Raw genomic sequence first — 71,823 nt, 5'->3', positions numbered from 1 at the left:
CGTAACTTGTTTTACCCTGAATTCTCATTGCTGGGTTTTGAAGATGCTTATAAAGATGCCACTGGAATAAGGACATAAGTAATTAGATGACCAGCTTCCCAGTTCGACATCTGTACTTGTGCTTAAGTACTTCTTCTATATAACCTTTTTCTGAGATTATTTAGAAGAAGCATACCCCCTTTTCAGAGCTGAAAAGAAACAATTCCAGTGTGTTCCTATGGCCTGGCACTTCTTGTTTAGTAAGAGACGGGCATAAGGAGAATCATTACAATAGCTTAAAACTTGGTTGTTTTCAATACATACTTACTGAAGATTGTTTCTTGAATTTGTTGCCAGGTGTTCGTATGTAAACAGCATCACGTTATTTACATGTTTCCACTGTAAAGTGTCACTATGCCTGCAGGAGAGAAGATATAGGTCAGTGCTAAGAAGGGCTACAAGGCATAAACAAGAAATTCATGAGATAAATATGGTATAAAATATATGAAGTTAGAGCAAAAGCACCAAGGATTTAGAGATGATGAGCTAGGCCGCTGTGGGTATGAGATAGATTTGGGGATAAGTTGATAATAACACTTTGGGGGTTGTGTCATGGGTTGCCATCACAAACTAGTTCAGTTGCTCTTTTCCAGAGTTGTGTGTGCACTGTGTTACCTATGTCCCAGACTGTTGAAAATGGGCATATCTCTTTGTAATTACACACAGATAGCAAAAGTTGAGTCTGGCAGGGCTAAATTGGGGTAGTAGTTGACAGACTGGTTTTTCTGAATACTTGCTACTCTGGCAGTTCTTACGCGTGTTACGGTTGGTGGGGAAGTTCAGCCTTGAAGCCCTGGTACCTAGCAGAGCTTCCTTGTACAGAGCTAACCTGTTGTTGGGGCTGAGCTAAAGGGTTTGCAGTACAGTTACTGATTGATGTAGTTATTGGAGTAGTTTTATTTGTTTGCTGTGAAGTTGATTGCTAGACCAGTCACTGGGAAGTTGAAACAAGCCACAGTTTACTTACTAAATGGCTTTGCAGTTTTGGTTGCAGGTATCTGTAATAAAAAGTGGGTTACTCACTTGAATTAGGCGTGATTATGTCTAGACATTATCTGATGGATATTTATTTGTCTGCCATGAATTGTCCAAATTGCCCATGGAATTGGATGCGCTAGTAGGTGTGCCCATTTGGTTTACTTAAAATTTTTGCAGGTATTTAATGTTTACACTGTAACGTTTACACTGTAACCTTTTAATGAGACTACAGTTTTGTGATTTTGATTTGCCATCAATGCTGTGCTTTCTAGGTAGGATTTAATTCCGTCGTATGTAAGCGCTGTGGGATTGTTACTCTAGTGTGTAATGTCTGTTAGTGTCCCTACAACTATTGACTTACCAGTACACAATCAGAAATTTTGAAATAAAAGCATTCTCTTTACTCTCTTGTAGCTGAAATATGAGGAATCTTAGGAACTGTTCATTGTACAGGTTGAAGGAAAAAGCGACCAAAAAAGATTGAGGCTTTGAGAGCTGATAGATTTTTAGCATGTATATAAATTATTACCTGATTATCTGTTGGGGATTTTTTGGAAAAAAAAAAAAAAAAAAAAAGAAGAATTAGATATTTTTCCTACAACAATGTTTTTCCTTTCTTCCTCAAAAAAAGGCAGGGAAAAGGACTGTGCTTAACCCTGAAATGCCCTTTTTTTCATTGACAATGCAAGGGCCTCATGGTACAATAGTTGTATTGTATCATCTGTCTTCCTAATGCCCTTGGTAACCTCCTTCTAGTAAACTTAGAGAAAGGAGATTTGCTGTTGCAGTGGATTTTCTTTAGCCCCATTAGAAAGCTAAAAACATCTTAGGCATGGTCATTTTACAATACCATTTTTCCAGTGATTATGAGTTTGTAATGTAACTGCTTCAAAAATTCTTTTTATTCCAATAATATATCTGCATTTGGGGCCTACGCTTTATTAATAATGAGGTGCAGGTCAGATGAGACATTCTCAACCTGAGAATTTCAAATAACATCTAAGAGTAGAATGGCATCGAATTAGGCTTAAAATGCAAACAGATGACGTCTTGCCTGAACCATTAAATAATTTAGTTTTATCTTTCAGTGCTAGATAAAGATTTTTAAGCTGTTAAATTAAGAAGTGTTGCTTGGTATATTGGAGATTAAAGTGTCATGCTTTGTCCTGGAGTTCTGTGCTTTAAGCATACAACAAAGACTCAATGTAAATTTGGTTAGGACAGGCACTGAAGCAAATAAATTAATAGCCTAGAGGAAAGCTGTGAGCATCTCAGTGGGGATGCGTAGCTCTTCATAAAGTCTAAGTGCTTTTCAAACATTGATCCTCTTCCCCTTGAAGGGGACCAAGGTGGGGGATAATGGTGTAGGCAGCTGGAGAGGAGAACAACATAGAGGAGCAGGGGAGATGGAAGGGGAGGGAGAAATCACATGAGAGTGACTAAATCTATTATTCTCGCAAGAGCTGAACTGTGGTGGCACTTCTGTGTAGACCCATAACTGATGAGGCTATGATAAACACTGAAATTTTGCACAGAATTGCATTTAGGATGAGGGAACTGACTGAACAAATCGTGTTACTGTCTTGTCAATGAATTTTCTGTTAACAATTTCAAATGATTACTCTGACTTTAACATTTCACCTGCAGAGGCTTAGCGTGTCGTCTTCTATTGCTTGTCATCTTCGCCTCAGAGAATGGGTGGGTGACACTGCAAATTAATGTGATACACTCAACCTGTCTTCCTCTTGTGTGTTTCTACTTAGCTTCCACAAAACACCATGTCAATGACAACTTAATGATTGTTGATTTCACAATATTGTGAAAACTTAACAAAAGTATAAAAGCTTATTTATAAAGCAAAACAGAAAGCAATCACTAGCTTCATGTAGTTATATGTGGGTAATAAGCATTTGCATTACCTTTTAGGCTTGCAATAGAATATATGAGTTTGTTTAAATAAGACGAGAGGCTTCTCGTTTTTAGGGGACGTCTGCATTAGTATAATTCCTCTTGAATTGGGGAAATTTGAAATTGTATACCGGAGAACTTCATCAGTGATGTTGTATTTGGAGTATTTTTTTGTAACAAGCTAGTTTCAGAAGCTTTCCTTTAGAAGTAAGTGACTTAGTATTTTCTATAGCTGTTATATATCAGAATCTTTACATTACTCTCAAAATACAGTAATTCAAATTAACCTTCTAAATAAGAGTGCAGCTTCCATGTCACAAAGCTTATTTTAAATACTAAAAAATAAAACAACTGAAGAAATAAACTTAGGTACTTCTTTAGCCAGCTTTAATCAAACACAAATTTGAAATTCCTACTCCAAGCTAGTAAATTTATTTTGTACTATATAAAACAAAGCAAGAAAATCTTCCTTGATCACATGTTGGGAATTTAATTGCCGGACGGATGTTATAGTTTGCAGCAGTAGGACTGGGTGAGACAAAGGCAATGGCAGTCAACGTTGAGGGGATCTCATCAATGCTTATAAATATCTAACGGGAGAGTGTAAAGAGGATGGGGCCAGCCTCTTTTCAGTGGTGCCCAGCGGCGGGACAAGGGGAAACGGGCACAAACTGGAGCACAGGAAATGCCAGCTCTTCGAGGGTGGCGGAGCACTGGAACAGGCTGCCCAGGGGGGTTGTGACATCTTCTCTGCAGATATTCAAAACCTGCCTGGATGCGTTCCTGTCCAATCTGCTCTGGGTGACCCTGCTTTGGCAGGGGGATTGGACTAGATGACCTCCGAAGGTCCCTTCCAACCCCGACCATTCTGTGCTTCTGTTGTTGTGCAGAACAGGGACCCCAACTTAATTTGCCAGAAACCGGTGCAGCAGTACTTTCTGTGCAGCATGTATGTGGTCACTAACCTTTCCAATCAGAAATTCAGGCCCACATCTCTTCTATTCTCTTCCCCAACTCGATATCTAACTCAAGGCTTTGTGCTGCAGTCCTTCTGCAAATGCCATGTGGTGATTTCCAAAAATTAACTGCTAAAATTTTCAAGCTTTGAAGTGTGGTTGAAGTACCTGATTTTCTAAATAAAATAAGTTATTCCTCCTCTTCTTTCATTATGAAAAAGGAAGTCTTCTACACTTTTAAAACTACTGATGCTCTCTCACTTCGCACAGTCTGTGTTGGATTTGAGTACTACCACCTTGTGAAAAGGAAGGAATGTGATTCAAGATTGTGGAACATTCTTATTGTAAAATTAAGCATGGGTAGAATAGCTTATCCTAGCATTTTGTCCTTTTACTGATTTATATATCATAAGTTGTATGGTAATTATTTGCCTATATGGTGTAATTCTAGTAAGGAGGACTTTCTAAGTGCATACTCCCTTTGGCATAGTTGTGGGCCATTTTCTTTTATATACAGATTCTAGGAGTAGCTTCTTTATTTTAAATTGGCCATAGCTTGGTCTAATAATCAGAGTTAAACCATTTTTTTTCCTATCTTATCTTACAGTTATAAAAATAGTGGCATGCATGCATGCTTGTTATTAATAATCTGCTACCAAAATCCTTGCTGTAAGCTCTGAAGACAATCAAGTAAGATTATTATTTTTTGCATACTCTAGCTCCCAGTCATACAGGAGTGGCAAACAGGAAAAAGTAGTAGGTCTTTGAATCATTAGTTTGTAATGCTAAAATCTGAATATCCAACTCATCTTAAAAAACAATGAACAATACAGATATGTTACTTGAAACACTGTTTCGAGTTTTATAGTTTGTTCTTTGATAGCGTAATCTAAAAGTTGTTTTTTTTTCTCTTGATCAGAAGCTTGTTTGCTCTAAGTACATGCAATGTATTTCAAAGTACTGCTATCTATGTATATTATTTGTGCTTAACACTATTTTCCTGATGAAGCAAGAGCGCTTTACTAATCACTTTGATGTCTTTTCAGATTACATCAGATATGACTATGTGAATAGCCTAGGATAGCCCAAAGGACATGATGTCAGAATAACACACAAAACATTTGTGAGGTATGTGTTTTATTTCTGTTGCGCTAAAAAAATTCTTTATTGTCTTTTATACAGTTAAGCAAATTGAATGCAGTAATTTTATGCCATTTCATTGGTATGCTAAGAGTTGCTTGCAGAATTGACCTAAAATTCGCATTTGTTATGACATACACAGATACTGATATTTTTGTTCAGCATCTTGATGTCTGTTCTGATTTAAGGTAACTTGTCCATTTCAGCAGCTGAAAACTTACCTTGATTGAAAAATAATTGTATATTTCTTCTTCTGAGGTATTGCACCTTAGCTGGATGGAATACCAAATTTGTGTTCTGTAGGAAGATTCAGAAGTGGGAGATTGGGTTTGATCCATTGATTGCTGTCAAACACTTCAAAATATCTATGCAGCATAAGATCTTGAAGGAGTGGGGTTTCTAAGCAGTCCTTTGGTGAAGAGAAAAAGAGAAAGACTTTTTGCTTGAAAAAATGTTCCAAATCACTTATTGTTTTATTTAAAAAAAAAAAAAATTGGGAAAAAAGGAATGCTAAAAAAATGGAAAAAGCTAGTACTTTTGCCATTGTTAACTTGGTTGAATTTATCCTAAATTTGAGTTAACAAAACCAGAATTTGCCAGTGAAAAAATATTTTGACAAAATAGTAACATGTGAATGCACTGTATTTGACTGTTTCTACAGTACTGCCACTTACCTCTTTAGAATTTTGCCTCTTTAGAGCATTTGTTGGATATTTCATGTGTGTGATAACTTTTCTTGGCTGTCAGCTCTTCATATACTTCAAGGCTTAGTTGAAAATTTATTGTACGTACTTTTTTTGAGTCCTTTTTTTGAGAGATAGAAAGTTAGACATAATATTTCTTAACTTTTATATGCTCATTTTTGATGAAATAATAGTTGATTTGCCTAGTTATCTTCATGTTCCAGCTATTAATTATGTAGTCTGTGTGAAACTTGACTTTTCTTTTACAAGTCTTCACCACAAGGAGTGGTTGGTGTCCCAGAATGCTATTGAAATGAATTGGCATAGATTGTAATTTTAACTGTAATCATTTAGAAAGGTTAGAATTACTTCAAGTAGCCAAGAAGAGAGGACCTTTACTTACCTACGTTAAGTTGTTTGAATTGCTTTTAAGGGATGTGAAGTGTATTCTTTTCTAAGGTATTTTTCTAATGTGTGGCCACCTTCATCCCTGGCTTAATAGTCGCATTCTGGTAGCAGAAGTGACTTTTGTGTTAAAAAAACAAAACAAAAGAAAAACCCAAACCAAAACAACAACAAAAAACCCCCAACATGTGGGTAGAAAACACAATGTAACTACTAGAAATTGTAATATTGCGTTGTTAGGGACTAGATTTGAGCACCAGAGGTATATTTCAGTTTGCTGTTTCACACCCAGAGAATGTAGCCCACACTTAGCTCTCTCCTATGAGAATCCCAGCTAGCTATTTTAGCTGTTACTCTGGGATTCCTACACTGCATATACTTGTTTTCATTTCTAGTCTCTTGGATTATTCCTGCCTGGTTCTAGCATTAAGAGTTAAGAATCAGAAAGATTTACAAGGCAGAATATGTTTATCTAGGTCTCAGCATATAAGGTATATATTCAAAGTCTCGGGATGTAAACTGAAGTGCCATAATTCCTACCAGTCATATATAGGCTGCCATTAATAAGGGGGAAAAACGAAGACTTCTTCGTGACTGTCATCGATCAATATAAATGCTTTCAAGTTTCCCTCGGACATGTCCTTTAATAGCATGAATCAATATGATTTTTAGAACACAGTATACTTTTAAAGTAGCAGGCTATTCTTGATGCATAATGTTTAAGCTTTAATTTGTCTCCTGTTTGTTGATACCGCTTTGGTTCTGCCATTTGGTATCGCTGCTTGTTAGAGATGTCTGGAAAATAATTCTGTTTTCATGAAAACTATTAAGGTTTCAAGTCTTGTTTTTGTTCCACATTGGAGCAACAACAAAGCCCTAAAAGAGTTTTCATGAAATTAAAGTAATTAATGTGTTCTTTGAAAATCTGATTCATTGCCATGCTGATTTAACCACTGCCATTTGTTTCCCTTAAGTTTGGCCTGATCTGAGACCATTACAATATATTTGTAAAGGTTTGTGGTTTTTTCAACACAATAGTACTTTTGTCAACAAAGTTAACTGATTTCTAACTTGCTCTGTATTTTGTTGTTTCCATTTTGTTTTTTCCTTCTGCTCTTCCCTGGGTTGCTGGAGCAGTATTGAAAGTCAAGTCTGGTGCCATAATTTGCTGTTTTCTGAGACACATCTGTGGTTTAATGAAGACTTTGCCATTATGGGGTTATAAAACTCAGTAAATGGCTTACAAAATTGTTGATGAAACTTTGCAAATTATTATCTTTTGACTACGTAAAGATGAAATATTTCTGTAGTCATAGAATTGTTCAGGTTTTGATATGAAACTTTGCAAATTATTATCTTTTGATTACAGAAATATTTCGTCTTTATGTAGTCATAGAATTTTGATAAAAAAAAACCCCAAACTCAGTAATCTATTTTGAACCTGGGTAGGTTTTACCTGACCAAAAGAAAAAATGAGAGCGACCTGTATTTCCAATTTCCTCATGCGTAATACTGGTATCTTTGCTTCCTGCAGGGCAAGGCCAGAAAACCATGCAGTCATCAGGGCACAGATTCCGTGATGTTGAGCACCACCCGCTTCTTGCTGAAAATGACAGCTATGATTCCTCTTCCTCAGAGGCCGACATGGCAGAGAGGGTTTGGTTCATCCGAGATGGCTGTGGTATGGTCTGTGCTATAATGACATGGCTTCTGGTTGTCTATGCAGACTTCGTAGTGACTTTTGTCATGTTGCTGCCTTCCAAAGACTTTTGGTACTCTGTGATCAACGGTGTTCTCTTTAACTGCTTGGCAGTACTAGCTTTGTCATCGCATCTGAGAACTATGCTAACGGATCCAGTAAGTATGCGATCGTTCCTTGACGTTGGATTGGTCTCTCCTGTAGCTCATCATCTGCAGAGAAATTTGGAGAAGTGGTATCAGTCTCTTCCTGCTAGGAAAAGTACTGTTAGATGCAGAACCCTCAAATTGAAGGGTTGATGTCTGTACTTTTCCCGTTGCTCTGTTAATGCATCCATAAATAATTTTTAAATTGAGGAGCAGGCAGTATAAAATTAATTTATAAGGGAGAGGTGGGCTCATGAGAAATACAGTTTATTTGTTAAATATAACCCAGGTTCTGAAGAAGCTAATAAACCTTTAGTCTTTTCTGTCCTTTTTTTCCTTTCTTTTTTCGTCGGATGTATTTTCAAAACTTCATAAGAGGTTGTAGCTTCATCCTGTTGTATCATTTGAAATGTATCTTCCATTTATGGCACATGAAAGAGATTTTAGAGAAAAATCTCAGTCACGTATTGATATAAAGAAAGAACTACTGTCCTACATGATTCATGCATTATTGTGTTTAGGTATTTGGAGTCAGCGGGAAGGGAGGTTTAAGTTGAACCTTGAACCCATGTTGGAACAGTGTAGGTGGTCTTGAAAGTACTAATTTCTTAGGACTTTTCAATTCAAGAGTTCGAGAGATTAAATTGTTTATTTTGTACTAAAATCTATTACTCTTTTTAGGGAATAAGTCTGGGGAGAGAGGGGTGAGGGGAAAAACATCTATTTACTCCAGGTTTTTGAGGCAGTAACAGTGTATATAGACGTTATGGGAGTGTTCAAAAAACCAGCAGGGTGTTGTAGTTAATGGTTTTCTCGGTCTTTCATTTATTTCTGAGACCACACCCAATGATGAAATGTTGACTTCTACAGCCTGTGACAGCTAATAAAGTTAATGGCTTAAGGATAGATTGTTTAAAAATACGTCCTGGTAAAACTGTGTGTCTTTCTAGACCTATGTTGTTCTTTATGGATAAAGTATGATAGAAATAGAGATGAATCACTACTGAAGCTGTGACTGTGTGATAGAAACTAAGATTGAAGGAAAAAAGGAATGAACTGCCTCAAAACATATGTGAATTAAATTTACTCTTATAACTATAAAAAAAGATTTTTTTTCATTGAAAGGAATTGGTGACTGTTGGAGACTACGGAAGATGTTTTTTAAATAGAGCATATTTTTATCAGCAAAATGCTGAAAGCATGGCGTGAAGCTATCATCCTTAGTGACAGGTGAATAGCTGAATGTGAGATGTCTTTTTATAAGCATAAATTTACCTGGAACAAGATAAATTTGTGCTTTAGGAGTTCTCTGTGAGATAATTCACCTTGTTTACACCAAAGTGTTAACTTCAGTGAGAACATTTATATTGCAAAAAACACTTCATCAGTTAAGAAACTCTCTTTCAGTTCGCATCCCTGCGAAAGCCAGCTGGCTCAAGTTTGAAGCAGCACTTAGCCAAAGAGTTCAGCTGGGGCAGAACTTGGGCTGTGTCTCGGGCAGTACAAACATGAGATTGTTATTCCGGGCAAGAGGCAACAAAAACTTTCTGCCTAAGTAGAGGGGTGCTTTGCAATTGAATTTGAAGTGCCTGCTGGTGTGTTAATTCTGTCCCAAAATCTTCCTTAAGGTGTCTGTGTAAAGTGATGATGTTGCCAGTGGGCTTTTTCTGAATAAGAAATAATTATAGAATGTTGCAAATGATTTAAGCCAACCTGGAGAAGGCTATCCCTGCGTGAAGTGAGCTGGCCTGGAGGACTTGCTACAGAAAGGCCATTGCACTTCTATTTCACATCTTGGTTTATTTCACAATTGCTTCCTGTCACAGACAAGCCTTTAGCTCTATAAATAAACAAGGTGACAGTGGTACTTTCCATTATTTTCTTCTTACTAATCCAAATTTAGATTCCGATCTTGCGAGGCTTTAGATTAATGTTGTTACTGGAAGAAGCAATCCTGCCTTCTATTCCTGTCCATTCCTCACCTTCCTTATCGTGTTGAAATGGCTCCCAATGCAGCTCTGTGGTGAACAGCTCAGAGAACTGATCACTAAAAGATAATTTTTTCTTTTCCTGATGGATTATTTTTCTTCTGCATCGGTTCCGTCAGCTGTTTACTGTGTAGCTACACAAACTTTGACAGTAGCAGAAGGCGGCAGGGGATACTAGTTGTAGAATAAAGAAGGCAGTGATGATTCATGGTGATAGTGTCCAAGCTAAAAGCTTAAGTATAGAGGAAAAAGGAATGACTGCTGGTTCTCAAAAACTTTCGTACGATGGGGCAGGTGGCTAAATCTTGGATTCGGAGAGTTGAAATAGCATCTTTCAAGTAGTTGTTGCTGATTTAACTTTTGTGGGTGTCTTGGCCTAATAATGTCACTTTGCAACAATTAACATATGCTGCTGTAAGAATGTTTTTAGTAGTGCTCATTCAGAGTAAATTCTCAGCAAGTAGTGTACCTGTAGTGCTTCTATCAGCATGTAAAGATGTGTCTTCCTCTTGATTTTATGTATGCTGGTGACAGCAGATTCTATCAGAATTATGCTATAGATGGGTCTTGCCAAAATGAAACTGCATTTGAGGTCAAGCAGAGGTAATTTATTCATTTGAAAATGATTCTGGCTTATGGCAGACTAACTTTGAGTAAATGAACTTAATTCAGCAATTTTCCTGAGATTACTGATATGAAGTCTCTAAAATGTGTTTTTAAACACTCTCATACCATTTAAGACACTTTCTCTCCTTTAATTGAAATGATTTCAGGGGGCTGTACCCAAAGGAAATGCCACTAAAGAATACATGGATAATTTGCAACTGAAACCAGGAGAAGTGATCTACAAATGTCCGAAGTGCTGTAGTATCAAACCTGAACGTGCACACCATTGCAGGTATGCCATAGTTTCCTTTAATGCAGTTAGGCATATGGAGTCTTGCAATACTGTTCCTGATACTTGTGTGTTAATTTTTTTTCCCGTAAATTTCGTCTGATATCCAGTAAACTTTCAAATTCATACATTGCAGAGTATTTGTAAATATTATCCACTGTGGCCAAAAGTGAATGTGGATGTGGGGAAAGAAGCAAGAGACTTGAGAGTTTTTGAAAATATTCATACCGTGGTGTCTTAAATACTTCTTGATCTGTAAATATTTTTTCCTCTGCATCATTCTAATTATTGTGCCTTACTGTTGGTAATGCAGGTCAAAGGGAAGAATCACAAGGAAATTTCTGATAGAAGCTTATTTAGGAAATTACTCCTTCAATCTTAAACTAAGAAAATACAGATTAGTTTTAAACTATCACTTTAATTTGTGTATTCTTGCCTGCGTAGTGCTTCGTTTGAAGTTATATGTGAATTGGCAGATTATTTTCCCAAAGTTGTACGCATAATTGTTTAAATGCACTTCTGCTTATTGAAGATTTATTTTTATAAGGACAGAATTAATGATAACTTGAACTTAACGTGCTATGGAAGAGATAGTAAATGTATCCATGTTTAATTCTCAGTCTTTTGAGTTTTCAGGCACTGTGGATATGCGTTTGTAGTGTTTATTGTGTGAGAGTTGAAAATAGATATGCCTGCATAATTAAGACTTACATAAATATGTAAATGATCCTGGTGGCTCTGTCTAGGTGTGAGGAGTGATGTGTATTGAATTGTGTGGTGTATTAAATTTAAGTCTCTGAGTTAGTTCCCATCAAAAGAACAGAGTGAAGTCTTGTCAGGGCTCTCAAATTATTCTGTAAATTTGTGGTTTCTAAATTAAATGTCTTGGTGTATGTCACTTATCTGTGTGAAAGTTATGGCTGAGAAGCCATTTCCATTATAAATACTCTGCCTTGGCACTGAAATCTTGCTCTTCTCTCAGATGTGAGTGGGTTTTTGTATCTGGAGTGTGAAGGGAAAAGTTTCGTGTATAAATAGTCAAGTATAGAATTATCTTCGCTTAGCTAATCTGTGTTGTATGTTAGCTTTTGCACGGATGCAGATACCAGGCCTGTCTTCATGTGCGATGAGTTTGGTTCTGAGTGGCTTTATTAGCTCGAGTAGAGCATTACATGAACGCAGCTGGAGCGATTGCTCGCTGGGCCTGGGGGTGGAAGCTGTGCAGCTGCTTTCTTGTGGCAGAATATAAACTGTTAACCTCTGGGGATCCAAAACAGCTTTGTGCAGTCTGTTCAGATGTCCTGGCACTGTGTTCGTGGGATGCGGTAAAGGGACACCTGAGAGCCTCTGCTGAGCGGGGTTGGATCTTGCTAATTTTCTCATCTCAGATTTAGGCTGGCTGCTACGGAGTCTTTGCAGGTATCTTTGTAAAGCATTTCCCACATATGCGGTCCCGATAGGATTTACTAATTTGGAAGCAGGCCTAAGTGAAGAAATCTTATGTTGAACATATGAGTAAAGAAGTTGGAGTATTGGAGAGCCCAGAGTCGCTGCAGCTCTGTGCCCTGCAGAGTCCCTCGGGTCCCCCGGGTCCGTCATCCTCTGCAGGCACTATATTGTCTTGGATGTTCCAGTAGCCTGTGATCCCAGATAAGGGGGTGTTGATTGAAAAATTATTATTTCTTCATGGAAGAAGAATAAAAATAAGCTAAGTAGGGACTTCAAATACATTGTTTATAGCAAGAATTTGAGTAGCATTTATTGTTAAAGCAGAGCAAGAATGGGTAGTGTCTACAGCGAAGGAAATCTGTGATGCTTTGAAAGGGTTTGTTTTCACTAGCCACTGGTTCAGGGAGCTAGCTTTGCATGTCTTGTGAATTGTTTTACTTTTCTATGCCTTGGTGAAATACACTGTGAGATGTTCCATCTAAGGGCAAAGGATGCGTTTTAATGCTTGCACAGTGCATAACAGGCTTAACAGAACGTCTGAAAGAGAAAGCTAGACCCTGAGAGTGTATCCTTTTGTAAGCCTGGTGTCATGTTTTTCTCAGCAGTTGGATATCTGGTTTAATTGCCTTTGTTTCTCTTACTCCTAAAATACACACTACTAATAGTTGCTGTTAACTTTTCTTAAGTAAAACGAATTATTCTTCTGTGATTTTTTTTCTGAGTGTTGAATACATACTGCATAGATGAGCTACCAGAATCTGATTCTTTGCCATAGATTTAGCACTGCAGAAGTGTACTGAATAGAAAAAAGGTTTGTTTGATTATACTGCCAACATTTTATTGGCTTACAAACCCATTCCAAGGACGTTAAAAGGATGGTCTAGTCCCAAGTAGTCAAAGTGGCAATTTGCTGATAGAAGAGACTTGAAAATGGAAATTGAAGTTGGTTCCTGTTGGGAAATAGTTATGCTCAAAGCCACAGTGCATGTTTTGAGTAGTAAATTATTAACAGAAGAGGCTCTTATGATGTAGTTATGAAAATTGTTGTGCAACACTGCAGCAGAAGTTCTTTAGAGGAAGAAAAATAGTTTCATAATACACATTAGTGATGGGAAAAAGAACAAGAAACCTTTATTTACAGCTAAGTATCTAGCCTCAGTGAAGTACACTAAACTGAGATTTTACTAAGCGGTTAACATTTTCAGCATAAGTAACAGTCTTATCCTGAGTGAGTGCTATTTCATTTTCACTGAAGGAGCACAGCTGTCATTATTTCTAGCCTATCCTGAGTGCCTGCATTTGTGTGTGGGGAACTGTTATTCAGAATCCAGTCACTGAGATATTTGCATCAGTCCTCCTGTGAATTTCTGTTCTCCAGACCAATTTCTCTTAAGCCATTAGCTTTGTCTTTCTGAATGTTATCTTTGGCATGCAAAACTGTAATTGCACCTGCAGTTGCCTGAGTGCGTTCAGCAGTAGTGCCAAGCTGGAGAAGACCTTCCCTTGTCCACAGCTGCTTGTTCTCACTACCATATTGCTCCTTTCTCTTGTGTAGGCGTGAGTGTTCATGCACAGTGAAGTGACCCAGGTTGCAGCTAATGGAGTGACTTCCCAAAACTCTTGCCACATGAACATCTGTGCTTGGACAGGGGAAGGAAAGAATAGAATACAAGTGACGGGGTAGGAAGAAGGCAGAACCACTGTTTTAAGCATTGCTGCAAGTTTGTTGGCTGGAAGTGTTCGTTGAATTGTGGTGTGAGATTAGAAATGACGGCAGGGTTCCAGACATCTGATGTCTTGGAGAGCTCTGCGTGGGCTTGTGAGAAATACTGAATGAGCAAAAGTGTGTCCTGCCCACCTCACATCTTCCAGTGTTTGGCTTGATTGAGTCTGGATATGATTTTTTTTCAGTACTTCACATTAATATTCTTTTTAGAGTGACAGTATATATTCTGTGTTACATCAGGAGGCTTGCATGGTTGTGGTGACTGGAGTTGGCTCACCTACCCACAGAGCTCGGGAAATTAGTGAGAGGCTGAACAGGCAGCAGGCTGTGAAATAAAAATCTTTTGGAGAGCCTTTTGAATGCCTTCTCGTGAATGATACCTGTTTCTTCTGCACTAGAGGATGGCTGCAGTGTTTAGTTACGGTATAGGGATTTTCATGTGTAACTGGTAGTATTTAAAAAGTAATTTGCATCAGAGGATGAATGGTGTTTAATGTCCGTAAAACAAGTGGCAGTGGGAACATAAGGGCTGGGTTATGATAGCTCAGGGCAAAGGGAGCTTCAGAGGAGCAATGAAAGATTTGGGATTCTCTCATATAGCCTGCATAGGAGTATGTTCTGCCGCTTGCTGAGTAACCTTATAATCAAGCATATGCAATGACTTAAAAAATATTTTATGCCTCGGAGCATTGATTTTCCCCACACGCACCCTCCTTTCTTCACTTTAGTTACAATCATGTAGCTTTACTTCATGGCTTGTCATTGCAGCCCTCATAGATACCATACATAAATAAGCACGCGTTAAAAACAAAGGATTTTGAATCATAGTGCCTGCATTTTTTAGGCTCATTTGGTTTTGTAACTGCTGAAATGAAATGTTTAATATTTTGGATGTTCTGCAGGAAAACCTGAAGCCCTTTGAGTGTGTGGCTTATTTAAGTACAAAGCTAGGAAAATGAAATATCAGCATTACTTAAGTTACTGATTTATGGAAGAACTTCAACACGTGTTGCAAGTCTTCTGTTTCTGTTGTATAACTGTTCATGTTTGGCTGCAGATAGACCTGAATATAAGAGAAATGAGCCCTCTGGTGCTGTATGGCCTGGCAGATGTAAAATGGACTTACTGAAATATTTGACTTTTCTTTCTGGAAATAACCTTGACTTAAAACTGGGCAGAAACGAAGCAATTACTTGCAGAACTAGCAAAGAACAGCGTTTAAGTGTTCGTTAACAAATATGCAAAGAATGTGTGCTGCTTATAGTCTCAATATTTTTGTTTTAGGTTGAGGAAGTGAGGTGTCACATGGTTGCTGGGTTCGGTTGATTGTGTGTTTGGATAGGTAATGATTCTCATTATTAATACCATTTTTCTTACATGAAGAGTATCTTACCTACACAGTTTTATACCAAGCAAAAGCTTTGTTTTAAGTGAGCAAATAAAATGTTAGTAAAATCACTGTTTGCATTTTTTCAAAAAAAATAGATTTCAGTACATGATCTTATGACCACCGGGTACCCTTGTTTATACATTAAAATGCGAAGTATTGTTTCTCAACAGAAGTCTTTCTTCCCTTCCTTTAGTATTTGCAAACGATGTATTCGAAAGATGGATCACCACTGTCCATGGGTGAATAATTGCGTGGGGGAGAAAAATCAGAGATTTTTTGTTCTGTTTACGGTAAGCGAAAAGCAAGAGCAGCTTGATCTCAGTATGAATCTACCTTGATTATAATAATTTTGGTTGTGCTTAGTAGTGAGTAATGGCTTAAGGTCATAATTGTTTTGTGTTGGGTTTTTTTCCTTCTATGCAAGATATTCTCCAAGCAGGAAGATATTTCTACTCATACTCATTTTAATCTTGTAAAGTGCTGTTACTGTAATCTATCTTAATTTTGCTGTGTTTTATGTAGTAACAATTAGTGAAATGGTTCTGTTATTTAGGGAGCTAATCCTTAAACTTTCATTGTTGCTCATGTTTTTAGATTCAAACTTAATTAGAATTTCTTTTTACATCGTTGTATTGAATTAAAAATTGAAATTGGAAAGTATATTCACTGTGCAGTGGTGAAGGCTGGCTGAAAGGAATATCTGCTTTACTACCTGGCAGCAGTTAAAAGTAAGCACTCTCTCTTATTTCCAGATGTATATAGCCCTAATTTCAGCTCATGCGCTCATACTGTGTGGGTTTCAGTTTTTCTCCTGTGTCCGAGGGCAGTGGACTGGTAAGCAAGTACTTAACTTTCACTCTCATAATCTAGTAGATATTAAGGGAAAGTCGTAGTGTTCGACCTATTTCTCTCCCATGTATGAAACATTACAGGACTTCGATCTTTTTAAAGTGAGGTCCTGAAAATGTTTCATATCTGTTTACCATCTTTTTTTTTTTTCTTTTTTTTCCCCCCTTCTTTTTCCTTTAGTCCTTCACTGCAAGAGCTGTGGCTGTCAAGGGCATTCTCACTCCCTTTCCACATAGTAAAAATTTACCACCCCTGTAACAGGAAGGCAGCAGATTGCTGATCCTCAACTGCCTCAGCAGTACATTACCTGAAACTGCCAGCTGGGCTTTGTGTGTCCCACCACAGTTCTGTAAATGACAGCTGAAACTTAAACAAATTTCTCCCTCATTCTGTTACTGGAGCCAACTGTGGGGCTCCTGTAGAAAAGAAATTTCCTAAACTAGTTGCTTGTTCAGGGCTCTGACTTGCATTTCTTAATGTTACAGTGTGCCAGAGCTCATCTTGTGCTTTTGATAGATCGTTGATCACATGTTCTTCCTGGTCCCTGAAGCAACAGGGAAATCCCTGTTCTGCTGAATATTCCGTTAAATGGGTGGAATCTTAGCCCATTTTTACTTGAAACATTCTGCTTCCTGTATACTATCCCATTTCTTCTTTGTTTAACTATAATTGAGTTAATCAGTTGATCAGAGGATTTCCAGAGATATGACTGTAATTGTAAGTCAGAATGTGATTACTTGGTGTGGTGAATCAGAAAAATAAAATAAAATAGAGCAATCACAGGAAAATGGAACATCTGGATTAACTAGCAAGTCAGAGCTGACAGTGGTGATAGTTTTTACAGCATTTGTCACGCGCAAAACTTCAAGCTGCTCTCATCTTTATATATGTGAATTTCTGAGTACTTAAATCCTCTCATGTGCAAACATTTATTTGATGACCTTGGAATATTGAGGCAGGATTGCAGTAATGCAGTACCATGTGCTTTATAGGAAGCCAAAAATGTTACTTCCTTAAAATTCTTTATTTCCTTGCGTAGCAAATAAAGCTGCTGCAGTGCTAGAAATTAAAGTTTATTATAATTGTGAAATGTTGTTTCAAGTGTCAGATATTTAGCTTTTACTGCTGTTTTTTGAAGAGGGGATGTCTCAGTATGAACATGCTCTATAGATTTTTAAATTTTTTTTATAACTACATGTGTCATTTTCACAGAATGCAGTGACTTCTCCCCACCTGTAACTGTGATCCTGATGATCTTCTTGTGCCTTGAGGGTTTTCTGTTTCTCACTTTCACTGCAGTTATGTTTGGCACCCAAATCCACTCAATATGCAATGATGAAACGGTAAAGACCTCTACTTTTGTGTTTGCTTTAACAATTATTCTAAGATGTGATTAGATGTTGGTTTATTTGCATGAGGGGAGGCTCATGGGGTTGGAGAAAACCCCAAATCTGAAATAGCTCATCATTTTAATTTCTACCATTGTAAGGATTGAAATATTTTCCTGGGAGTTGCTTTCTAATAGAAGTTCTTGCATTATTTGCTTTTCTGACATAAACTTTGCAATTAGGTTTTCAATTGCAAAGATTGCACAGCTTCTGATTTCAGTTTGGACTTGCACTTCTCAGCTGTCACAAACTCCCGATGTGTGCTGTGAGAAATGACTGCTTTTCTTAGATTTACACTTAAACTGGCTATCTTGTATCAGCCCTTCACCCTTTCCTCTACGGTGATATACTTTATGAGAGTATAACCATACTTTGGACGTATGGCCCCCTTGCCCTTAGATCTGCAGTGTTAAGCCTTGAGAGGATGTCTTGTGACGAATAATTAACTGGAAACATAAGGAATTTGAATCTTGTGGCTGTTCAGAATTTCTGCATGCGAGGCTGTTTACAAGTGTACTTCTGTACTGGAGAGTAACGATTGGTAAATATCCAGCCTTCATTAGTGGGAAGTGCAAAAAGTGATCATCAAAATAATGCATTTGGGAGAGCAAGCCTAACTCCAGTAATTGCAGTACAAGAGCCTTCTTGGAAGCCTTATTTCCTGCTTTCATTAACTGGGTAAACAACTCCTAGTGTAGGTATATTGTGTGCAGATCCTCTACTTCAACGTCAGCTTGTCTGGTCTTTTAGTTTGGGGACGGGGTGGGGGGGAAGATGTAGAGGTAGACCAACCTTCTGCTACACACTGTATGTTTTAAGTCTTCTGCCTTTTCCACAGGGCTAAATCAACCATTCTTATTTCTTCCTTACTACATAAATAGTAGTAAGAAACTAGTCCGCTCACTCGCTGTACATTAAAAGAGTGCAAAATAGCCATCAGTTTTGATAACTGCTATTAGACTTCACTAATCTTTGGTCTTAACAGTGCATCTCTGTTTATATACAGGAGATTGAAAGACTGAAGAGTGAAAAGCCAACATGGGAGCGGAGACTACGTTGGGAGGGAATGAAATCTGTCTTTGGGGGTCAGCCTTCACTCCTGTGGATCAATCCTTTTGCAGGATTTCGAATCAGGCGACTTCTACTCAGAGCAAAGAAAGGAGGACCCGAGTTTTCTGTTTGAGTCTAATTATGCTGGAACTTGCAAGAATACTATATAATATTTATTTGGGGCCAGAAAAGGCTGTCTACATATAATCTGTGACCAGGTGAAACTGATATCAGACATTTGCTTGTAGCAAGCAGAGTTTTATACGTTTATCGTCACAGACATCTCATTAACTTTCAGAGACGTGAACTGGATCTGTAATGGTCTTAACAGCAAGATAACAAAGGAAAAGCACGTGGTCACACTAAAGAAGCCAAATGTTGTCATGCTACTGTAATTTATTTTATGAGATTAATTATGCATTTTTGTTAAACCCTTTTTATTTGATAAACGTTTGGGGAATTACCTGTGTGGTTTTTTTTATAAAAAGTATATACTTAGGTGCAGTTGTCAATCATAAGGAGGAGCATTATGGTGAAAGATGATCTCAAATGAGACCTAGCCTTCTAAATCCAGTTTTCAGGGAATAGTGGTTTGTTCGGTTTTAATTTATATTTCAGCTTGTCCTAATAAACAGAGCCGTACTTTTGTGTCCCACTTCAGGCACACATTCCTCATATGCAAGCGATTCAAAGGACTGGTGCACACAACAGCGTAACACATCAGAGGCACTGTTACACCCCTGCCAAATGTCTTCCCGGGCTCACAAAAGCATGTCTTGTGTTGGGCAGTGTTAATCTCATATGGCATTTAGGTAAATTCTAAATCTTCAGTCAACAACACTTTTTAACTAACTGCTGCGGGCCGAATTCTGCCCTCAGGAATGCGTCTCCAATTCTTAATGCATTGATTCTAGAGGAACTCAAGTGTAGGTGTTGGAGGATTTTATCTAGTCCTCTGTGCAGGGGTAAGTGGGACCAGTTGGCTGTATCCTCCTGTGTGAGATTAAGACGAATGTACTGCAGATTGGAGCAAATTAACTGAAAACAGTTGTCTTTGTAGGGTCTTGCTTTCCCCCTTGTTTTGTTGTACAGACTTTTCATAGAAGGAAAGCTGTTAACTTTTAATGATCCCTTGAACAAAGGCATCGGAGGAATGAGGGAGGTTGCCTCTTTCTCAAGTACATCGGATCTCGAATGTAGAAGGATCTGCAATAGAAGGGATTATTTTGAATTTAACGGGTTTCCAACCAAAACTACTTTCAAGAAATGAGAGCAATATAGTTTTAGAACTGCTTTATTTGGGCCTGACAAACAACAGTAGTGCTAAGAAATGTTTATAAATCTGCAAGTAATGAAATACAAGCTGCAAGTAATGAAATTCAGCTCAAAGTGGATTCTTTAAAAATTCAATTTAGATTATTTTTTGTATTATTGTTAATCAGTTCTATAAATTACTGACAGTATAAAGGATAAAGCAGGAGCCTTGATGCATAGCTTGAAATTGTGCCTAGAAAGTAAATAGCTCCCTGTTCTGGGACTTGCCTTAAAATTGTCCTGTTCGTGCTTTTGCTTTGCCAGTAGCACTGATGATCTGTCCCACCTCAAGCAGCTCAACGTGCTGCAGAATCTTGCATTATAAAGTTTACGTATACAGAAGCTATAGTTTCTTTTTTCAGTGACCCGCTTCTCCATTTCTTTGTAACTGTTTGTGGCATCTTGATTCCGGCTTCATCAGGTTTTATACCATTGGGTGGGTGAAATTACTAAGGGATCCATTTATTATCTCTGGCCCTGCGAACAAAACTGTGCAATACTATGTAATATGTTCACTTTGCTTGGGGGAGGTGATGTGTAACACTGGACAATTTCTAGGTGGACACATCTAATGAAATTGCAGTCAAATGAACAAAACTGTGTCTCGTGTAACTGAGGGGGAAGTTGGAAGTTCCACAGGAATCTTTGCATATTCAGTTGCACAACTTAAAGATTGGGAAAAAGTGTGTCTGGCTTTGTCATGAGGCTCTTAATGTGTATATTGTTTAATAAAATATCCTTATGAAAATCAGAAAATATCACTTCAAGTGGTTGAACCCTGTGACTTAGCAAGTGTGTGCGTGTGTGAAATCAGGTTTACTTGGCTTTTCAAACCCTTGTTACGTTGTAATTTTTTTAATGTAAAAAAAATAAAGTAATGAATTGAAGTCTTAGTTGATTAGCTTCTGCTCTATATGTCACTTTTTTTGCATGTAAACGTGCATATTCACATATATTTACATTACAACAACTTCAGGGTAATGGTCTTGCATCCTTTGGCTTGTAATTTATGTGTATGTGTATATCAAGTAACAGATGATACTGCTCCAAATTAAAGATGCTACTCTGCTTATTAAGGGTTTTAAGCTATGCTAACTGCTAGTTTTTCTGCGCAAATGTTGACTTTTTCCATTAGTTCTGTAGCTTCAGACACAAAGACAGCCAATTGTGCAGTCCAGAAAGCAGCAGTTCAGGGAGTTGTCAACAGAACAACTGACCCAACGAAGGTGAGGGGCAAACAAAGTTTACAAAGGCAGTAAAGGATGGAGAGACTGGAAGCAGTTTATTTCCCGTTTGCAACAATTCTAAAAAAATATTTTGGTACCTTTCCTGGGTATAATATCACACTTCTGTGCACTGCTGTTTCTATGGAGAAAATAGCTCCAAATACATTCATATAAAGTGCGTGCCACTGCTGCTTGTATTTTTAAGCAGGTTAATGATTTGATTATATTTGTATGCCACAACAGTTAGGCTGTTCTGTGTTTACATATATTTTAGGGAAGAGCTTGTTTACTCTCCAAGTGGAACAGACGTCCCTGCAGATGGATCCTGCTAATTTATCTCCTTTTTATTTTCGTGTTTAATTTCTAGTAGTAATGTCAGGTGGTTTCGTGAACCCGTTCTGAAGTCCTAGACGGCACCAGTGACAAGCGAGAATTTATTTATGGACTTCTTTATGCCTATCCTGTGCGGAAATGTTGCTTTTCTATGATTGTTCTCACTTCTTTCTATTGGCACTGTGTTAATAACGTGAATGTATTCAATGCTATTGGAGACAGAAAAGTGGCATAAGAGGTTTTGAAATACAGAAATTGGACTGTAAAACGATTCTTGAATCTGTTAATAACACTAAATGAAATGCACCAGCATTACAGTTCTGTATATTTTTAAGTGTTATTCCTGTGAACGGAGTAACAGTTCCATTCATGCAGTGTACTTTGTGGTTGAATATGGATTGGTGCTTCTTGATTGATGAGATTTTTAGATTATTTTTTTTTTTTGCTTGTGTCACTTATTCGTTCTTTTTTGTGTGTTCTGAATTTCATTGTGGAGTAATGCTCTCGTTCAGGTTTTGCAGTGTTTCCTGACTGTATTGCAGTAGCATATGTGCTACTGTAATGCACGTTACCCTTGTCATACCCCAACAGAGCTCTGGAAAATAGCCAGCGTGCATCAAAGCGTTCCTGACTGTATTGCAGTAGCATATGTACGACTGTAATGCACATTACCCTTGTCATACCCAGAGCTCTGGAAAATAGCCAGTGTGCATCAAAGCAATCCCAGTCTTAGTTTCTTAATAACGTAAGTGTAACTTTGCACCTCTGAAATATTTCTGCAGTTTCTCTTAACACTGTAGTGCAGGATGAAGTTAAAATAAGACCTCGATTCAATGTTAATAAAGCCAAATGTTATAATTGGCAAGGAAATGGGTAACTTACAGAGAAATAGGTAAGGCTTTATTACCTGAGATGCACAATCCGTGTTGTTCTGACAGAGCAGCTGGCATCTTGCCAGAACATTAAAATATTTTTTTTTAAATGACGGCTTTGAACTTAGTTTGTTAACAAAATCATGATTCCATTAAAGCAGAAATCTTAATAAAATAGTCAGTTCCAAGGTATGTTTGCGTAAGAATATTGGTTTAATTTAGAGTGGAGTTCGGCACAGGGAAGCCAGAAAGAGACTTTTGCTGTGAGTCTGTTCTGGCCCTTAATACAGTCCCCTTATAGGCAGTAAATTATTCTTGCTGTAAACCTTCACCAGATTAGCTGAACACGAGGCTGAGCCTGGTATCTACTTGTTCCTGGACAATTTTGTTGTCTTCTGTCAGGTAGTGCCTTAGATTGTTAATTACATCAGTCTCAAGTGAAAGCTGGGCTTTGCGGCCATAGCCATTCTCTTTTATGAAAAATAAATGCCCAAGGTGAAATCCCTAAGGTATTTGCTTAAAGAAAAAAAGCGAACTGTCCATATGAAATGTGAGAATATGAAATTTATTTCCCCCTGGATTTTTTTTTCTTACCATTAATAAGTATAAATGTACATTTAATTTCTAGAAAAGTAATGTAATCTACATGATGGAGGAGCTGGCAGCAATGTTAGGGATGTACGGTTGCATCTGTCACGCAGCAAGAATGCTTGCAGTGGAGCCTGATATAGCTGTTTCAAATCAAAGTTACCAGCATATGATGTCGGATCAAATTCATCGTAGACAGTAGAAAAATAAAACATTGTGATCCTAGGTGAAATTCAACCACTCCTCAGTGGTTTTTCGGATCTCTCTTGTGCTGTAGAACAGCAGCTCTAAAATATCTCCCCAAGGAACGAAAGGTAGCCCGAGTACAGAGAATTCCGCTTTTGATGAAGTTTCAGATGCTCTTCCCAACTTCTCCTGCAGTCAGTAAGATTGCATTTCCATAGTGTCCTCCACCCGAGGATCTCAAGGTGCTTCAGGAGCGTTTGTGAAACGAGCCTCACAAAGCTGTAGCTGGGCACCGGCCTCTCGTTTTTGCCATGAAGAGGGATGCACGTGGGTTGAGAGATTTGTGCCATGTGGCGGAACTAAGAATTCTCCATCGTGTCCTACTGTTCAGTACGGCTGCCCGTAACCTTTCACAAGCTGTCTGACGGAGGTCATAGGACTTCTGTGCAGATGAGCACAAGTTTTGTAGAATTCCAGCTTTCTAATGCAGTTCAATTTATGCAAAATAAACACAGTACCACAGTGCCCACGCTTTAGGAAAGTTTAAGGTTGTGTAAGTCAGCTATTGGGATCATTTTAAATAGCTGTAACGTGGTTAATAGTTGGTCACCTACTGCTGATTAAGTTTTACATTAAGTGCAGAAGTACCATATTGTTTAAATACAAATGTTTTTTAAAGTCCGTGCCTCACAGGAGACCTGCCTCTCCCTTTTTTTTGCTGATTTAGAGCTTTGAAGTTTAGGTTACAGCCATTACAAAGATATACAAAACTACAGCAAAATCATGCCTGTGTACTGGGAAAAGGGTTTTGGGGGGGCATTTTTGTTACGACTGTTGCTTCTTCCAAATATGTTTGCAGTAGAAGTTTGCAGAAGATACAAAGCAGTGACTCGGTAGGTCGACAGCTTCGTGAGCTCTCTGCCAGCTGTGGGTTTTACCAGACCCAGCGGCCGCAGTCTGATGCAGAGATCCTTCCTGCTGTCTTGGAGCTGCGGTAGATGCGCACGCGATGCAGAGGATGCATCCAACAACTCACAACTGGACTCTAGATGTACTGTAAATTATGGAATATGACCAAATGTTGGCATTCCTTGCGGTAGATGCGCACGCGATGCAGAGGATGCATCCAACAACTCACAACTGGACTCTAGATGTACTGTAAATTATGGAATATGACCAAATGTTGGCACTCCTGATCACAAATAATAACTGACCAGCATCAAATGTTAGCTGGGCTAAGTGGAACAAGACACATCTTTAGGGAATAAGAAAGTGTTGGGCTGCTAAGGGTTATTGAGATATTCTTCCTAAAGCTTAACATGCAGCAGGAGAAATGGGAGTGTAATTAAATTTTTAATGGGAATAGACCTTTTCATGCTGACAATTCAAGACACGCTGTACTCATTAACGATTACCAGGAGCAGTGTAAGGCATTTGGTTTTATGAAGATAGCAGCCGAAGGCTTTAGAAGCGTCGTGATCGCACCGAGGTAGGTGATAACAAATGCAATCAGAAGCCCTGCTCCAAAGAGCTTACAGTCTTGGTCCTACTGAGAAGAGCATTAACCCCAACCACTTGGGAAATGATGGGTGGGAAGACGCGCGGTGAGGCTCCTGCTGCAGTCTGGTACCCGGTGCTCGACTCATGGACGGGAGAGAGTGTGACCGACAGATCCGGCTACGGGCAGGGGGTTGCTGTGCTTTGCCTCTGCAAAGAGAAAGGGCCCATTTCACTTTCAGCACGGTTTCCACATTGCTCCCAGCTTCTCCTTCCACCTCTCCCTATAAAATCTCCTGCTTGGGTATCACTGCCTGAGGTAAGAGCTGCGCTACGGCGTTGGGTCCTGCGCTAGAGCCTAGTTTATAGTCTTCACTGCCTGTGCTTGTAGAAGGAGATGGAAGGGATGTTTCAGGAGATGCTGTAGGAGAGAAAAGAAACAGAATTAACATGGACCTGGGTGCTGTTCCAATAGAGCAGTGCCCAAATAAAACCAGCAAACCAAGGAGCAGGAACTTGGGGGGGTAGGATGGGGCTATCCATCCCAAATTCAGGCATGGTCAGGTATATTCTTCCTTCCTGGTTTTTGATGAGGCACAGGGTGGACTGACGGGTACGGACCAACTCTTCTTGGTGGTTTGCACTTGGGAAGTGCCCCCAACTGCTTTTTAATCCTTCCTCTCCTCGTTGGAGGAGAGCTCAACCTGCTATACTTCCACTACATTTAATTTACAGAACACAGCATCTCTAATATCTCCCTCACTGCAAGGTGGCTTTAAAAAAAAGAAAGGGGGGTGCCCAGAGTGGTTGAAGACGGTCTTGTATTCAGGTTGTATTGTGTTCTCGTTGACAGCAACCAAGACGCTTTACGTAGGGAAACTCTTGCCAGTAACAACTGTGTATGCTTCTTTGTGTTGTTTCCCAATGCTGCCTACGTTCATAGAAACACACTGTCACCAACCTTGATTTCTTTTTTTTTTTTTTTAATCTTGTGGTGTTAAATAGCATCTCAAAATCCCTCAGGATCATGCTATTATGTGAAAGCTTCTCTTTTGGAAGCATGTTTCCAGACTTCATATTAAAGAATTCAGTGAGGGGAGCTGTGAACTCTGATTCAGGTGTAATGCTTAAGTGCATAAATAAACCTAAAGGGCTTTTTTTTAACTGCATCTCCAATTCAGTCCCTTCATTATGCTGACACTAATAGCGTAAAAATGGACACATACGGTTTGGAGCGGCGTGAATCACAGAGCTCATGTTGCTTGGGAGGACGTGTCCTGGCAGCGGTTCCAGGTTGAGGTTGGGAGGTCCCGACTGGTACTGGAGATCAACGGTGGTTCCTGCAGTGAAAGTGGGAAAAGTCATCATTCTTTGCATAGTTACCGAGACTGCAGATGCTCTGGGCCAAGTCTCTTCTTTGCAGATAATGTGGGAGACCTCTGTGGGTGGGGGTTAATGTCCTGGCTTGTCTTCGCTTCCTTCCTTCTCCGCTCTCCTCTTTGCTCTCAGCCTTCTCACTGTCTAGGGACAACCTCCCAGGATGGCTCAGGTTTCAGCTGGTATCCGACTGCACTCTTCATCTGTCTCTGTGTGTGTCCCAATCACTGTTCTTTTCAGGGTTTCCCATATAGTTATAACTTTTGCATATTGCTAACAAAAAAAAACATGTTGTCGCCTTGCAAACTGCATCAGTTTGGTAGGTTGCCTAAAATTTGAGTGCCCCACTGGTGCGAAGCACCACAGAGTGTACTCATTTCTATAGAGCTGTCCCTAGGTCAGATTTTCAGAGATCAGTTGGAAAGAAATGTCTTGGGGATTGGACCGGGGTGAGAAGAACCCATGTTCAAGCTGTAATTCAACCTGAGCCTTCACCTCCCTCCTCCCAAGACCAAATTCTCCCTACCATACATCCTCCAGAGAAGGACTCAAACCCAGACATGAAGCCCCATAATGGTTTTGAAATAAAATAACTTTGCTGTCCTTTCTCAGCAGGGTTCATACCTCCCAGCAGCATCTCCTGCAGCAAGCTGTCGATCCTGGCCACACCGAAGAGCTTCACAAACTGGACTTGCTCTATCATCTGCCAGGTGATGCTCTGCAGCGGGGGCAGCAGGAGGAGGATGTCGCTGAACCGGCCTCGGGAGTCGTACTGGCGATCGTTGATGTAGTCCTCCAGGTTGACCTGGACCTGGAAGCGCATGTTCTTCACCTTCCCAGGCTCGCTCAGGCCTTTGCAGTCTGGGAAGGGGAAAAAAAAGTGGTTAATTGCTGGCCTGTGTAACCGGAAAGTGTTACCCTGTCAGTCGGGCTCTGTAGAGGGAAAGGATGACGTCTGTGATCCTCTGACAATTATCTCTCGGAGTCTCCAAGTTTATCTGACGGATTAGCATTGGGCTGCCACTATTTCATATCTCATATGGAATAGGGAAACAGTAAGGGGAATTTGAGGGAAAAGAGTAAGAAAATAAGAACTTGCTTCAGGTGGATATGTCTGGCTACTGCTGTTAGTGAAGGGGAAGCATTCAGGAGTTGAACCGTATTTGTCTTTCCAGGGAATTTCCCCTGAAAACTTTGCATCCTAAGTACTGCCACTAAATCCATGCAGGTTTAGTGCCTTTCTGCTGCAAATACACCCGCTGCAGCATCAGATTCTTGTCCTGATTTCCCGTCTGTGGCCTGTGGTCAATCCATTTTTCATGGAGCACTGGTCCAGCTTTGCTTAATCATCGAGTAAATGTGCACTCTGGGTAGGATGAAGTGCCGGGATTTACAGCTTTCTACTCCTGCCTCTCCTGCTACCTAAAACTGAGATTTCTGGCTCACTGGACCATTTCTTTCACTGTCTACAAAGAATCCACAAGCACCACATTTCAGAGACAAAGATTAGACAAAGTGGTTAACACATTATTGTACATTAGTGTGTAACTCCATGGACATGCCTGCTTGTTAGCATGAACGAATTTCACATCTGTAGAGCTTCACACTTTTTCATTTTAGATAAAATCACAGCGCCTCACTGTTGCAATGATCTAAAGCTTCATGGAGATACTGATCAGCTGAGAAGGTAATTTGTCAAACTCAATTTAATAACGCGATCCTTATTCAGATTTGGAGCAGGCTCTTTGGCGAGCTGAAGTTTGTGATGTTTGTAAAACACCTGTATCTTGACTTCAAATCAGCAAACACAGCAAAAAATAAGTCATGGAAGGTGCTCTAATTTCTCTATGCTAATAGATGCCAGAGACAAAAGGGACTTGGGATTGTTCCCCCATCTCTTCTCCAAGCTACAAGGCAATACATGTGAAAAGTACCCAAGTGTCATACCAAGGGGGGGGTTGCATGTGTGCTGTAGGCACGTAGAAACAGGAGTGTTTGGGGAGAACCTGGGCTGAGAGAGAAACCCCCGTGTTTGTGGAATAAGAATACAGCAAAGGTTCAAAACAAGCTTTTGTTTCCCTCCTCTCCTCTCCATCCTGTGCTGATCAGCCCTGCCCTCGGTCGGTACCGGCTGCCAGCAGGATCCATTAACAGACATCCTGGAGGTTTCTGGGTACTCTGAACAGTCCGGCTCTCTGTGGTTTTTAATGCTGCTTTCTGTACTCTGATGGATGCTCCACGCTGCTGCTCAGTTGATTCACTTCACTTATGCATAATTCACTATAGGCATATACATCCTAAATAGTCATGTCCTTCATTGCAGACTGATGGGCTTTCCTGAAGCCAAGCTACAGAAGCAGCAAACATCCTCCAGGGTCTGCAGAGTCTTGCACATCAGTCCAGCTGGAGATAATACTTGCTAAATAGTGAAGTGTTCAGGAGTAGGTCACTTCTAACGTGTCCTTGCTGCACTGCTAAGTATTTCTCATTACAGCAGTGGCAGGGGAATATGTACAGCTGCTGCCAAGGGGTTCTGCTGGTGACCGGAGAGCCCTCAGCTCCTTTCCCAGCCCCATGCTTGGCAATCAGGAAGGAAGCTTACCTGGATCAAAGAAGATGATGGCTTTAAGGCAAGCGTACTCATTGTCATCGATCTGGATGTCCCGCAAGGGCTTCACCAACTCGTCCAAGATTCTCGTGGCCACACGAGCGATTTCCAGTTCTGGGCAGTGCATTGGGATGATGAAGTCATTCCCTGGGGAGACAAGAGAAATTCACTGTCAGATTTTCACTCCAGCTCTGCAGCCACGGTCTCATCCAGAAGTTATGCGGAGGCACGTTGCCAGATAGTCCCACTGCCCGTGTGCAGCCGATTTCCAGTGTGCAGCTTCATGCTCAGATGCACGATTGAGAAGCAAGCTGTGGAGCTCATTCTTTGGTCCTTAATTATCTCGTTTGCACCCACACGACACACAAAGCCTGCTCCATGTTCTGCTCTGGTTTACCCTCTCTTATACCTAGCATCTGTTTGCAAGTGGTGTTGCATCTTTATTTTTGTTTAAAAAAACAAAAACAAAATCACACCAAAGTTCTCCTTCCCTCTTTTCTTTAATATGTAGCTTTCAAGGTCAGTATTGTCATTTTTTTGAAGAATGATCCCACCTGTGGTTTTGGTGGCAGAGAGCTACATGAAAAAGAAATACCTATTTACACTATAATTTTTAATAGGCGTTTTTGCTTAGTTTTTAAGCACCGATACCCAAACACCTCATTGCCCGTGTCCCGGCAATTTCAGTTACAAACACAAGGCAACGCAGCTTGAGATGCCATTTAAATATTGGTGGTTTTCTCACCCACAATTTCAAAGCACTATGGGAACAATTGTAAAAGTTCCAGCGAATTTACTTGCTCCTTTTTACGCTTCTCCAGAGACCTTCTCAAGCCCTTAGTCTCGAGCCAGATGTGCAGACCATGCCCAGGAGCGCAGAGAGGATTTCAGGCAGGATACACGGCAATGACTCAGGTGTGCGAATTATAAAAGTGGGAGTGTATTTCACTGCTTTACCTAATAACAGAAAATCGGTGTATGGTATGGACCGCTTGGCCACCCCGAGGAGCAGGTGTTCCCCTGCATGGGCTCTGAGCAAGGCAACCTGGAGAGGGCACAGAAAAAAGAAATTATATTACTTTTGAAAAGCAGAGAACAGAAAGGTGAGCTGTTGCCGTTTAGATTAAGCCAAACTGGGTGTTTGTTTAGATATGTCAGATCCACAGATAAAGTACTATTAAGAGCTAGAAATTATTACTGTATCTTCACTTTTCAGAAGGGCTGTGCTCATGGCAAATTAGATAAAAAGTTGTTTTCAACTGAAAGAGCAAAGAAGGGTTTGAGTAGCTTGAGTTCTTAAGAAATAAATATCTTTTATAATCAACTATCAGGTATCAACAAAGGGAAAAGCAGTCCTTTCTGCCTGGATCTTTGTGCATACTGAAGTGACCAACTCTGCTGTATTTCTGGGGATTTTGGCTGCTGGACTAATTTTGATTGATCCCTTGTCGTTTATTATTCTTTCTCTCCTGCTAGTTTATTGCTCTGCACAGGGTGATCCATATGTTAACGTCAGATCCCCCTGTTGAAAGGTATGGCTGGGAATTCCTAGCGAAGGCAACGGGTTTGCAGGGAAAAGGCATTTGCGTTTTACCTGGTCATCAAGTGGGAGCTCACAAAACGCCGGGATGTATTTTGCCCATTCAACCAGCACCAGAAGCTGCTGTTTCATGGATTCACACACATCATTGATAGTTGCAACCTTCTTCATTGCAATGTCCGCGCTGTGCACCGGACTCAGCGATGAATACTGGAAGACAAACAACCTGGTTGCACTGGGACCAGATCTGTGCTGTTTTCTCATTCTCCATAGCAAAGATTCATTGATAACACGGAGTGCCTTCACAGGCATTAACCTCATCAGGTCATTGAGAAGGCGGTTGCTGGTGTGGTTGCACGCTGATTGGCTCAGTGGCGTATAGCATCCACTGTAGAGCCCATGGCAAAGCCTCCACGAGGTGGTGCTCGGTCCCAACAGACACCCCATCCTCCTCCGCCTCCTTCCCCACTCTCCAGGCTGGCTCAGGAAAAAGTCTGATTAATATTCCCATTCCCAGCAGTAGCCAGCAGCACTGGGTCTCAGCTTCTCATCAATCTCCTAAACCAGCCAAATGCATGAAGTGCATCCAGCCTTTCTCCCCCAAGTAGCTGTCTGGGACACAAAAACCCCATTTCCATCTCTAAAGAGCTGCGTGGGGGGAGAGGGTTAAAAGGTAATAATTTGTGAAAAGGAAGCGGACGCATTGCTGCATGTAATATGCAACATCTGGACCGTATGTTTCAGTGGAGAAAGAATATTTGCATAAGAATTTAACGGATGCGCAGGGTGAAATTCATTGTGGAGCATGGAAGAAGAAAGCAATCAGCGTTAGCTGAAGCCCAGCAACGTTATTAGCTTTATTTTGCTCCCCTAAAATTGTTGTACAAGAAAAGACACAACCGACCATGACGGGAACATTACGTTCTGAGCAGGACAGAGTGTGCTGCAAGGAGGGATAATCTTCTGCATGAAATGCAATGAGTTTTTAAGGCTGCAGCAACAATTTAGGCTGGGGGCAGAGGGGACCCAGGCTCTGCAACATCCCTCAGCCCTTGGAATCTCAGCTTTGCATCTCACATGCCAACAGCTGCATCTGCTCCTTGATAATGCACTAAAGATTTTTACTGTCTGCTTTTGGATATCTTTAATGCCTTTTCTCCCCTGTGGCTTTGTGCAAGAGACATCCAAGGGCAGAAAAAGATCCAGCCCTGGTTGGTTTAGTGAGTTCGTAACCCCACGTGGAGTAGCTGAAGGCCACATTTGGAGGGCTGTCCCCGCGTTTCATACCTGCTGCGCCATGGCCTCAGCCTGAGTGAGCACGTTGATGGAGAGCGAGCCGTTGTCCTCGTAGCTGCTCCTGCGGATGCTGATCCTGTCGCGCTCATTCTGCACGGCTGAAATGACAGTGAGCAGTGGCTGTGTTAGCCAGAAACCCCCCACACAACCTATGGCTGCTGTTACCTGTGCTCCCCAAACAGGAGTGGATGGGACTTTACTGCCTGCAAGACCCTCCACCCTTGTTGGACACTGGAACAGGATTAAACAGGTCCCTGGGGAGAGGAAAAGGCCACCAGAGAGGGAGAAGACAAAGCTCGGGAGCAATGGAGGGAAATAGGGCCATCAGAGCAACATCTGTGGGGCGTTAGCTGGTCCCTCTGGGTTTGATGCAGCTCATGGGGAGTTTGATGTCAACCCTTTTCACCTGTGCTGCTGCAGCCCTGGCCTCTGATAACCTTTTTGCTGTGTCTGCACTGAGGACTCCCTGCCTGAGCTCCTGGTGCAGCAGGGTGCTCTTGAGGTTGCTCTGATCCCACCTCAGCGCAGCCTTGAAGTGTCCCTCGCCCCTGAGTCATCGCAGGCGGTGATCCCCAGGGGACATCTCCACCACTCATGGGGAGCAGGAAGCTCCAAATTTGCCAATCCCACCTTAAAACCATTCCCTCAGCCTTTTCCATCACACTGCTGATTTCAAAGAGCCTGGAACGCTGCCGGCACACAGCCAAGGGAACAAACCAGGCCAGGGCTTATCTCCAGCTCTGCTGGCACCCTGTGCAAATCACTGCTGCAAATCAGTTCAGAGTGTCCTGTTTGATAACAGTGATACAACCCACCTTGGACACACTATAGTGACCACAGCAGAGTGAAGATCAGCCCTGGGCATTTTGCAAAGAGGAAGGTATGGCCATGCCACGGCAAATTAGGAAAAACCCACTGATTTTCTGAGGTCTATTCACCCTTTAAACCACCCTTTTCCCTGAAGCACAAGCCCCATCTAGCCCCACGCTCCATCCACCCTACGCATTAAACACAAGGGATTTATTGCACTTCGGCAGCTTGTTTTTTGCAATGCAGGCTCCAAGAACTGACTCGCCTCCACTGCAGCCATCAGGTAAAACAGCAGCAGAGAAAAAAAAGCAGAATTTAGGCTTCGTCCAACCTTGGTTTCAGTGCTAGTTTCTCCCCAGGGCCCTGCCTCCGTCCAGCAATAAACAAGCCCCCATGGGGCTGGAGGAAGGAGCCTGAACGCGGACTCAGCGTTTTCCTGACAGCTCGTACATCTTGGCTACGTACAGCTCAGAAAGGCAACTGTCAGGTCTTTAAAGCAGAGGAAGCGGGAATATTTAGCATGTGGGAATAATGCCGCACATCCCTCCGCCTTCATACAGCAATTCCATGCTCGCTTTTGGTTTTATTTAGGGGGAATGACTCAGACATAGCTGTCAAAGCGCGACTCATTCTGTGCTTTAACCCCTTGGATGTGAAGCAATGCAGTTTTGTCTCGAAAGTGGCCACTGGAGAAGATTTTTCCAGCTGCAAAGATTTTTTTGCCGAGTCAGCAAAATCATTTCGCCATCACTCTTTCGAGACTTTACCTCGCAGCTGGCCCTTGCTTTAGAGGAAGCATTGCTCTTTGCGTGGGGCACGTTTCTCTGAATTCATGCATAGGAGGAGACATGGGCACCGTTTCACACACAGGGTGGGAAGGGGTTGGGTTTTTTTGCCAACTCAGGTCCAACCGCTGCTCTGTTTTCCTAACTGGCCTCTGATGAGAGGCCAACAAAGTGAAAGGGCAGTAAGCAAGCAACAGTGACAAGAATCAATATCTCCTGTTATCGGCAGTATTTATTTTCCAGGCTTTGGGGCTCAGCGCTGCTGTCAGTCAGTTCCCGCTCACTGCAGAGCTGGATGTGTTTTGGGGGGTCTCTGCTGGGGTCCAGTCACCAAAGGCATCCTGCACCCCGGAGCCCGCCTTGCCTGGATGGCTGCAAGGGGCTGGGTGGGTCCATCGGTTTGTATAAGGTGCAACACATCTCACTGCAGCCTTTTCGGGCTGTGGGTACGACGTAAAGGCAATTAGACATCAATTTAGAGAAAAAGCAACTACAGCCCTTGGGAGGCTCTGCTAACCTACCTTAGACAGCAGCGCACGTTACCCTATGCATGGGGCAGGGGGTGATGGAAAAGGCTGTTCAGCCAGGGATCCCCACCAGTCTGAAGGTGAGGGTGGTTATAGGAGCCATAATCTGTGATTAATCTTCAGAATAGATTAACCCTTCATGGCCTTTTTTTGATACAACACAAAGGCGAGCGGCAGCATCCAGCACTGGGTAGAAACAAGCCCACCCAAATCCATGTCATCGTTGACGTCATTGGAAAGTCCCCACCCAACCTTCTACGCCCGGTTTCATATCAGATGCTCTCCCATGTAGATCTCTGGGGGTGACGGGGCTCTTTTTGCTCACTTCTAAGAAAAGGTACAAATTGTGCCTTTCCAACTGAGTTACACATCTTATTTCGCATACGTCCGACAAACCTAGTCCTCGTCCTAGTCCCTGATGATAGACTCCTTTAAGAATCTTCAGCCTGTTTTTCTCCTGGGTCCTTTTATGGCACATATTTCAGTGCTTCCCTCATGCTCTGATAAGCTCAATCTTCAAGTGTAAGTGGATGGTACAGACCGACTTTCTCAAGGTGATTTGGGTGTTATCGCTGAAAGTACCCAAGATGCGATGGAATTAGATACAAAAGGGAGTTAATGTTTTACCTGCCACAAAATTAATCTATTACTGTGTGGTAATTATATTGCTATATTTATTGTGCTTGTAAAAGGGAAGGGATAGGTCACTTGTGGTGAGGCATCGGGAGGGCTCGAGGGGTGGGCTGGTGCTGAGGGTGCTCACGGTTGGATGTCATCGTGGCTTTGCAGCCCACAAAACTCAGCAAACTTGCAGGAAGGTCTAAAATCCCAGTGCTGGATCCCACTGTCTCCCAGGGACTACTGTTTCTAGTATATGCCTGGCAAAAGCTTTGTTTGTCCTTTTTTTTTTTTCTTTAATGCTGTCCTCTACACAGCATTCCAGTTCCCAAAGCCAGTAAATACTGGGAAGGGCCACTGCAGCAAGGGGACGTCAGTGGGAGGGAGTCCCCACGACACTGCTGGACATGGACAGCACAGCCCCGACCCGGGTTTTTCCTCAGGGAAATCAGAGAGAGGGCTGGATGGTGCCCGCGTCTCCCCCTGGGGAGTTGTCCACAGCTACGGCATGTCCTGACTGTGGGAAGCGAGACGGGAAAACAAACATATTCTCCATGTGACGCAGAGGAGCCATCGGAGGGGGTTTGTCATTTGGAGCAAGTCGGGGTCCTTCTGCTGCGAGTGCGTGAAGGATGCGGTTGGCCAGGCCGGCTGCGGGGCACGTGCGTCGGCCCTTGAGCAAACAGCGGTGTGTTTGTGAGATTGCAACAAACCCCCGTTTCCCAAACACATTGTCCTTGCTGCCTTGCCACATAGGCACAGGGCATGTGGTGGGGACCCACCACGGAGTCCAGTAAAAACCCGGGCACAGGCGTTGGGTGGAAGGGGACAGCAGCGAACCAGTAACTTTCCACGGTAACTGCAGAGGTTAAAGCCCTGCCTGCATGGGAGTTACCGTTTCCATTATTATTCCACTAAAACATCCCATTTAATGCTGATGGGGTTTGAAACATATTAATAAATGGTATAACGAGAGAGCAGGAGGAGGGAGGCGCGACTGCCCCAGCGTGGTGGTGGCCATCACCAGCGCTCACAGCGTTTCTGTCTCCACCGGTAGATTTACCCCTTCTGCTGCCTGGTTAATTTGTGTGCACAAATAACTTTTTTTCTCCCCAGGCTACTTCTGATTTTGCAGGTGTGGTATATTTTATTTGTAAATAAAGCCCGATGGTACATGCACATTTAATCCTTTCATGGGCTTTTGGCCTGATTTACGACTACCGCAAAGCAGGGAAGATCCTTTAACTTTTCCGTCCACTTTTGCAATAAACTGCAGCCCTAACCTTCTAAAAGATGGCAGAAGAGATGTGCAAACAAAAGGTATGAAACAAGATAGAGGTCCTGTGAAACACTAGTAAAACTGTCCTATAAACCCATCCAATTTAACAAATATAAAGAAAAAATAACCTCTAATCCTCCCACTGTGTTGTTGCTGTAAGTGGTACAATAATTCTTTTTACATCTGCGTAAAACTAAAGGAGTTCTTGTACATTCATAAATTACTTTAAAGGAGATGAGAGGTTAAATATTAACCCCTCTTTTTTTCACTGGCAAACTGAATCTTGACAGCACAGTGCTGGCATTTCAAAAGGCTTCCAGGTTTTCAGACGCTCAACTCCATGTGAGCAGATGACCTGGCTGACTTGAAAAATCACACCCTGCTAATTTATTCAAGGTTAAACATGATCTCAGTAAGATGCTAAAAATAGTATCCTGCTGTTTTCTTTGGGTGTTTAAGTATCTGGTCCACTCCTCATCCACTGATGCTGTAGTGACCAAAAACCTGTCCAGTAGCATTGTGCAAAACAATAGAAATCAAACCTTCTCCTGTGCAAAGAGAGAAAATCAGAAAGAATAACCAGAAAATCCCTGAAACACCCAGACCACCCTGCAGTACAGTCCCAGCCTTAAACACAACACAAGAATAAAGGAGTGAATCTCCTGTAAAAATCTTAAATCCTGATCTTAGTGGCGTTTCAGAAGACAAGAAGGGGTTTGCGTTCAAGCGAACCTTCTCCTTTCCCCTCATCCCAACTTTAATGATTGTTTTCTTGTAGTTATTAAAGTGAATTATTGATACCAAAAATGTAATTGGGGTAGGAGTGTTTCTGAATGAGCTAATTTCTAGGAAATCTGGGGACTGGACTTTCCACGAGACTCAAGTTTTGGCCCTTTGTTTCTCTTGCTGGCGCCGATGGAACCTGGATCCCATCTCAACGCACAAGCCTGGCGGTGTAGGGCTTATGTGTGGGACAGTTCTGATCCCTTCCGAAAGAGGGATCAAATTGAGAGAGTACAAACAAGACAATCTGAAGGACCCTACTGATGTTTTTCTCAACCTCTGCCCAAACCCATAGTCAACCTATGGCCCGACCGCACTGCGCTCTCAGGACCAGCCCATGCTGAGACCCTCAGCCCTGCACCTACACTGCTGCCCCTATAGACAGCCGGTTTAAAGCTAGCTCAGGTATTCACATCATATGGCTTTTTATTTAGACAGAAATTTCCCTTCTACCAGGCTAGATAACATAGCTGCTCACAATTTCTTATCCACTAGAATTGTTTCCAAAATGGAAAAGCAGAGAAAAAGAAAGATCCAAATGTGTCACATCATGTCTTACAGCAGAGGAAGACTGGAAAAAAACCCAACACTCTGGATCCAGAATTACAGTTTATCGTTTAGTTTTGCTGGGGAACAACAAGTTTTCCAATATCCCACACACCCTCATCAGGCAGTGGGTCAGCGGGGCGCCGGCGGTGGGGAGCAGGAGAGGGTGACACATCCCTGCTAACCCCACCCCAGGTGTATTGTCACAGATAGGCTGGGAAAAGGCTCGTTTCCAGCTTCTTCCCCTCTACTGCGAATAAACAATGCTCTTACCGCACCCTGGAAAGTCTGATTGCTATTACATGGGCTGGCCGAAAAGCAGTGGGCCAGAAAAAGCGAGTGACAAACTCTTGCGTGCCAGTGCTGGGACGACAGGACACACTGAGCATGAAGCTGTGGTCTCCCAACAGGAATCGGTGCATGCCACCAAAAAGTTAGGCACAAACATTTGTATCATCCTCCTGCTCCATCCCAAGATGTGGCTTCTCTTTTTCCCTAATGCTTCGCAATACTGTTTAATATTAATCTAGAACCACCCTAAAGCAAATAACTGTGTTCTTGTTGTGCACACAATTGTGCAAGAAAATTTCTTTCACAGTCCTGCACACATGCTTTGGATACAGGACTGGTCAGCTAAGCTAATTTCTGCAAAGCCGTTGCTCAAGGTGCTTTAAAATCTTCTTTACCAAACACACGAGCCGTTTGTGAGCACGCAACCTGACTGTGCGCTCATAAAAACGTTTCAAAGAATGTGACTATGTGGAACTTGAAAATGAGTCATCTTCCATCAAGCTGCAATCAATAACGAAGGCATGAGCCAAGGTTTTATAACTTTTACCACAAAAGCAATAAAAATCATGCTTCAGCTCAAAGAATGGAGCTGATAACCAGATTTCAGCCTTTCCAAGCTGCAGAGCTTGCTGCATCGGCAACTGGCTCCATCCCCATCTAGAACTGACCAGATATGCTTCGGTTTGGTCTTTATGACTTTGAGGGCTATTTTTTTCCCATCTGCCGTATTTACTCCATTTCTCCTAAATTAAACCATCAGGCATTTTGGTACATCCATGACCTATGCCGAATTGCGAGACACCCTTGCTCTCAGGAAAACATATGGTCAGAAGGTTGGAAAGATTTTTTTCATCACCAGTGAAATCTTATGAATTACCAGAAATCGGTGAAAAATTTCCCCTTGGTTTCAGTGGGACCATGATTTCACCCCTTGGGTGAGGGGTGTTTAACTCAGGGGCATGGAAAGAAACTCTCAAGTTCCTTTCTAGCTCCCTCACCCTTTAGCTGTCTGTGGGTTGGAAAACAGCACAAATGAAGGGTGAAGAGTGATGAAACCATCACCAAACCACCTGCACATCACGGGGGTGTTCCATCTGTTGTGGGTTGGGCCCCCACTTTCCTAAGCACACAACGGACAAACAGAGTCTCCATCCAGAAAGCTTGGACTAGGTAAAATAGCATCATGCATGCTCTCCCACTATGCAAAGATGGAATGATTTGGTCTCCAGAGGTCCCTTCCAACCCTGACCATTCTGTCATTCTGTGATCAGAGATCAGAAATGCTGTGACAGGTCCCAAACTTTCCCAGGGAAGCTGCCTGTAGAGGGTGAAGGCACCCCTTAACAGAAGTGTTTCTTCTCTTGCTTAGCATTAGGCACCGTAACACTTAGTATGTCCTTTGGTGCCTTGGAAGGGCACTTCCTGATGGTCGCTGGTACCCAAATGTTCTACAGCGCCCCACCTCCCTCTTCATACAACCAATGTGAAGTACAACAAAAGCCATCAGACAGCATTGGATTGGCCCTTCAGTACTGGTGCTGACAGTGGCTCTACAGTCCTGCTGCAGCCACCATGAGGACAGCACTACCGAAGGGTTTCACTCTGACTCAGGTCCCAGCTCGGGGGACACAGGAGTTGGCTGCCTCTGTGCTCTGTGCCACGGAGGAGCAGCTCTCACACCATAAGGCACCGTCTTCAGGCTGTACCTTGCCCTAAGGGTTGCACCAAGCTACACGAGCATCAGCCAAGTCAACTGCCAAACGCTATTCTGCAGTAGCCAACTGTTGGCATTTATGAGATTGAGGATGACAGGTCCTTATTGACATCGTCACAGCTGGGTTTAGGAGTCGAACTAGCAGGTACACAGCAAGGGAATTGCTGTTGTGAAGCACTTAGTGACCAAATAAACCCTGAGGAAGCCCATCCCTTTCCCAGTATAAAAATACCGCAGAGACCAGCATCCCAGGATGGGCGAATACTGTCACAAGGCTCTAATTGAAGGTCCTATCTGATAAGATAGGAAATGGGGCTTTCAGCTTTGACAACAAGAAATCTCTCACTGCGGTACACGAGCATCATCTCCCCGGGCCAGGGCTGCCGCTGCTCTCCACCACACTCTGCAGTGGGAGTAGGGCCAGAGGCAGCAGCAGGCGTTTTTGAAATGTCTGTTTGCACCTACCTTCTTTCTTCATGCCAGCCCTGAAGCACTTCTTCAGCCTGCAGTACCTGCACTGGTTCCTCTTGTCTTTGTCTATCACACACTGTCGGCTGAACCTGGGAGGAGATGGGAAATAAAACGTGGAGCAACCAGCCTGGGATCTGCACCCCACTCACCCCGAGCAGCCCCAAACACAGTCCCAGACCTCACTGAACTACACATTGCCTGAACCCAGAGAAGCGCCAAAGGTTTGCAAGAAATGGATTGAATCAATGTTGGCCTGGCCCAGTTCCTCATCTTCCCCACGGCCGTTCCTGCCAGCTGAGAGCGCAGCCATTTCAGACCACCCACCCTGCGAGGACTGTGATGGTTTTGGCTGTGAAAGCGTGACTGTGACTCAAGTTGTGCCGGTGCCTGGGAGTGTAGGAACTCCATCTCCCACTTTTAGTTATTGGGTGTTGGGCGTTGGAGCTCGTTTGATCCCGCTTGTTAGCACTGCCCTGCTTTGCGGAGAATAATTACACTATGGACCACAAGCCCTTCTGTGTCTGCAGCTTGTTTTGGAGGCACGTGGCTTCCCAATTGCTATTCATTTCAGTGGACGTTTTAGGAGCCTATGTGCTGTTCCAGCGGTGACGCCCGTAGACTTGGCAGCTCTTGCCACGGTGGGTGAAGTGAAGGAAGAGGGATCTGCCACGCAGAGAGGAGACGACGTGGGTTGCTCCGGGACCATCATCAGGTTGTAAAAGCTGAGGCAGTTTCCCAGACTGGTAAAAAGCCAAAGGTACAAAGGGCCGAAGGCTTTCCAAGGAATTCACGTCTGCGATAAACAACAGAGCTCCGAGCTGGGCTAAATACAGCGCAGCTCACCAAATAAGGATTTGTAGACAAGTATTTGCCATTTACTTGCCTTCAACGCTGTGGATCTTCCCCAAGCTGCCAAATATCATAGAGATTCATGGGTTCCTGGGGAGGGGCAACAACTCTGCTCCCAGGGGACTGAGAGCTGAAATTTCAAAGAAACCAGTAGTAGCTGTTGCCCCATCCTGCAGGGATCCCACGGCTCCAGGGATGGGCACCGTGTGGGTGGACACTGCTGTCAGCCCCAGTGTCTTTCATGGCTGGTGTGTCCTGGAGTGATAAGGACCCCAGTGGCATTTTGAACAAACAGGGTGACTCGTGTTATAAAAATTTGGAACGCCCTTAAAGGAGGAAGAGCTCTGGAACAGAAAGAAAACTTCCAGGTTTTAATTAGAGATGAAGGGCTTGAGTGTATTTGGGTTTTTTTTCCCCCTTCCTCCTGTGCTAAAATAAACGCCATTTTTCTAAGGTCAACCAAGATAGCTGCTGTTTAATTTATAGGCTCCTCCTGGTAAAAAAATGCTCTCAAATGTATACCTGTGTGCCAAAGTGGACGTGAATCATTGCTGATCCATGCTAGGTTCTCAGAATGATTGTAAAGTCGTCAGTGATATATCAGCATACATAGTTTAATGTATTTCAAAACAAAAATGGAGAAGCTGTGAGGGAGGTGAAGGCTCCGGAGGTGATAAGTTCTTGGATGCTTGTTGCTATTTACCGGGAAAAATCAAGCAAGACTGTGTTTGAGATTAAATCTCTGGAGCTGTGGTCCTTTGCCACCTCGGCTTTCCCTGGCTGGGCTGCGATGAGGTCATGGTGTCACTCCACACCCAGAATCTGCACTAATGTATTACACACACCAGTCAAACCTCAGGTCCATAAGTTTCCTTTGATTTACACTGTGGGGAACACAGTGACAGTAAACTTGCCAAATGGATTGCTCAGTGCCACAAAAGGTGTCAGGATCCAAGATGAGACAAGACTTGGTTTAATCCTTGGCTTCCTGTCCTCTGGCCATAAACGAAACTGCAGTATTAATGTTAGTGTTCATGGCACGGTAATTGGGCATTTGGGATAGGGACCCCATTATACAACCTGATCTCCACCCCAAATTATTTACAGGGTCAATAAATTGTATTTATTTATTGCAGAAAGGGCAGGTACCTGCAGGAATAGACATGGTTCTTGCGGACGCTCCTCCTGAAGAAGCCTTTGCAGCCATCACAGCTGGATGCCCCATAGTGTTTGCCGGTCGCCCGGTCCCCGCAGATGGAGCAGAGGGAGCTGATGCCATTGGTGAGCAGGTTGGTGTTTGCTGATTCGGCTGTGATGGCCTCTGTGGGCAGAGAACAGGGACCATTAGACCCCTCTCTTACAGAAACCAGGATCAGCTGACAGCAAGTTGATTTTTTTAAGCAAAGCACGCAGTGACCCAGCCCCACACACATTTGTGCACACGCAGTATGTGTTGCTAGTAAACCCTCCAGACTGATGGTCATGCTCTTCTCAACCTCAACTGAGAACATCTCAGTTGCTTTGCTTCTGATATTGGTGTTTTCCTTTGCTTTGGTGAACAGAGAGATTTCAAGCTGAATAACGTAATATGCTCATGAGGATTTAACAATTAGCACTATTTTTCTTGACAGATGCAGAGAAACCTTACCTGGATGTGAGATATATGCTTTTGAGGGATCTAACCTCCTCAGTTAGACACCTGGAGGACATGGTTCAAAGCTGGTGCCCAAGGAAGACAAACAGAAAGCACAGAAGAGACAGCAGAGGCAGGAAGGATGGACTACTTCATGCACATGACAGAGGTGTTGGAGATAAGAGGCTGCTCTTGAGAGGTCCTCTGGAACTGGAAGAAAGAGACAGCAGCTCCCACAGGGGTCATTTGAGTTCTCCCGAGTCTGGTTCCTGCTCTGAACTGCCCTCTGAAGAGGCTCATTGCTTTCCACTGGAAAGCAATAGAGGAGTGCGGGAAGATCGACCTTCTAAATTAGGGACCTAAAATTAGGTCATATGAATGCCCTCTGTCATGTCCTCCATTTGTACCCACTCATTTGGGGCAGGAATAGCTCTGCCCCTGCCTGGCCTGTGTATACACTGCTGAAAACTCCCCTTTAAACTTCTCCCTTGGCCTTAACCACCAGACTCACTGCCCTCTTAATCCTCCCAATTTGAGGCAGAGCTTGGGGAAGAAAAAAAAAGGAAAAAAAAAAAAAGAGAGACACTTGAGAAGATGCAGATGACAGTGTTTACATCTCGTCAAGAGGAGGAATGTTTGTGGAGTCTGTCCTGACCTGGGCACTTGCTGCAGGATGGTTTTATGAATTTATCACACCTCTGGGAATATGTTCTTCGCTCCAGGGGAGCTGATCTCGTGCTACAGCGACCTCGGCAAAGTCTCTGGGACAAGACGTGTCCTGCCTTGCAGGAGAGAGGGGTGGTGATGAGAGAAGCTCCACTGCTGTTGTATTGAGCAATGACAGATCTCAGAGAAAATTATTCAAATTGGCATCTGATCTGGACAGTCTAGAGAAAGTTTTCTAATGCACAATACACAAAAATAGCTTTGGGTAATCCACACACAACATGTATATACAGAAAGGGAGAGAGAGAAGGCTATTTTTGTACATGAACACACATCAAAAATTTATAGTCAAAATATTTGAAATGCAATGAAAATTGTAATAAAAAGCCAAAAAAAAAAAAAAGCCAGTAAAGCTTTAGTTTTTCAAAAAATTGAAAGTTTTTTAGCTAAGGCTAAGACTAAGGCATTTTTAGCTGAGGCTTCACAAATGCAAAGGTCAGACCTCCTCTCACCCCCTCAAAAACCCTTTAGATCTATATTTCACCTTCTAATATATGGATGAATGAATAAGTAGGTTGTAGCAAGATGGGAACAACAAGAAAAGAAAGAATGACAGCATCAAAATCATTCTGAGGTAATAACAGGCTGTTCCCAACATCCACGTAAGATGCTCCCAGCTCTGACATTTGTCAGTAAGTGGCACGTAGGTTCTTTGCGAACATTGTCTGCGTCAGAGGTGCTTAATGGTAATTTACACTGATTTTTAGATTTTTTACTTTGATTCTTCATTTTATTTTGCTTGATAACTCGGTATTAAATGAGCTGTACTACAATATTCCTTAGAGGGTAACTGTACTGGTAAACATTTGTGCATCTGTTGCTCCATGTATTTTTTTGAAGGAACATATGACCATAAACAAATGCACCGAGTGTGCTGGATTCCATTAAAAAAAATTGCACAACAAAAATAAAGATAAGAAGGCCAATTTTCTCTTCACTCCACTCATGCTTTCTCTACTGACTTCAGAGGAATCAAGCCGAGGTCATACAGTCTGAGTCGCAAATGGGCCCTTCATCCTTCAGCTGGATCCAGATTGCAAAATGTTCCCTGATGCTGGAAAGCCTTTACTCACCAGAGAGGATTTTTTTTTTCCCTTATGTGAGTAGGATTTGTGAGGAGCTGCTTGCTGGTATAAGGAAGAAACTAATAATCTGGTCTTAAACCAAGTATTACTGCAGGAAGGACCATCCGCACTGAGCGTGAGAGAGCCTATAGAAGTTAGCAAACCAAATTTTGCCCTCACTTGTACCCATGAAAATACAAACAAGCCCATGGGCTCCAGCTGAGTTCAGTGGCTCTATGTTAGAGCGGCTAAACGCAGCTAAAAGTTCAGTCCCTGTTAGGCAGCCACCTGTGCTTCTCAGCTCGGTTGGAGGTGAACAGAAATTTTAAAAAAAAATACAGAAAAAGAAAGCCCTAAGCCAGTATGTATGTGTTAATTATGATTAACTTTAATTACAAAACCCTGTCACCAGCTAATGATGAGTTCCAAGTGAGAGTTAGCTCAGAGAAGAGCAAAGGCACAACTAATACCACGTGCATCAGAAGACTCTTTCAATGGGGCTATCAAACCTACCCAGTTTTGAGGTATTTCTGGGTTTTGCCTGGACTGGTCACTGTAGGAAAGGCAGAGGAAAGCCAGGATCCCTGCCAGCACAGTTGCCTGCCTGTGAAATCAGCTGAAAACTGTGGACTGTTTACTTCATCCCTGCCTGACACAAGGAGATAACCTGCTCAGAGCTTCATTTAACATGTTGTGACTTTCTAGAGGGGTTGCTACCTGGAGCTCAGCACCGCACTGAGGTGGGCTCGAGGGCTGCTAGGATGGATCTGTTCAGAGTCCAGCTGGCTCACAACAACTAAAACACGCTCACAACTGTCCTTACTACCGTGGAGAGAGATGCTGAGAGACGTGTATCGGTCATAGACGCTCATCACTGTGGTGTAACAGAACAGCTCCTAAGCCATGCAACAGTGCCTCTGAAATTTCTCCTGGAGAGATGCAACTGATGGCGTCCTCCAAGAAGTGACCGTAACTCATCTTGACCTTGTGTGGGTCCCAGGCTGAGCTGAAGACCTGTGGTTGTGGCCAGACTCCTTGCTAGGACTGTCCTGGACATTCACTGGCAGAAAAATCTCAAGTTTCAACCACCTTTTGTGAGTTATGTATAATCAGAGTGCAGATTGGCAACTACAGCCTACCTAGTGCTGACAAGAGCACCCCAGTGGCTTCAACAGCTTTGAGGTCAACCAAGCTCCCAACCGAAATGCATACAAATTTTTGTTACCTACTGTCTCTGTATGTACATCATGACTTAACCAGGGCTGAAACGAAGAAGCCAAGTTTTACCATGATTAGAAATGACAGTAAGGATGGTTCCAGTGAGGGTGCTGCTGGGGAGTGGTACCTGGATTCCATTCAGAGCTGGAGCTCTGCATGATATCTGACTGCTGCATACCTCTTTGCTGCTTTTTCTTTCAGTTATGTTACTGGATACACCCCTTCTAAATGCACACTGTATAAGAGAATTACCTTGCAGTACTTTCAAGAATGGCTTTTGCTTTTATCTAGCCAGAAATCCAAGCCAGTCTTGGCTCACGGCTCTGGTGCACATAATTTGCAGCTAAAATATCCCCAAGTTACATGTGCTGGGCTAGAATGTAAAGATACCATAAATGCAGGTTATAAGGCACGCACACACAGTCAAGCTCGGCGGCCAAAACCAGCGTTGTGAAACCTGTGCATACAAATGTAAGGCTGGACGGGGGCTCGCGGTGAAGCCCTGGCCACGTGCGGGTCAGCCGCTTTCTACATCAGCTTTTAGCAAATAGAGGGGAAGTTTTGGAGATAGAAAACATAGCTTTGATTTAGTGTTCCCAAATCCTACAGTAACCACAATGAAGAGGCCAGCCAGAAAGGCCAGAGCTCCTCGCACGCACGCGTGCAGCTTGCGGGACAGTCAGGCACTCTCAAATATCTTTGATGGCTTTTTCATGGTCTGAGTTGGGTCAGACTGCAGCGTTTTGCCAACGTTGTGCCCAAGTCTCAAGGATCGATGTAGAGTTTGAGTGCTGAGATGGGAAAACGAGCACCACCGTGGGAGAAAGTACTTGCCGACACTCGACTAAAGAGTTAGCGCAATACTTCAACAATGCTTCGTATTTTAAGCAAAGTGACAACTCTGACAAGAGCGTGAGGAAATGGGTATTAACAGCACATAAAACCCAAGTGAGAATATGGCTTGAAATGCCAGCCAAGGTAAAGGAAACAAGTTTGTACAGAATGGGAAAATTTCTGCAGTTACAACACATATTTTTTGAAGGAAAGACGGGATTAGCATTGATTTTTGTTAATTTCCTTTTGCCATTCTTTCTATTTAAAGCAAACATTTTTTTATACTCCTCCTTCACTCCCATAATGGATTCTATTCTTTATTTTGAATTAGTCTCAAAATATTTGACAGCTTATGGGCTGCTTAAAGGTGGAAAATCCAAAATGTACGTCTAGGCAAATCTCAAAATGGTAGCAGCTTCCTGAAGCAGAAAGCTTAGCACCGGAAGTGCTCCACATCATTAATCAACCCAAAATGTTGATGAAATAATATTCCAAAGAAGGCAAGAGTTGGTTTTAAGAAAGCATGACCTTATTTGAAAATATTCTAATTTTCACTGTAAAAATTATTCAGAATGTAAGAAACAGTCCTGAGTCCATTAGAATAAATATTGCACCCCTTTCTGTTCGTATTTACATAGAGGGCAAAACTGCCGTTACGTTTAGTAGGGGAAATATTACAGAATGATCTTGCACAGTGGGAAAGATATGATTTAAAACAACGCAGCATATTTTTTCAAAATACCTAAAATGAGATTATTTCTTGATTCCAACAACTCTGAAAATATTTCTGAAAATACAGAGCATCTGCGTGAGCTGTTATTTTGGGTTACCTATGGGAACTGAACTCAGCTGGTTAGCAATATACTTCCATGCATGGACATTTCAGGTCTTTTTTGAAGTTATTTTTACAAACTGTAGAAGAGGACACTTACCCAAGACAAACAAGCTAATTTCAAAACAGCTAGTTCCTGAGAGAACTGGTTACTCATTAACAGCTAGACAAATAACACAATACTGATCTAGATAAACTTCAGAAAAAACTCAACCTGTCAGTTCCACTGCATGAAACAACAGAGAGCCCCAAAGAGGTTTTTGTAGTTAATTTGCAAAATTACGTTGAATTTTGAGGAAAATTGTACCACTCCAAAAAGTGAAAAATATCTTGTTGTTCAGCAGCAAGTGACAAAGAGAAACATCTGTGTTAAATAACATTTCTGGAGCAGGATGGCAGATGGAAACCTTTCCGCAAGAATAAGAAATAAGATGCAGTCTATCTGGAGCTGGCAAAAAAAAATTATATATATATATTGAAAATCCTTTATTTGGGGACAGACAAGGCTTTTCTTGAAGTCAAATTAAATTCAAATTTCTTTGGGCCCTTTAACTTTACTTATCTCCTGACATCCCTCCATGTCCCACAATAATACGTCTGATCATTTTATGTTGCAGACAATAGCCCTGCTGAAACTCTGATCTTTTTTGATGAGACAGCTAATGAACAAACGTGAGACCCTGAAAATCCCACCTTAATTTCGCTAAGCTTCTTAAGAAATGAAACGAAATGCTGCCAAAACTCTCCAAAGGCATTGCTAACGTTGGAATCTTATTCAGTTATATGGTTGGTTTCGTGCTGTATGACTAAAATGTCCTTTATTTTTCACACAGTGAACAGTTAATTTTGCAGAATCGTTTTCGCTTATGTCAGAATACTTTCGACTACTCAAAACCTAAGTATCACATAATGCGCTTTATTTCTGTGAACAAAGCGGAAGTCTTTGCATATAAACACTCTCACCTCACAGCTAAGTTCTTTGTGTGCTGTAAAGGTTTTTAGACCCTCCTGGTAGCCAGAAAAAAAACATAAAGCGAGTAATGATTTGAACATTGCTTCTCAATTTAAGCACCTAGGAACAAGTTAAATTGGGCACATGGTGTATTGTCTGAGTAACAGACAAATGCCATTTAAGATGGCATTTTTTCCCCAGGATTAAACATGAACCTAAGTCGTACAAGGGGATAAAACGCACACTTTTGAGGAAGAATTATTAGTACTAACTCCTCTCATAAGTCATACAGGGGGACAAACCTATGGCATGCCATCAAGAGCGCCACCAACTTTAACAATACCTTGTGGGCTCTTCAGGACACGATGCTCAGCCCACCAAGGAAAAGAATAACTCAAAATAGGACCAGCAAGTGAAGGGGTCCCATTTCAGCCCAAACATAACTGCAAATGCAACACAAGTTGACAGGTCAGCTGCTTAAATATCCCCCCTTCCACCCTTTGCCCCATACCTCCTACCTGCCTTGCCTGGGTGTTCGGCTTTATAACAAAAGTAGTGGAGGTTATTCAAGAGGAAGCAAACAGAAATCTCACCAGTGTTATTTGGGAGCACCCGAAGGTTGTCGAATTCCAGCATGGTATAAGAGGAGTCCAAGGAGTCGACATAGTCTGGCATATCCATGTCCATGATGGACTGACAAAGCTTCATTATTACCTGTCAACAGCAAGGGAAGCGGCAAAAAACAGCCCTGCTGTCAATCACGGCCAGGGTTTCCTCCACAAAGAGAGACACCCCAGCCCTTGCGATGACAAATCATTACCCAGCTCTGCCCGCAGTCCCCTCCCCGTGCCAGGAGAGAAGGGACGAAGCCGTTCCCTCTCGCGCACAGTCCCCTCCCTTCCCGGGGTGCATCTGTGCTCTCTCGGTCCTGATAGTATGATGTAGATAAGGCCTAGACTCAAACGACTTGGATTGCATCTTCGGGTCAATACTGCCCGATTTATGGCTGTTCCTGCGCAAACATTTTGAAAAGGGCTGTGAAAAGGCGTTCGCGCACATGCGCATTCTTCCAGGGCAAAGCGGTGGTCACATCAAATAACACCTTGTACCGATGTCACCTCGCTCAGCTACTAGCTCTTAGGAAATGACCAAATGATGTCACTTGAAGCTGGTGAAGACAATGAGTCAGTGTCACCACTGGCTGAAGACTGTCAAGATAGGTCAGCATTGAGAACCTGAGGCACTACCATGGGACACCAACAGTCCTGCACACTGGATCACACCCTGAGTTACTACTGGAAGGGAAAAATGAGGCTTCATTACAGCAGGCCGCATGGTTTCACCCTGCCCATAGATAGAGCGGAGGTGACTTCTCCCACCCAGCACCCACCACCCCCGTGACCTGCATCTTCTCCAGGCAGTCCCAATCTCCCAGAGCTCCAACTGAGAAAGAGCTCGGCTGTGGTTGGGAGTTGTTAGTGCAGAAGGTTTCAAGCAATGGCAAATGATGAAAATGGAAAAGGCTGGAAGGAACCAGGCAGATTCCCTTGCAGATATGTGGTGTTGCATTTCATGCTGACCCATGCTTGGCTTTTCTGGGAAAGGCCCGTATTATGGAAATACAATTCCGGTTTTTCCCCACAGGACTGTGGTTTTGTGTTTTGGTTTTCTTTGAATTTACTGAATTTTGCACAGAAGTTCTTTCCTTGTTAAAACTCATGAGCTGTACTGCAAAAGCCTGGAAATGAAACACAGCTATGCAAAGCGACATAGCTTGAAGTGCTTGGTTTATTCTTGGTTTCGTCTTCCAGGTGCCTTCCCTGACATTACAGTTCCCTCTCCAGTGACGTTGTTTTGTGTCAGAGGGCCTTTCCTTTCCATGAGCTGTTCTGTGAGATCCAGTTCAACATCCTGTTGAATCTGGAGTAAAAGAAGAGTCTTGAGAAATAGGGAGACCTGTTGCCAGAAAATGAGCCTTGGCCAAAAGAAGAGGACTGCCAGACTGCCTGAACTCTCACTGAACCAAGGAGCAGGGCGGCCCCGTGTATCCTAGCAATCTCCAAACAGCGAGAAATGCGCCAAAACTGAGTTTTGAAATGTCTTGAAATACTGATTTTGATTTGAACCCCATTTTACTTTTATTTTTAATGGATTTTTCCATATCCTGGGGACTTACAGTGGATATTGCAATGAGTTTACTCTACATAGGCTTTTCCCCTACAAAGATTGGGTGCAGGAACACTTAGCTTTATTTTCTTATCATTTCTGGGGCATAAAATAATTTCATGTGCCATAGATATTTTTTTCCTTCTTTCCTTTTTTAAGAACATGTTGCAACTAGTGGTGCACAAATGACTCCTTGGTTAGATAAGACGTTATGTTTTTATCCTTGGACTATGCCCCCAGGCTTTCAGTAATGCCAGCATCAGCTAAGTTAGCATCTGATTAGTCGTTCTTGCCTCTTACTCAATGTCAGTCTTGATTATGCCTAATCATCTGGCACATTTTTTTTGAACTGCGCTATAGGCACAATCCTGCCTGATTCTCAGCACTCCGCTGCTGTCGCAGCTAGGAGTTCTCACATTTCTACAATTCTAGGGTTTTTTTTATGGGTTTCTTATCGTTAAAATAGCCATATTGGTATTCACCACGCTTTTGGGTAGTTGTAGCCCAGAGAGAAGACATCTGAGCTCCTGCCCTGATATCATTGGCTTTAGAGATCCCTCGATGTTCTCGATCTCTCAGTCCAAAGTGAGGGTTAAGCCTTATTTCCAAAGAAAGCTGGGCAGTGAGGATGTGCTTGGACGTTTTTCTTTCTGGGAGTGAGAAAAGGGTATTGGGAATGAGAAAAGGTTATAGAGAAAATTTCATAGTTCAGGACCAGATTTCAACATCACATCCATATTGATAATCAGGACTGACTTGTTATGGAAGGCGGTGTTGGAGTGATACTACACGGCATTTCTGTCTATTTCAAACAGATGTCAGCACCCTGTTCCAAACCACTCCAGCACAAAAGCAGCCCTGAAGAATACCAAAACTTTGCTGAGGGTTGAACAGTTTCTTCTTTTTCTTTTCCTTGCTGTCTTACATCGCTCTCTGAGTCACAGCTGCAATTCAACTATAATCTATACTTAAGGCTGAAACAGAGTTTTAATAACACCAGGAGAAATCTAGGTCACTTTAAGGTGCCCTCACATCTGCGTAGTACCATGCATTATTGCAATAAAGCAGACACCTGTCCCAGCCGAGAACCAGAAAATCTCTAGCTGGTTTCTTCATTACCTTACAATGGTTTATCCAGACAGAGCAGACCAATTGGGGAGCTAGGGAGAGATCTCTGTCCAGTTGACCGCAAGCAAGTGTTAGACATACAAATCTGCCCTTAGAAAGCTCCCTTTGATGGGGGAAACAGGCTGGTGGCAGGCGGGAAAGGACTGGTATTTGGCTTCAGTGCTTTGGCATCACCCTGAAGGACAGCAAGCCTGCAGTCCCTTTGCTCTTCTCGACACCATCTCCCAGGGTGTCCACAGGGCACACATTAGCCTTGATTAATGTCTGGTGGAAACATGTGTTGAGCACACAAGAGGCACTTTGGGGACAGGAGGAATCTCAAATCCTTCACAGAGGGGGGCAACAGTAAGGTAAGATTTGTGGGGTTGACCAACAGCTCTCCACTGAGATCACTCTTCCCAGGACTTGAGCTTCCCATGGGGCAGAGACATGTTAGCTCTGAAGGAGCTACTCCAGCTCTAGCTATGTGTGTCTGCAGGCTGCATGCCGATGTTCTGGCCCTCCCTGCAATGTGCCAGTGCTGAGAAAAGCTGACCAGGTCAAACAAGGGCTACCACACTGAATGCGCAAGGCTCTGAGAGAAACTCCTGGCTTCTGGGGTGACAGGAGACCTGGTGGGACCCAAGCCAGGCTCTGATCTTTCTCCACCACTCATTTCTAATCTTCTGTCAGTGCAGAGAGAAGATGGGGTTGCTCAGGTCCTTGCATAAGCCAAGTGCTGACCACAGGCAAAGGCAACTGCAACATTGTTCAGAGGTATTAACCCCACTAGGTAGACCTATGGGTTTGAAGAGCTTCCACCAGAACAGATCAGGGAAGCAAAAACACATATGCCTGTCCCATATTGCTCCCTTTTCTCACCCAGAGGAGGAGGAGGAGGAGGAGGGGAGCATGAGCTAGAGTGCAGATGCCCATGCTGCTGCTGGGGCTGCGAGGGGGGAGCAGCTGCCCAGATGTGGGCCACATGAGAAACCCCACTGGCAACAGCTGCAAATATTCACCCTTGGGGTTGCTACGTCCTGCACACAAGTCCTAGCAAGCAGTCTTACAAGAGGGGAAGAGCTTCTGTGTAAGAGCACTCCCTTTGGGCTGCAGAACTGATGTCTGCGCAGGTGAGTTGACCATAATGTATTGCATACGGAGATAACTGTGGTTTTTTGCAAAACACCTTGGTGGCTTTCCAGCGAGGGGAGAGGACTGGGGCATCTGTCCTTTCTTTGGGTGCTTGGACATTGACTCACCTGCACAGGCATCTTAGGTGCATAGACAACCAACGGCAAAACTGGACGGTATAACGCAGTATTCCCAGTTTGCAAATTGAATTCAATCCTCCTCCATACGGACATGATGATTTTTAATATGTTTTCCATTTATTCCTCTTTTTGACTCGGCGAGGCTGGCTATAGCTGGAGGGTGCAGGGGAAAGGGGAGAAGGCAGAAAAAAACAGAGTTATGTTTAATAAAAGTAGTATGAATGTTCAAACACAGTGCTCTGGGAATGAATCAATATAATTTCTCATATGTACTGCAGAGAGGACAGAGGGCAAGCTCTGATAAACACATGGTCCCAATAAGACAGCAAGCTTATTCGTAGAAATAAAATTCGGATGCTTTTTGGGAATGCTTGTTAGACAAGATGAAGTGCAGAAAAGATAAGAACTCTTTGATTAATTAAGAGAGAACACAAAGTACCATGAGCAAGCCACCAGAAACAACACTTCTTTGGCGAGGTGAGTGGTGGGAGAAGACGTTTGGGAGCTACGGCAGCTGCACATCGATCTCTGGAGGTTAGTTTTTATAGTAACGCTGCTGCACGTGAGGAGGGGGCTCCGAGACGCTAAAACCTAAGGAAGGACTTGTTGCTATGCCAAAGAGTGAGGCAGACTTAAGTAGCTAACTGTACTATTGGCACAGAAGTTTTCTTCTTTTATTCTTAGAAGCACATTTCAAAGCCCTTCCACCGTTTTGAAGATTTTCACCATCTGACATGCAGCAATAATTATACCATTTCCTTGCCTCGCAGGGATTAGTGAGCATAAATCCACCAGGGTTCAGGTGCTTCTCAACTACAGAAGCAACTGTAGCTGTAAAATTACCTACTTAGAGGGAGGGTATTTAGATAAAAACAATAATTGAAAGACAGAAGCCAGTAAGGCTTTTTTTGCTGGGTAATGTATAATTAGAAACAGTATGCTTCTGGGATTATAAGCAGTGTGAAATCATATCATTAGCATATAATTACAACAGCAGACATGCCAAATTTATCTAGACCAGATGTCTATTACATCACTTCCCTCCTTTCTTGGGTGCAATTTCTTATGGTATACATCACTGAATGATATTTGTGATACAGTTAGCAGCAAAATCTCTCTTGACTTTTTCGGGTATCTCTTATTACAATAGATACTACATTTCCACAGTGCTGTGACTTTCACAGTATGATGAGAGGCTGCTCGCTCTTCCAGCTGTTATCTCCTTAAGACATTTTGTCTGTGTAGCGATTATTCATAAAATAAAAATAGTTTAAGAAATTTCATGGGTAGTGTCTTTCTATTTTTCCAAAAAGCATCAGACCAATTAATTTACTGTGTTTTAAACTCATGGTATGTTTAAAAAGCAGGACGTGCAGGTAGCCATTAGGAGTGTCAGTATGAGGGCAGCCCAAGCTGAAGGTTGCAGGATTGATCACGGAGGATGTTGGTGAGGTTTAACGCTGACATTCAGTATCTTGTGGTGCTGGGAAACAGCCATAAGGATCATCATCAGTTCCAGCCTCATCCATTCTCTGGAAAGGTGGAAACCCACCAGAGGCAAATTGCTCCATTGGTGACATTGAAGCAATTTATTTCTTCCAGTGCTGTGGAAGATCTATGTGAACAAGGAAGGGGAAATGAGATGTGGCTCTAGTCTTAAGTCGTGTTCATTTTTTTACAGTTCCCAAAAGGCTCCTCCACTCCCTGTGAATACCATTCCTATGAAAGCTAATGGCAACTGACTAAGAAACAACATGCCCCCCAAAAAAGGGTTAGCCAAAACATTAAAGACATCTTGGGTCTGGCTTGGTGGCAGTATTGCACTGGTGCTCATTCCATCCCCTGCTGGAAACCCACCCTTTGGTAGCTATACCTCAAATACCTCCAGGCATGACAGAGATCCTTTAGAGTCCAAACCCACCATATCTGGGGTTTTTTGAGACATACCAGATTTCTGGAGTAGTCATGAGTCATATCCGGAGGTGGTGAACAAAATTGAGTAAGACATAGGCTTTTCTCTGCAATGACTTGACAGGAGCTCCAGCACGGATGGCACTAATCATACAGCTTTCCTCAAGTCCCATGATGAACATGACACGATGGACAATGGTGTGATGGACACGGGATAATACCACACATCATACAGGAGGATGGAAAGGAGAAAAGCAAAAGACATGAGGATCTGGACTTTCAGTTCCTTTCTCTCCAGACAGACTTATTTTGCTTTACTCTGCCAAACACATCCATTTAGCATTCACTCGTTTTGCTTTTAGATCAATTAGATTCAATCTTCCATAGCAACTCTTTGGGGAAAATAGCAAGTTAAGCAAGCTCCAATCACTATGCTGAAAAAATTCCTTTAGGATGATTTTTTTTAAAAAACAACAAAACAAAAAACCCACCAAAATTTTTTTTCCACCAGGTTTGAATGATGGATTCTGGTCTTTACAAATTGTCAAGCACAAGTCACACAAAGATCCTGCTGCCAGCAGTGACTTCAGGTTGGTTAATTCATTAAATTCCCAGTTATTTCGCTGATGTACTGCCTGTTCAGAGTAGATGAAACCTGAACTGGTTTGGGGGAATAAATCTAAGATGTTCTACATTCTTCTGATGACCAAAGGTTAACCTGGTGGCTTGTTCTTTCTGAGTTCGTATAACTTTCATTCTTGGCTTCAGTGTGTTTGGCCAAGGCCAGAATTTCAGAAGCGCTAAGTGCTCATTTAGGTTTCTAAAAATGAAACAGCCTGAATTTCAGATCTGTTGAGAAACAGGAGCTCCCACTGGGAATGACGACTGGATTTGCAAAGATATCTTCACGTAGACACAGGTCAATGGTGTTTTAGAAGGAAATTCCCTTTTTTGGACACCTGAGTAAAATCTCATTTCTCAGTCTACATGGGCTCTCCGGGAGTCCGACGCCCTTAGCAAACCTGTCCCTTGCTGGCAAACACCTGATGTCTGCATGCACCAGTCTGAATTTCTCCTCTTTGTTTTCCACAAGCAGGAGTAAGTTCACAGAAAAAGGAAATGCCTGTAATATTTTTGAAACGGCATGTTTTTCCTCACATCAACAAATACCTCTATCAGTGGGTATTCCTAGGGCATGTTTCAGAGGACTTTTTGTTTGTTTTCCTTTCTTGAAAGAAATCAGCTGATCAATACTTGAAATAATTTTGAAAAAAAGAGAACAAACTTCATTAAATACTTTTCAAGGAAAAGAATATTTGTTGGTTTCAAAATGACTTCTCATTTTGAAAATTTGAAAGTCAGAAGAATGGAGGGAAATTAAAACACCTAGTAATGAACAAAATAAAAAATATGGAAAGGACAGAACGAAAATATTTGGTTCTTATTTTTGTTTGCAAACGTAAGTCATGGCACCAGCTTCTGACTTAAATTTGAGACCCTTGGCAACTTTTTTCTGCTCTGTGCATGTGGCTGAGATTTCAAAAGTCACGATCAGCTTTATTTTACTTTCTATAACTAAACGGAAATTTATGTCCCAGGTAGCAAAACTGTCAAATGTGGGGGAGCAACACTTTTTGTCTGAAAAGATAAGGATTTCAGAACAGATAATATCTGACACCATCAACTCATGAAAGCATTAACAGTTTGTGAATCTCCAGCTCCCTTACCAGAATGAATATGTAACTTATTTCAATGGACCTATTTTGGTGTCTCACAGGTGAGACGTTTTGCAGTATTTAATTCCTCAGCAAGGAAATACCCTTTTTCCACCTGCTTCCTACAATGACATCCACTTCTTTTCCACGTGAGTCTTTCCTAGGCTGGGCTTATATGGGAAAATCCAGCCTCCAATAATTGCAAAAGTTTGGGTTGAGCTCTGCTGTTTTAGACTAATCCAGCCCAAACTCCTCCAAACTGTCAACATATTCAACACTGAACGGAAAGCAGAAAGCACACACTGGAGCACGCAATACGGAGAACATATGAAGAAAACCAAAGGAGAAGTACTCAACCTGTCACTTCTTCCCTCATTCACCCACTTCATTGCCCTCAGGATGAGATTTTCCCTGCACGGTAGTCATGATTTATGCCAGTTTGAGAGAAATACAGGGTTGCAGAAGACCACCTGCTCCACCATCTACAGCACCGAGCAACTCAGTTTTCCTAATTTTCATGATCCCAGACTGAGGCTTCATATCTAGATTGGAAACATCAGTATCTCTGCAGCCACTGAAGAAAAATTGGCATGTCCAGAGGGTGATTCATCCCAGCCTAAGATCTCCAAGGAACTGGGGATGAATTGCACAGCGATGCCAATCTCTAAACAGAGCACCTGGGGAGCATAGGTGACCTTTTGGAAGGTAAAGTCACATAAGATGAATTCTCCCTGCCAACAGAGAACATGACACACAGAGCCATCATGAATTAGGCTGGATTCCTTGGCCGCGGGTGACGTCAACCTCTGACTAAAGCAAATACCCCAGCCTGAACCAGGGCTGGCAGCGGGAGAGGAGCGAGGAGCCAGGGAGAGGGAGCAGCATTACCTCACCGGCTGCTGCTTGGGGTAGGCATGGGACTCATCTGGAGCACTCCGCTGCCTGTGGGCAAGTTTTTTGGCTTTTCTTGCTGAAAATGACATGCCATTAGTCAGGAGTAACCAACCTTGAAAAGAGTATTTGCTATGACTCCCATCTCCCCTGCGAACGACGTTCCTGCCGCTTTGAGCTTTTTCGGTTGCAGTGTTGACACTTCTTCAGATCTGTCATTAGCTCAGCTGAAGAGAAAACAGAAACGCTATTCAAGACCCAGATCCAATGTGGGAGGTTAGGAGTGCAAATTCTCACTTCACACTGAAACCACGATGAGTGTTTTGTGTTGCTGTTGTTCTTTCTATTTTAGGGGATGCCCTTGTTATTTTATAAGCCCTTTTCTATTGTATAAAGCACCCTTTTTAAGGTATTCTTCTATCAAAGTCATGTTCGTATATCTTAAAATGTAGTCTCCCACATTTGCAAAAATTAACCCAGATTCTGGCTTGTATCTTACAAATTCCTAGTTGTGGGTCTAAAAACATTTACGTTTTTCCTTGATTTTCTAGATCCAGCTTCACCACCGTGAGGATTCAAATTTCACCTTTTCTGCTTGTGCAATTTTGATTCTATTCCCCTCTGTATCTTCACACTATATTTTCAATACATGAGATAAACGTCAACACATTTTGGCTCAGTACCAGAGAAGCATCAGGAATGAGCTGACCTTTGGCTGTGATCATCTGAATCGTCATCCGTGTTACAGTAAGGAGAGGAGCTGAGAGCAAGGTCCCTACTGGGGAAATTGTGCAGCATTTTACTGGGTAGTTTTGGTTTCTGTTCTCTTCCCCTAGATTTTCTAGCTTTGCCATTCTTTAGGTAGATTAATAGTTCAGGATTAATGTGGAGTTCTGCCGAAATACTTCTTTCAGTGTTGTCTTGCAAGTAAACCAAGTGCAAATACGAAAAGCTCAGAAAAGAGGGAAAATATACCACTTGAAAAAAAAAAGAAAAAGACCAACCAAAAAAAACCCACCCAGGTCAAGTCCACTTTAGCTGCAATAATCCATTGTATGTTTGCACATCTTATCTTGCAGCTCTTGCATATACACAAAGATCTTGTTGGAGCTTGGCATCAGGGAAAGAAGGAAAGATCTTCAACCAACATGTATAGAGTGCTCTGGAGAAAAACCTTCCATTTACGCAAGGGACTGGAAAGCTGAGAGGCACAAACCTAAAGAAATGTTGATTTTTTTAAATGATGGATTATCTAAAATGGCTATCATATTGAAATTAATGACACTTGGGGACAGTATCTATGAGTCTTAATGGATAATATCAAATGGATAAGCTAAAAAGAAAAATGAGAAAATCAATAGGAAAAGACAGTTTAGTCTACAGAACTGAAGCACAGGAGCAGCTCCTTTTTTATCTGTTTTTCAAACACGAGATGAGAAAACCTAGTAGTTCCCAGGAATCACTGCATCTCTCTGCTCCACAACAGAAGTGGTCATTATATACTATCCATTGCAGCTAGACATTGAAAGATAGAAAATGTTTATCATCAGCAAGTATTTAATCCAGCACAGTCATTCAGTAGCTTATCCTGTGGTTCCTTCACGAACCAAAGCTCTGAGTAACATTAATGGCACTCCAGTCTCTGTAAACGTGGGAAAATATGCTGGTATTGGTTGGGGTGCATATTTGTACACTTAGAGCCGTTAGCACACTCCAGTGAACCTATAGCTCTTTAACAAGCTATCAGTCCTATGTCCCATGGGGACTTTTTCTTTTTTCTTATTTCTAGTAGGCAGGCATATCTTTAAAAAATGCCTTCGTGACCATTAAGAGATATGATATAACATAGTGATTCAACAACGTCCGTAAACCAAGAAGTGGTTGTTTATCAAAATCAATGAATACCAGATGCATCTTACTCAGCTCCTGGAGTTTCAGGATTACTGCGTTCGTCTATAGGTGGATATATTCTGCCTTCCTCATCCAAAATGAGAAGCTATTTTAGAAGTATTTGGGGAAAATTCAGACAGATTTTTCTTTCTAAAAGATTCTCCCACAAAAAAGTGGTAAGTAGACATATTGACATGTAGGAAAGATGCTTTTTATGGCTTTAAATTGGAGAAATTATTGTAAACATCAAGCTATATTTTCCCCATAATATCCATTTTTGAACACTTCAGTCTCTTCCAGACTGCCTTACTCATAATTGCTGCTCTCTCAGACTGGTGGGTATAGTAAAACAAAGCGACTGTTTACTGAGTGACGAATACACATATATACAAAACTCCTGGTTTCACAGATGTTTTCAGGAAGCTATAACCCCCGATAAATCTTTGCAGACCACTGAGATGAATAATATTTGTGGATGCATTTTTGAGGCTATCAAACTGGAGAGGTATTTGCGGCTGCGGGCTTTACCACTCACATGGAAAAGTATGTTTTCCTTATATCCATCATATAGGCTATATTTTTCACATATGTCTTTAATTAGACCAATTTCATATCTTAAAGAGTATGTGACATCAAATGAATCGTTTAGAAATTGGAGTTAACCAGCAAATGACAGAGTCCTCATTTTTTTCTTTCATGAGTAGCCACAGTGTCGAAACTGTCTCAAAGCAGAGTTTTTCCCAAATCTTCTGAACCCAAATGTGTAGTAAATGTCACAGTCTCAGGGACAGATCTGATATGCATTTTTATGCCGTATGCTGATTTACATGACCAGTGGTCACACTGAACCAGTCTTTTTGTTAGGGAACAGCACTGAAATCAGGAGAGTTTTTCAGATCATAATCTCATCCACTTAGTTCAGTAAGATTATATGGATTCAAAAAGTATTGGATCTAGCCTAAACCTAATCCGAAGGGGCACACTACGTGGCAAGTTGCACCAAAATTTCCATTTTATCAAAATGACCTCGTGGATCTAAACCAAGTTTCTCCATCATCTACTTCTCAGTCCCTCGCCTGTCCTCTGACAGGCAGGATCCTTCCTAACCTGGAGACCTGAGCCCGTTCGGAGGTACGGATTTACCGTAACGAGTCCGACAGCTTTGGGAGGGAGTTTGAGAAGACTGTAACAAAGGAGGAAGCTCATCTCTGTTCTTCACAGACCTATTTGGAAAGGGCAATTTTTTTATTATTGCAATGAATACGACTGCAATCACTTTGATCAAATGAAATACGGAACATCCTACAGCACGCTCCAGCCAGTTCTCTGACTCAGAGATGCCCACCTGCAAGCTCCCTGATGCTGAACCCATTCTCAACCTGAACCATTGCACGATCGTTTGCCTTTGCCTAACGGGGGTGTGTGTGTGTGTGAAAAATTATGTCTCCCACCAAATTCAAATTTCTGAACACCGATAATGTTTTGGAAAAGATCTCTGTCAACGCTGCAGTTTGTGCTGCTAAAAAGTGACTAGCAGGAGACAAAAAAAAAAAACATCCCAATTTTTCTGCTTTCCTTTTTCCCCACTCCCCAGATTTGGGTGTGTGTTCGCTCACTTTAATAAAAATTTCCTAGAAATCTCAGTGCTTGCTTACCTCGACAGTCAGGGCAATTACACTTTAGTTGTTGGTAGTTCTGCTTGTGTAACAGTCATCCCAGGGGAAAAATGTCCCACCAGTCTCACAGAAGCAATGTCACTGATTTATACGCTGTAAATCAGGGGGGAAAGGAAAGGAAAAACAACAAAAAAAGGCAGTGGGATTTACAACATATTTTGAAAGAGAAAGGAGAGAATATATACCATGTTCCAGCATGAAGATTTTTCAATGTTTTGAAAATCAGCTACTAGCTTATATGTATGTGCTTGTGTGTACTATGTGTATATACATTGCATATAATATATATAATGTGTGTATATGTTGCATATAATATATGTAAGCGTACATTATACATGCATCTAAACATACACATGGGATATAAAAGTCACCTTTCCCATCCTTGTTCTGCCTGCTGGCTTATCTGATGGCCCAGAGCAGAAGGGACAGGGAGGTCCCCTCTTGCCCTGTCCTGGGTTTACACTGTGGCTGCCAAACTCATCACAGCCTGGCACATCTGTCATTTTATTTTCTGTGTAATCTGCATCAATCCTGTCTCCTCACTTTGCAAGAAATTTTGAAAGAGTGAAGGAAAATTTTAACAGAGGAAAAAAGTAATGAAAGACAAATGGAAGGTCTTTACTAGCTCTAATAATAGTTCCTTTGAGGATCCCATGCCCAGGGAGAAGGAGGGGCAGCATCTGTGCTAACAGGATGATCTGTGGGGGCACAGCTAAAGTGCAATACCAGATAATGCACTCAAACTCCCAGTACTATAACTATTTTTCCACTGCCATGTGGAAAAACCTCATCTCTGTCCTCCTGTTTGTTTGAGGGTTTTTTTCCCTCAGATATTTCAGGGGGGCAAAAGGGGAAACCAGCCTTAAATCCTGGAGGAGCTCTCAAACCCAAGCTTCGTTTCTGATTTCAGTTATGTTTAGAGCATAACATGGGTTTGTTATTCTGTGGTCCCTTGCTGAAATAGGTCAGTGTGGCCTCCCCAGTTAAAAGCTGCCTGCCAATTATACTTTGCTCCAGGCCAAAATTCTGCATAAAAACACCAATGAAATATTAGCGCAGGGAAAAGGCTCTTTATTGCTCTTATTTATATTCCAGCAGCACTTAGGGGATGGATGCTTCTAGACCAGGTGCTGTGCAGAAATGCAGTAAGAAACAGTCCCTGCTTATAACAAACGAAGTAGAGAAGAGGTGGGAAAGAAAACCGAAGATGAAGCAGGTTGTCCAGGCTGGAAATGGAAGCCAGACCTGCTCGGTCCCAGATGCACGCCTTTCCCACAGGATCGTGCCACGGCATTATGAGAGACACCTGAATCCAGATCTCACAGCGTGGGAGAGAGTTTAATCATGCATCTAATTGTTTTAATTTAAAGAGGCACCAGGGAGCTTATCCACAGTACTGATTCCTTTACGCGGAAGAAGAGAGGATGATGAAATTACCGAAAATTATTTAGCAACGTCTTATGAGCCAAGACACTGTCCATGAACTTAAAGTGAAACACCATCACTATGGACTGAAATCAGTCCATTTTGGCCAGAATTTCATCGACGAGTACCGAAGGTACATATAAAAAAAAAAGATAACTATCACTCCTGGACTCTGTTTTCCCAATTTCATAAAACAGGCCATCTCATCTTTCTCCAGTACATCTCCAGCACTGCTACTTGCTTCCAGTTAGGACTTTCTAACTCACATGGGCCCCCATGAATAACCAACCTGACAGCAGTAAGCAATTTACACTCCATAGTTGCAATATTCTGTTTGTGCACATAGGTTTTTGGCCCATATTTCTCCTTAGAAGAATATGCAACATTCTTTTTTTTTTTTTTCTTTTTCCCCAGGAGAGTTGATAGAAACACATCTAAAAGGCACATTTCCTTAGGCAACAGCCTGCTTTAATAAATTCTTATTGCACTGGAAATATTTGTATTTTAATTTGTTAAACAGAGATTAGGCAAAAAGAGTTCTAATATTGCTGAAGCACTTCATGCCAAGCAACAGTTTCATTATACTTTCAATTAAAGAAAGTGCGATTTGTTACTTTTTGTCATACTAAAGCAGGCTGGATACATTTCTTCACCAAGTCGAGTTATTCCAGTTGCATACTGGCATAACTGATAAATGAGTTTAGTATAAGATATTAAGAAACCAACTAACATTTGCTGCATACAGAGTAGATGACACTCTGATGTGCATTGCTAAACCCCCCACATCTGCTCAAGTATATTTAAACTTTTTACCAAAATTTGGTCTAGTCCCTTCTTGAAAAACAAATCCCAGACAAGAGCAATAATGATCAGTAGCTTTCAGAGAAAGCAACTCTTACTCAACCAAGACCACAAGTTGGATAAATTAAATAATGAAGTCCACGCCTTCAAAAATTATTTTTAAGTCTATGTTCTGTTAGCAGTCAGATCCCTATACATCGGGATAATCTACAGACAACTAGACTCAGACTGCTGGCTAGCTTACCCCAGTGAGAAATTATCAAAATGAGGGGGAAAAACCGTTCTCTATACACATGTAGATCTACACCAGCACTATCGACACCAGCTCGCCTGAAGCAGGGCTATTCTGGATTTACCATAAACTCAAATAGAATCCAACCCCATTAAATCCATCCAGAGCATCAAGAAATCATGCTTGTAATAACACATGAGGCAGGCACAAAAAGGCATGCAAAGTGCAGCATTTACATTTCATTTGCTATTAGCTTTCACCAGCAAGAGGACCCTCAGCATCAGCCACAGGTACCCTGAAGCACTGCTGAACACAGTGACCTTTCCTGGTGCAAACAGAGACTTCACGACACTTTACACACCAGATATCAGTGGTTAATTTCACAAAATCCAATTTAAGCAACTTGGTCAAAGAGGAAAAGGTTGATCCGATGCTCAGACTTTCCTCTTACTCAAGATGGCAGCAGAGATATGATGAGTCACTCAGCAGAGCTGGCTCCAGGATTTATTTTCTGCACCTCTAACAGGACTGTTCTCGAGTCACTGGAAACAGATTCATTTTGGATTGGAACAAGGCAGAATCTAATAGAAAATAAAACAAGAGAGTCAGGAGATGTTTCCGGATGTTACTTACTGTGTCCTGTTGCTCCTGGCCATCTCCACTTCTTTCCACAGAGGAACACATGATGTTTGCACAGCCTCAGTAGAGAAATGACTTGTCTCCAGGTTGCAATATCAGAAAGACAAACTGGAGGAGTATCCTGGAAAAGAAGAAACGGATGATATGAAACAGATGTTTTCCTTTAATTGCTTATTGCAGATGCAGCCCAGTAACTAATCCACCTGCTGTCTTCCCATAGGGATAATTACTCACCCCACCATCCCGGCCAACTAAGTTTATGTTTTCCATGCCTCACTATACCCATCTCCACTTTGCCCAACGATACGCACTGAAATGCTGTGTGAGTGCAATGTTTTTATAAACAGCTACAGCTTTCTGCACCCCTATGTGCAGTTAGGAAGCTGTTCCTGGCTTTCCTCATGTCATCATTTAGAAGTAAAGCCTCCCATACATCTCTTCCCACAAAGCATTGCATCTGGTGGACCTTTTGGGTTCATGAAGCTGTCCAATAAAAAAAGGAAAAGGTTTCTAATCATAAGTGACATATCAGTAAATAAAGGTATTTTTAGTGTGGTTACTTATACACATAGATTCATATGGCAAGTAGGGTTTTCCAGTGAACCTAAAGATTTTAATTAAAAATAATAGTGGCATCAGGGTGATATATCTGAGAGCAGAGCTTACATGTCACAGCAGTAAATAGCTCGTGTCTGAAATCCTTGTTTCTTCTAAGACCGTTTTTCCTGTAAGAACTGACCAGAAAGATAAAGAGAAGGCTTCTGAATATCCAGGTTAAGTTAAGGCTAGTTTTTAATTTGCTCATATTTTGCTATTTTCAAACACATTTAGCACAGAGCAATGGCCAGTGTTCGCATATCATCTTCCCTACCCATTTCAAGACTTGCACTCAATGATGCTGCTCAGTGAGGACTAAAGCAATTGGTAGCGAGTTCTCATTGTGCTTAACGTATAATTAAGATTTAAAACCAGCTGATTGAATCAATAACAACATAAGCTTCAAGGGATCTCTGCCTGTCGCCTACACGAAGCCACCCCTGGAAGCAGGAGCAGCTCATGTCTCCGACACTCCAACAGTGGGACTGGCTGTCCTCCTCACTGCCGAGGAAATTCGGTTTGGTGGAGTGGCTGGTGGGCACATGATGGGAACTGAGAAATTGTCATTGACTGAACTTGATAGGACTGGAAGAAGAACGTGACCTGAGGTACAAGCCTTATTATGGTCCTCATTAATGCAGCCTTCATCTTTTCTGCTTTTCAAGGGAGCTACTTATTTCTGTGCCTCAGGCGAGAGCCAGAGCCAGCTGGAGATAATTTAGTCCTACTTCACTAATGTTGATGTCTCTGGATTTAATACTGGCTTTTCTGGAACTCTGCTATGACTCTTTGGCTCAGTGAGGTGGCTCAGGTAGTTATCCTGAGCATAATATTTTGTTAAGCAACCAGCTGCAGATCTATTTCAAATATGAAACAGGAATCTGGTCATCCAGGACTAATAAACCTCCTCGAGCTCTTCCACTACTTGATGCTCAGCAGTCCGCAGCTCTGGGGAACGTTTTCAAAAGGCCTTTAGTGAGCAGCTTAACAAATGCCTGCTGGAGAAACACACAAAAGCAAAACAAAGTCTTCAGAGAGAAAATCCAGTGGCTGGAGAGATGGGTGGATGCTGCTGGGAACTCCGGAGAGGGAGCTGCAGAGAGCAGTGGTGTGCGTTGAGTTCTATCAACGGAGGTCACCGTGGACTTTGCTCAGCAGAAGCAACATCCAGATTCAGCCTGCCTGAATCCCACTGTTGTCCCCATCCTCCTGTTTCCCAGTGCCTCGGGGGCCTGTGAATACCTGATTCAAAGGACCTCAGCAATGGCCTAAGGAGAAGCTGGGAGAGAGCCCAGATACATCAAGTCTTAAGAAGAAAAGGCAATAAAAAGCAGAGACACACCACAACAGCCTTTGTTCATGCTGCCATGCCTGGGGCCAGGCACGAAACCACGCGGTGAAACCCCTGCCAAAGCAGAAAGCCAGAGAATGATTAAAAAAATGTCCTGTGCAAGACTGCTCAGGTAATATTTTACCTGCACTGTTGCTCGTTGGCATTACCAAGGGATGGTATCAGCCGTGTGTTGCCTGCTGTTCCTCATCTGCAGGATAACTTGCTACAGAAGGACATCAGCAATGGAAAGGAAATACTAACTGTATCCTCATGAGTGTTATACAGATCAACAGCACCTAGACTTCCCTCAAACGTGTTCGGCAGAAGAGCAAAGCCAAATTAAAAATATCTTTTTCATTTCAAACAGTTCAGTTCCAATTTGACGACCAACTTACACGCAGGTCTAGTGAGAAATGGTGTGTTATATATGTATCTCTCAATAATTGAGTTTTTTTTTATTTAAGCATCTCAAAATCACATCTGTTATATCAGTGGCTGTTATTACACACATTTACTTATACAGGTAACTGGGGTCCCATTACTTGCCAGCGGTGTGCAAAAGTCCTGGACATAACCCAGCAGTTTTGATGTCTGCATTAACTGTACTCTACCTTTTCTTTCATGAGGAAAAATTAGCTACAGTACTTGAGGTAAAAGAAATAAAACCAATATGAAAACCTATCCAATTGAATTAAATGATAGTAGCCTTTCAGACTGCCTGTTATGTGAATAACCTTATCTTCATGTTTACTGACTATTTGACAGAAATCTAAATTATCCCAAATTTTATCAGAATAAATCAACTAAACAAAAAAAAAATCCCTTCTAAAAAGGACAGACATTCTTAATAGCCATCTGGAATACATTAGTCCTTTCCAAGTAGCATTGTTGATACTGAAAGTGTTGTAACAATATCTTTTTCTTATGTGGTTCTGCTCTGGCTCCATCTATAATAAAACTAGTCGATGCCAAAGAATCTACTTAGCATGACAAGACCCCCAAAATCTGAATAATTTGTGTAAGACTCAGATTTAACATTCTGAGTTTCATGGTCCAATGAAAGTTCTTATAATATTTTTAAAGGAGACCAAAGAATGAGCATCGTCTAATCTGAGGAAATGTTTTTGCTGAACCGTACACCCCCAAATTCTTGTAAATCCTAAACACCTCGAAGGAGAGATGGAGAATGAAAATGAGGAAAACCTTCCCTAGAATAACCATATCTTTTTTCATTTTCTTGAGTATTTGGTCAGCTCTGCAGTACGGTTACATTCAAAGTTTACCTGAGTAGTACAGAAAAAAGGGCAACATACATTACTCTCATGGATAAACGCCACTTGAAGCACAACACCTTTATGCCAAGATACTCAGAAAGGTCTAATACTACTGAGGGGTCAAACAGGCAGCTGAAACAAAACTACCCAGCAGAAAGAACTGAACACTCACCATTTTTTAGCTCAAGCACATCAAAGTGTGGCCTTCCAGGTTCCCAAATAAAAGTATTTCTAGCATGTTAATGGTGGTCAGTGCTGGAAAGGTGTCTTTTTTCCTGAAAAACATCTCCACTTCTGCCACCTTGCAGATATTTATTTGGACTTATATCCCATTTCTCAGCACTGTTTCGTCTCAATCCTTAAAGAAGCGAGCAGGGCTGGAGAGATGGGAACTGTAAAACTGATTTCCCTAGGGAATTAGGCTTAAAATGGTAGAAGTTCCATGAACTTTGTTGCAGCCAGGTTTTCACCCTGTTATTTTACTCTCCCTTCACTCACTTGCTGAATCATGATCCGATCCTGGCCTGCTTATATAACCTCAGTTTATCTAGCTGTACACATTCACAATTACGCAAAAAAATAGTTATCCTTCTAAAAGCTTTTCAGAGCTTCAAGGGGAAAACGAAAAAAAAAAGAAAAAGATCATCATAACAGAGCCTGTTAGATGCTGGAGATTACCAGTTCCAGCTGTTCTATCAGCCAAACACTTCCAAGCAATTTAGCCCATAGCAGCAAATCTCAACGAAAAGCTCAAAAAAGGGGGATGAGTGGAGTCAGAGCCATTTCAGAACTCCTTTGAAGTCTTAGCCTTCACCATCAGTCTGCTCTTCCCTGAGGTCCCTTTGCTGTGCTTCAGCCCAAATGCCATCCCCTCAGAGAGAAGTAAAGAGCCCTGGGTGCAACTTCGCATTGTTGTTTGCCCACACTGAGAAACGAAGCTCATGATTCGCAAGAAACCACAATACCAGCAAGAAAATTTTGTCTGTGTGGTTGTTGGCAACCGCTGGGACAAAATACGGCTTGAAGTCATAACAGGACCTGGGGTCCCCTCCCTCCACCCGTGCCACCCTCGCTGAGATCCAGCTGTGAGCCTTTCTTCTTGTTTTCTTTATTCTCCTTGTTGCCCGATAGTAGAGTTCCTGCCAATCTACCATCAGAAACAAGAGAGCTGCGGCTTTGTGCTCAGGCTGCCCAGAGGTGGGGCAGTAATTTATCTAGCCAACATGTCAAGGACTCACCAACAACGTCAAAAGGGAGTTTGTTATAAATGATTCTTCTTGGGGCATTTCCTTCACTTGCCGATGGAGAAAAAAAACAAAGAAAAATGACAAAGAGCCCTGCTCCTTTTCTTCAGACAACTGTGATTTATTATAGGCGAACTGAGGAGGATTCCAAAAACATTACTCCTGTAAGGGAAGGTAACTCAATCTCCAGCAAAAATAAACAGCCAGGTTTAAATAAACCTTCTGAGAATTGTTACTGCGCTTTTCCCCAGAAGTCAGGGAAGCATTTCTTTCCTCTGACACTGTGCTACTGCGCAAGATGCTGCTAAGTGCCTGCTCTGAAGACCCCGGGATCTCCTCTGGTTTGGGTGGCCTGGTAAGTCATCAAAGGATAAAAGGCAAAGAACAAAGGGGAAAATTAAAGTATTATGAGCTGCAGCTGAAGTGCCTGACAGTTGTTGGTTTGCTGCTTATGGGAACAGTCTTTCTGCATCAGAGCAGAGGTTCAACCAGCTCGGTGCCCAGACTCCTACCCGGGTAATAGTGGGGTAGGGAAGGGTAGATGCAGAAGGTCTTTCCCTGATTCACCATCCCAGAGGCTAGTGGTTTAGGGACTTCCCACAGCTCTTCCATGAGTAGTGAAGTCAATAAATCACACTAACATCGAGACCACATACCCTGCTAGCATCTGAGGACTTCACAGTAGTGAATGCTGACCCACACGGAAGGCCTGGGAGAAAAGCTCAAGCCAGTGAAATAGAAATGGCAATACAAGTCTCTCATTTCACTGATGCAGAGGACTTAAGCCCACTTTCAAAGCACACATAGCAGAGGTAACAGCAAGCCCTACACAAGAACCTTCCTGACGCACTCAGGAAGCTGGCCACCTTCTTTAAACTCTCTCCACAACCAAGAGACAAGCATCTCCTTCTGCCCATTGGAGCGTCACATCATTTTCTGGGCTCTGGGCTCTTCTGGGTGACACCGTGTAAGAAAAATACCAAGCTTCACTAGGCCAGAAAGAGAGAATTAGCAAGAGCACAACTGCAGAGTATCACCTAAGGCACTCACTAGGGAGATAGGTGTCCTCGTTTCAGGCACCACTCCCAAGACCCTGCCTTTCACATTGCTCCTTGGTCAAAATCCACAAAAGGAAAGGAAATATCCATATTATCTTTTCTCTATGGAAGGGTAGTTCTTCAAGCATTGCTGAGGAGACACACCTCACAATTTGGTCTCCAGCACCCTTAATATAAGTCTTTTCAAAGTATTGGGGTCCCCACAGACTTCAGAGCTTTCAGCAATACTAAGAAACCTGGAGACAACAACCTTCCCATGGCTTGGAGGACAGCATCCATCCCCTCTGCATTGAGTCTTCCAGACCTTATTCTCTCCCCTGTGAGAAAATGTGAGGGAGAATGTTAAATGCCACCCTCTTTCCTCCTCTCCTGCTTTGCTACCATGGGGGCAAATCGCTTGACGTGACCAACGGCAAGCGGATTAATAAGAGTTTGAAGATAAATGCAGACATTGAAGAAAAGTCAGCTCATGGACGTCCAGTCCAGCAAAGCTTGCAGAGAAATGGCACCTCCCTGTCAGTAAAGCCCGCCCACTGGTATTCAGGTCATGCTTTTCCTTCTTATCACGCACACATAACCCCAACCTCTGATCCCACGTGGCATGGACAGCCCCAGCGAATTGCCATGTTCCTTAACGTCCCCTGAACACCCCGCACTGATTTATTGCCCTGACTGAGTGTGATCCGGTTTGCCCGGCACACCTTGTGCCTCCTCTCCTACTGGCCTTGCTCTTTGCTTTGCTTTCTTTTTTCTGAATAATTTTTTCATTAGTGTGAGCTATCAGGAAAGCACGCCGGAGCAATGTGAATCCCATTCTCCCTGCCAAGATAAGACATAATTAATGACACAAGGTAAATTAGTCATATAGTTGGTTGGGATTGTTGTTCTCTTAGATGCTATGAACTCAGCAGCCAGGGCAAACTTTTTCTTGTTAAGCCTCCTGTGCTTTACAAAGTTTATTCCTTCACAGTTCATCAGCAAGAGAAAGGTAATTACAGCAGCCCTTTTTACTGCACTTAAAAAACTAATAGGATAAAGGAGCGAGGATAAAAACAGCCAGTCCTCTCTTTACGGATTTCCATGACAGTGAAAAGGTTGGCAAGATAATTTACTCACGAATTAATAGTGAGCTGAGCTCCTCTGGTCAGCTGAGAACCAGGCAAAAGACCAGAGATGCCTCACACATAACTTCAGGCAAATCAGGCAGGGTTAAATCCCCTGGGGAGCCGAGACAGCCGGGACATCCTACTGGGCAAAGCAGACTGCTGCTGCCAAGGCTCCTTTTCCAGGCTGTGAAGACAGCAAGACACCTTGGCCCAGGTTCCGAAATAGCTGGCATGGGAATCCGGGAGCTGCTGGCCAAGGGAAAATGCCGACAGAAGACGTATGCCTTCAGCCACAGCTCTCACAGGTGCTCCAGTTGTTGGCTCCCAGTCTCACTGTGACAATCTCCATGGCTGGGTAAATGCCCCAAGGCAGACTCTTCAGCTGAATTGCAGCCCTCATCTATGCATTCACTGAGCTACGTTTTTAGAGGACCCACCTGTGAGGCATGAGACATCTCTCTCATCCCTGGGCCAAGAATTACTTCAGTATCTGATGCTAACTGTGTGCTGGATCCCAGATGACAGCCCTTGTCTCCACGTTGGCTGGGCAGTACAGTCATGCTGACAGTAATGTTCTGGCTCAGCACACAATAAATTTTCCACAGCTGAGCTTGATGGCTACAAAAGCCTTGGGAATATCCCCTTGTTGCAGCCAGATACCTCTGGAGAAGGGAGGCCAAATGGAGAAGGACACAAATGCTTCATGGAGTAGTGCCCGTGGTCCATGGATGGGGATGAGGAGAGATGGACATCTGTATTTCTGCTTCTACCTTTCTTGAGGACAGTGACAGTCAGTTTGCCCAGAGACACCTGTGGGCAGGGTCCCAGAAGGGGACACCCTGATGCCTCAGGATCCTCACTGTGGAGATGCAGGTGCCAATGGACTTTCAGGGGCTTTCTGACTGGACAGAAGCCAAAAAAGGGCAGATTAAGGATCTATACTTTGGACTGAGGCATGCTGAGCTCAGCCACAATCGAGCAACCATTTCCTTTTGTGGCTTCAACCCTAAGGGCTTAAATTGTCTGCTTATGAGAATCAGCTGATCATCCCAAGCCCCTGTGAGGCAGTGAGGCAACACCTGAAACCCTCTGCAGTGCTCCTCAGCCACACAGGCTGGATAAATAACCCCTGCAGGAAAGCTCTCTTTCAAAATATTTTGCAGTGAAAGTAAAATATTTCAGTGTGAAAGTACAACGTGTCCTTCGAGGTACATTCTTGTAAGTACATGTTGTTGTGATCTTTTTGTATCATTTTCCAGATTGATTAAGAATGTATTTATTTTCTAAAACATAAGATCTGCAGAGTGGTTGGAAAAGCCCCTCCTGAGTTATGCCCTGTTGCTTCTCAGTCTGGACTTTCTTGGTGGTTTTTAAGACCGGTGTGAATTGTCTCATACTATCTACTGGAGCTTCAAAAAAACCACTTGAAAGAACTCAGAAACCGTCATCATAAACTGACTAAGGGAGTATTTTGAGAACTCCACTCAAACATCTTCCAGAGACAGATATATCACTGAACTACAGGGCTTTTTTTTTTTTTGCCTTTTTTTTTTTTTTTTTTTTTTTTTTTCCCACGGTTAGGGTTTTTTTTTTTTTTTTTCCACAGGAAAGGTAGTTTTATTCCCCAAAAATGGAATGCTTCTCTCTGGCAGTTTTTCAAGTTTCCATCATTTGGCAACCTAGCAAGGATTAAAAGACTTCCTGATGTCCTCCTCCTCTCTGAAAATGAACACATGGCTGATGTACCCTTTTTTTTCTCTTGTAATCTTCGGGCACATGATCAGTGGGGATGTCTTACCTGCTTTCCGTTTGATGTTACTTCTTGTACTGCATCTGCTGCGTTACTCTGATAAAACACAGTGCCAATGGAACAGATTTGGATCAGGGAGGACTTTAGCCTGGCAATTAGCATCCTCTCACCGTATCAATTCTGTGCTTCTAAGCCCTTCTAAACCTGTGAAAACACAGCATGGAGCTCCTCATAGGGAGAACAAAACAGAGAAAAGAAAACATACATGTACATGGT

General features: G+C 42.3%; 2 protein-coding genes across 2 annotated transcripts; one reads left to right on the top strand and one right to left on the bottom strand.

Annotated features, from left to right (window-relative positions):
* The first annotated feature begins 4,925 nt into the window (after positions 1–4,925).
* ZDHHC7 (zinc finger, DHHC-type containing 7) lies at positions 4,926–19,175 on the top strand. Its single transcript, XM_009880948.1, has 7 exons — positions 4,926–5,009; positions 7,644–7,966; positions 10,716–10,840; positions 15,596–15,692; positions 16,155–16,236; positions 17,464–17,594; positions 18,646–19,175. The coding sequence occupies exons 2-7, from the start codon at positions 7,661–7,663 to the stop codon at positions 18,820–18,822; spliced, it is 918 nt and encodes a 305-aa protein (XP_009879250.1). The 5' UTR covers positions 4,926–5,009; positions 7,644–7,660; the 3' UTR covers positions 18,823–19,175.
* A 5,406-nt stretch (positions 19,176–24,581) lies between these two features.
* Positions 24,582–48,222, bottom strand: LOC104282818 (hepatocyte nuclear factor 4-beta-like). Its single transcript, XM_009880947.1, has 10 exons — positions 48,052–48,222; positions 41,349–41,553; positions 39,345–39,439; positions 31,518–31,624; positions 30,285–30,440; positions 29,648–29,735; positions 28,685–28,837; positions 26,707–26,943; positions 25,932–26,045; positions 24,582–25,126 (listed from the first exon to the last, which is right to left on the bottom strand). The coding sequence occupies exons 1-10, from the start codon at positions 48,164–48,166 to the stop codon at positions 24,990–24,992; spliced, it is 1,407 nt and encodes a 468-aa protein (XP_009879249.1). The 5' UTR covers positions 48,167–48,222; the 3' UTR covers positions 24,582–24,989.
* Positions 48,223–71,823: the final 23,601 nt, after the last annotated feature.

The sequence above is a fragment of the Charadrius vociferus genome, unplaced genomic scaffold, assembly GCF_000708025.1.
Source record: "Charadrius vociferus isolate BGI_N301 unplaced genomic scaffold, ASM70802v2 scaffold493, whole genome shotgun sequence".
NCBI classification, from domain to species: Eukaryota; Metazoa; Chordata; class Aves; order Charadriiformes; family Charadriidae; genus Charadrius; species Charadrius vociferus.
Note: the sequence above shows the minus strand (reverse complement) of the source record. Positions and strands in the feature narration are given on the sequence as shown.

Bases quoted from the DNA above. Each gene is read 5' to 3' on its own strand.
- ZDHHC7 (XM_009880948.1), top strand. From the start codon at position 7,661: ATGCAGTCATCAGGGCACAGATTCCGTGATGTTGAGCACCACCCGCTT. The intron at 15,693-16,154 runs GTAAGCGAAAAG...TCTTATTTCCAG, and splicing joins GATTTTTTGTTCTGTTTACG to ATGTATATAGCCCTAATTTC. The intron at 17,595-18,645 runs GTAAAGACCTCT...GTTTATATACAG, and splicing joins CAATATGCAATGATGAAACG to GAGATTGAAAGACTGAAGAG.
- LOC104282818 (XM_009880947.1), bottom strand. From the start codon at position 48,166: ATGAAGCTTTGTCAGTCCATCATGGACATGGATATGCCAGACTATGTC. The intron at 26,944-28,684 runs GTAAGCTTCCTT...TCCCCTTCCCAG, and splicing joins CATCATCTTCTTTGATCCAG to ACTGCAAAGGCCTGAGCGAG. The intron at 25,127-25,931 runs GTATGTGTCCAT...TCTCTCCTACAG, and splicing joins GATTCACGCCGCTCCAAACC to CATCTCCTGAAACATCCCTT.